The sequence below is a fragment of the Pinus tabuliformis genome, chromosome 2_2 (genome assembly GCF_031772625.1).
Source record: "Pinus tabuliformis cultivar Carrire ecotype Pingquan chromosome 2_2, CPIR1, whole genome shotgun sequence".
NCBI lineage: Eukaryota > Viridiplantae > Streptophyta > Pinopsida > Pinales > Pinaceae > Pinus > Pinus tabuliformis.
The window spans coordinates 625,528,403-625,600,491 of record NC_142300.1 but is presented as its reverse complement, the minus strand read 5'-3'; the positions used below and the strand labels follow the sequence as shown (position 1 = coordinate 625,600,491).

The 72,089-nt window shown below is 40.5% G+C and overlaps 1 protein-coding gene across 1 annotated transcript; it reads left to right on the top strand.

The window, feature by feature from the left end:
- Positions 1-14,129: 14,129 nt before the first annotated feature.
- LOC149194195 (B3 domain-containing protein Os06g0194400-like) lies at positions 14,130-69,855 on the top strand. The gene is made up of 7 exons (XM_089407344.1): positions 14,130-14,447; positions 14,546-14,608; positions 14,796-14,903; positions 16,120-16,148; positions 16,242-16,419; positions 16,495-16,701; positions 69,069-69,855. The coding sequence occupies exons 1-7, from the start codon at positions 14,379-14,381 to the stop codon at positions 69,456-69,458; spliced, it is 1,044 nt and encodes a 347-aa protein (XP_089263470.1). The 5' UTR covers positions 14,130-14,378; the 3' UTR covers positions 69,459-69,855.
- The last annotated feature ends 2,234 nt before the right edge of the window (positions 69,856-72,089 follow it).

Below are 72,089 nucleotides of genomic sequence, written 5' to 3'. Positions count from 1 at the left end.
CTCCCTCTTTGTCCTTCACTCTCGCTAGTTGACGGAATGCAATCAACATGTCTATCAGAGGTTGATGCTACCGAATTGTGCAACCTGGGGGACCAGTCCCTTAGTATCCGGGGAATACAAGGACAATCATGATGGAAGTGGGTCCCTTTGCAAATGACACATGGCGATTTAGGCCCGGTCGGTGCAGTGTGTGGATTTTTGTCAGATGTCTTTTGCTTGCCCCCAGTCGCCTTCGCCATAGGCCCCTTCTGCTTCTTTTCTCTCTTCTTCTTTTCCTTCTTTTCCATGGGAGGCTGACTTTTGCCGGCTCTACCTCGCGAAGATGAAGGATCAGAGGAAGAATTGTAAGAAGTGGAAGGCTGGTGGGTAGTTCTAGACTGGTCTGACTGTTGATTCGACTGCTCAGGATTAGTGGCGATCTGAACTACATTAGTTGAAAAGAGCCATACAGGTAGGCCAATTGTCAATCCTGGAAGTGACAATGTGGCCATATGAGGCGCAGCAACATCTCCCCAAGAGGAGAAGGGATTGGGACTTCCACCAAGGTGACTTCCTTGGTTGGTGGGCTCCATACTTTTCAACTGAAAGATCAACGTGGGAATAACAGGTGATTATGTTCCGATTAAAATAAATTTTATTAACGACGCTTTAGACACAACTTTGCTTTTTCATGTTTTAAGAGTCGAGAAAAAGCTAAATATGACTCTAGTCTCCTTCGATGTTTTAACGAGCCCGAAGTGACAAATGCTCGGATGGAATTTTTCAGTTATAGAGTTTGAAAAAGGCCAAAAGAAACTGCTCTGGAGTTCTAGGCAGAGGGTGTGCCAAACTTTTCGCGAAACCACAGAATACGTTTTACGGTACGGGTGGTCGATCTTCGTGAATGCTGTGTTCATTGCATCGCGATCAATAGGGCGGCCGACATGGCTTCCTATGGATAAAGGCTTTGTTCCTATAGGGGTCTCCCAATATATACGCGACGGTACGTGGGAGCACAAGTCCGTATTAGTGCCACCGACTCTCAGGAGGAATCACCCACCTTCGTAGAGATCGACAGTCACTGTGTTTAACGACGCCGAAACACGTCTCTACCTAGACCTCTATGTGTTTGCGTTATGTTACAAAGCGTTGTTATGTAAATTGAATTTATTTTAATGTTGATCTTGTTTAGCAGTTGACTTTAAGGATCACCACGAGATGTATGTAACAAATTTCTGAATGCAGTCTAAGATGAGAAGCAAACTTTTCAATCTTTCAACTTTGAAAATCTTAACTACTGAGGAGAAGAAAGGCAAATCTTTTCACACAGATCATAGAGCACACACTAATGCAAAATTTCCTAAATCGTCATGCAAACAGTCAAATGCAAAATGCACAATGCATGTATTTTCTTTTCCCTTTCTTAATGTTGATGTATTACAAAAAGAAAGTTGTTATATAACTTTGATTTCGATTTAAAGCGAAAACAAACAAGTTTGTCCAAAATCAAAAGACACCTTAAGATTTACTTGTTTAATCACTGGAAATGCATGAAATCAAACCATAATGACGAAAGTAAAAAGACTAATCAGCTATGGACAGCAAACAAGCTAACTCTTTAGACCAGCAAAATGCCTAACACAGGTTCAGATCTAAGAGGCCAAAACAAGACTAGTTCACTTTCGTTATGGGAAATTGTAAATGAAGTAAGAAATACAAAAGAACAAATACAATTTCGTTATATAACAGAGGCGGAATGATGGCAAGTAAGGTTGGTTTCACAATAGGTACAAGACTGATAACTGGCTGCAAAACCTATAGTGAAAACAGGCAAGAAAAAGGGAGGAAACCCCAACTGCTCAAGGCAAAATTGGGCCAACGCAGGTGCTGCACAGCCAGTCTGGCTCTCAGCGCAGGTAGCCCCTTTGGGACCTGTGTTGCAAAGCAGGTAGCCTGTGTACTACCTGCTTTGGAAAATGAAAGTTGCGTTTTCTCGGTTTCCGGGTCACAATTTTCTAAAAAATGCACAGTTTTTGCTCAAATCAGAAGCAATCAGTCAAGCACACACAAAGGGATGACTAGGAGGATGAAAAGCTATCACTAAGAGCTTACAAGGATCCTTGTAGATCAGCTCTTCAAATCATGAACATGCTCAGAAATGAGCGAGAGTAGCTACCCTCTACTTCGCTTTTGATATAGTCAAAAGCTTTTCGATCTGGTACTCTTTTGTTCAGGAAATGAATAGCAAAATACTACAAACAATCAAACAGATACGATCCCCAGCGGAGTCGCCAGTTTGTTGTAGGGAAAAGTATCCGACTCGGATGACCCTATCCCACTCTAAGGGTGATAGTACCTCAGCAACAACTGTAAAGAAAACTACTTAAGGTTTACTTCTTTACGAAAGCAAGAGAGAATGAGGAAATGCACTAACCGTTGCCTTGCACTTAATGTCGAATCCAAATTCTTCTCTTCGCTGCTTGCTCCCAGCTCCTTGCTCTTTTGCTGGCCCAGCTACAATGAGATCCTGCAAAATAACAAAGAAGGAAACTACAAGAAGCATGCAATCATAACTGATTCACGGATTAGCATAAATCAAATATACAATTATCACAATACATTATTGAAACAAGTGCATATAGAAGAACCTCAATAGCTTTTATTAATGAAGAAGTAAAGTTCTGAGAAGGTTACAACCATTGAAGGCCCCAATCCAGCAACACCTCCCAGCAGAAAGAATTTCTCCTCTTCACCTCCTTCAAGCAATCACCCAATAGCTCTATTGTGAAACCAACAACATATCATTACTTTGCACAAAATTCCAGCCTCCTGAGCTCATAGGAGAGAGCTCAATATATAGATGAATTGAGAAGGGATGAGTCAGCTTGCAACTGATGTGTAGCTGCCTTGTGTCCTCTCTCTCTTCAGTTGATCTTCAGTTCTTGAGTCCACTTGGAGAACCTTGCTTCCACTTGGAGAAACAGAGCCTCTGACTCATTACAAGGCGAAATCCCTGATCCAAGTGTCATTTTTGGAAGATTCCAGAGCAATGACTCAGTGTGCCACTTGTCCCATCTCGCTCAGCGCAGGTGGCCTTTGTTCCACTTGCTTTGCAACGCAGGTACACCATGGAGGAGTTGAGTTTCAGCGCAGAAGCCTAGTGGAGCACCTGCTTTGATTTCAGGATTGCTTGTTTTTTAGTGTCTCCAGGTGGAGAACTGATCTGAGAGCTGTTGGTTTGTTGACCTTGTTCCTCTAGGGGTAGGAACATCATGTTTAGGGACTTTGGATCCCTTGGATTATTGACAATTCATGCCTGATGCTGCAAGGCACAAAATTGTCTATAACACATGGGTCAGCGAAGCTTTTTCCTAATTGGGCACGAGTTCAACATTGGGAATTCGATGCATCTTGCAAGTCCATTAAGGTGGCAGATGGTTTGAGATTGGCTGCCTCAATGTGGAATTACTGGCATCCAAGGGATTATGAGCAACCTCAACGCCAACGTCAGACAAACCTAGCTTTGATACGTCAAATTTTGTCGAAGCCCTCTGGCTTTTGCGGGTTGACACTGACCCACGTTCCTCTTCTCTGGCTCGCAGAAGTGGAATTCTACTAGGTCTAGTGGTTTACAGGCTCTCTCCTACGGAGGTCTGAACTTGGAAGTGGCAGGGCATAGGGCCTCTGCTCGCGTTGGTATCAAGAACAACTCTGAAGATTGCAAGAGTTGGAATTTAGGGGACGATATGGAGGCAGAATGTGAGGTATGGATGTAGCGGGAGCTGCGAGCGCGCGCCAGGAGGGGAGCAACCAATCGTCGGTTCCATGGCCATCTGCATCCAATAACCATCGCACAGAACCCGCCAATAGCTTTCTGCCTGTGGACCTTGCGGCCTCCTTTCACCCCATACAACGTGACGCTATCCATGCGCTACACCTTTGCCACCCCCATGGCGTTCGCCACCCTCTACACTTAGCCTCCATTGTTGGGGGATACGTGGTCCTTCCTCTTCTTATTAACCAGCTCTCAGCAGTCTTACTGGTTTCCCTCCTCCAGTCCTGTGGGCTGGAGGCCCTCCTTCTGGTCTTAGCTCGCATGGCGTTTCTGTCTTTTTCCGGTTCGGTCTCGGCTCCCTGCTCCTGGCGTTGCGCGGCTCCGGGTACAGGTTAGTTCTTCTATCATTTCCTTTATTTGCAGTAGGGTCATTTTATTCTGGGGTAAGTTTCTGTGTTTTATTAGAGGTTTCAACTCAGCAGTCGAGACGCATCTTGCAAATTCTGGGACAGATTCGGTGAGTTTTTGTATATCAGGGGAGGTCCAAATGCTTTATGCTCTAAATTTTTCTCGTTTTGATACGGGACGGTATTTAGTGCATGCGCTCAGCTCATGATCAGAGCCTTTTCCTGCTCTCGTTAGCTGATTATTTATACTTGTCTTAACTGTGTATGGGGGGGAGGTTTTTCTCTCTCGGGCTGCTATATCTTATATCTTGCGCTCTGTCATGCAATGAACTTGCATTCCTATTAGACATCTTTCTCAGCTGACACTTATTAACAGATGGACTGCCATGACTAGATCTCTTTTTAGCTGCGGATACTCTACCTCTTACCAGTTTTATTCCTGTTCAGGGGGGGGGCTATGATTTTCCCTACAGACTTGTAAAAAATGTTAAAGGCTTTCCTCAATAGGATAAAATCATCCTTTTACGTATACCGTCCTTGCCAAGACGTCCGTTTCCGAGTGGGAAACTGGTGGTGCATCCTTCATATTTTCTGCTGCTATTATGACTGTAGCAACCTATCTCCAGAGCAATTGTAGGTCTTCTGATGGTTTCGCCTTCGAATCCTCCTCATGCCCTCTGTTTTTTTCCGGCAATTGCCGCTCGGATCTGTTTTCAAATTCCTTTTTTCCGGTGCTCTTCTGAACCATTAATGCCCCCCCTCAATGTTCTGATTTCCTTTCTGCCTCTGTCATCTGCTCACTTAAAGTCTCTGATCTTTGGACCTCCCGTCTTTTCTCCTTTGGCGGCAGGCTCCCGTCATTAGTCTTCTCAGGATCCCTTCCTCTCTATTGCTTTCCACTTTTTACTATTCTAGAGTGTGTCCTATCTTCTGACGAAATCTTCTGAGAATGATCTAACCTGTACTTCCCGAGAAGAAGTCTTTGTTCTCCAGGCGTTTCTCTCCGTCAGTCTTCCTTTTTGGGCCTCCCTACAGGTACTTGGAGTACTTGTGGATCATTTTTAGAGATTTCTCTTTCTAGCAGCGATGGCAGACGAAAGCGACTCTCCTGCCACAAAGGCTTTATTTGCTGCTGCCATCTTGGCTGAATCATCACGTGATCCCGCCTTAAGGAATCCTCTCTGGCACGCCACGGTGTCCGACATGATTCTGCATGATTTAAGAGCCCCCCCTCTTCAAGGGAATCTTGCCTCTCATTTTAAAAAGAAGGACCCGCCTCCACACAAGGATCAACTCTCCCAAGTGCGGTTCTGCCACAAGCATAAGGCCCCTGTCAAAACGGTTGCTCCTCCAAAAGCTGTTTCAGTCTCTGGATCATCATTGTCGGAGCGCATCCTTAGCCTTCAAAAGCATGCTCTGGTGGGAAAGTGGTATTTTCCCGAAATGAAGGAGGACATTATGAGACAATGGATCACATCCTCCTGGTCCCCTCTTATTGGATACACTCCAATCATTTCTCGTCTTATGAAGGAGTGGTTTTCTTTCCATTTTCAGAAGGAATCGGACCTGGAGCTGGTCCTTAATAAACCTTGGGTCTCCGGCAGAAGCTTCCTCTCCCTGTCAAAATGGTATTTGGGTTTTGACCCGCTCAAAAACACTCCATCCCACAGCATGATTTGGGTCAAGCTCCCTAATCTGCCTTTGGAGCTTTGGACCACAGAGACTCTGGCCTTGATTGGAAGCGCAATTGGAAAGTTCATATATGTGGATCCATGGGTCCGTGGCGAAAAGGATAAAAGAATCGCATGGATTCTTATCGAAAGACCTTATAAGGGAGGCTATCCCGACCAGATTGAAATCACTTGGGAGGGATCTTCGATCTGCCAGCGCCTTGATTTTTGGGGCATCCCGTTCCGATGTTCCTCTTGTCATCGGATGGGACACCTCATTGAAAACTGCAGGTACCGTCGACACAAGCCTATCATCCTCCCTCCGCGGAAGGGCCGACAATCAATATCCGATACTCAATCTGAAGATGTCATCTTATCGGGGAATCTCTTCTTCTCTAATTCATATGAGGCCCGAAGCTCACAGGTTTATTCTCAAAATCGTCCGGGGTCTCCAATCATGGCGGATCTCAACAACCCACGCTCTCCCAAGGTGCACAATGTATCAGCAGCCCTCTCCCCTCCGCTCATGAATATGTCAGAATTCTTCAGTCCTCCCATTCCAGAACAGCAAGTGGAGGCGACTGTGCCATCACCGCCGGCCATGAATAAAGTCGACTTCGTTGTGGGATCGCACCCAATACAAATCTCATCATCATCCCCCTCCCCTGCTAATCCAAAAGGCAAAGAGGCTCTCACGACGCCGACCCCTTATAATTCTCCATCAGATTCGCCGGTCAATAGACATGATAGTGACATCGATCTTCTCCTACAGCGCCATCCATCCATTCTTGAACCTCTGACGATCCATAAGCCTTCTTTCCCCATTATCAGTCCCAACTCTGCTAAAAATATTACTGTTAGAAAAAAGCAAAAAGGGGGTAGCCGCCACTTCAGAAGTTGGACGATTGCCTCTGAACTGGAGATCACAAAGCTGCCTTTGGTTGAAGTCCCGATCCACGAACTTCCCTCCCCACAGCCTCTTAGAGCATGCTCGGCTGGTCAACCCTCTAAATGACCTTCTTAATCTCCTACAACATCAGGGGTATTGGTGCCGCCCCCAAATTTCTGGCGCTGAAGGAGATCCTCGTCTCTGCTCACTCTCACATTATTTTTATTCAAGAAACAATGCATTCCAGCTCAGCCTCCCTGGCTTTTTTCAAGAAAATGTTCCCCACATGGCACATGGTGGCCACTGATGCAGAGGGTTTATCAGGTGGATTGGTGACACTATGGGATCCGCTAAGGGTCAAAGCAAAAGCATTCAAGTGTTGTGCCGGTATCCTCATCTCGGCCTCCATCAGAGGACGTCCACACATCCTTAATATCCTAAATATATATGCGCCCTACCGGAACAGAGCACTCTTCTGGAAAACTTTATTTGATTCTGGAATTCTTGATGTCGAATCTCTTTTAATTGCAGGCGATCTAAATCTCACCCTCAACACAAATGAATGCTGGGGCCTGTGTAGGAGAAAGGACTGTATGGCTGACACAATGAGACAGGAACTTCTAAATAGGGACCTGGTTGATATCATTCCCGAAAAATTGGCCCCTACCTGGGACAATGGCAGGCTCGGCTCAGCTTTTATTGCTAAAAGGATCGACAGATTCATTCTAAATTCCAGTATAATTGAACAGTGGGGGATACCGACAGCATCGACGGGAAGTGTTTCTACATCAGACCATAAGCCCATCTTTTTGGAATGGAAGTTTACGGAGCGCACGATGGGCTATGCTTTTAAGTTTAATACAATGCATCTGCTGGACGACTCTTTCAACGAGTTCGTAAAAAATTTCTGGGCGAATCTTCAACAATCAAATGAGGCAATATGGCTCACCTTTCGGGAAAAAATACAGTCTCTGAGAAGTGCGACTAAAGACTGGCAGATAAAAAAGATCAAGCAAGATAAACAGGATCTACATCTCATAAACAAGGAAATAGGTATCCTTTCCTCCTCTGTCCAACATAGCGGTCTAACCATGGACAAAAAAACTCTCCTCTGGTCTCTGGGGAAAAAAAAACAAGACCTGCTGCGTAAAGAGGAAGTCTATTGGAGGCTCAAAAGCAGAGCCACCTGGTTGAAGGAGGGCGACCGCAACACGAGGTTTTTTCACAATTTTGCAAATGGACGCAGAGCAAAGAACTCAATATGGAAGATTGAGGACGGTAATGGAGGTTTTCATTACTCTCAGCAGGATATTTCGGCTGAGGCCACCAGGTTCTTCAAAGAACAATACAAAAGACAGGGAAGTGAAGTTTCTGACATGATGTGGGCGGTCGACCTCTTGTCGATCATGTTTGATGAAAACAAAAATGAGGAGTTTTTCAGACCAGTATCGGAGGACAAGGAAAATTTTAAGGATGGAAAATTTTCTTGAAGTTTCAAACATTGGCGAATCTCACTAATCCCTAATATGCAAACTATAAAATGTTTATTGATATATTTGTAAAATTATTCAAATTTATAATGATTATATATGTAGCCTCTATATAATGTTGGCGATTTTTAAGGTAAAATAATTTTATATTCTAAAATCTAGGCGAATTGTCTTTTATAAAAATTGGAAATTGGCGAATCATTTTGTGGAAAAATCATGGAAAATTAGCCCACTGGGCGAAGATTAGCCCCTAAAATTTTCCATGTCGGAGGATGAGCTTTGGGACACCATAAAGAGCTTTAAAAAAGATAAAAGCCCAGGGCCCGATGGCTGGCCCATAGAATTCTTTTCACATTTCTATGATCTCTTCAAAACAGACTTGCTGGGCATGGTAGATGCCTCCCGCGTCTCGGGTCACATTAACGGAGCCCTCTCTGCCACCTTCATTGCCCTTATCCCCAAGAAAGCAAAATCGACATCTTTTGGGGACTTCAGGCCGATTGCCTTATGCAATTCCCTCTACAAGATTACCTCCAAGATCATCGCTGAGCGAATGAAGAAAGTTCTAAATTCATTCATCACCAAGGAGCAACATGCTTTCCTCAAGGGCAGACTCATCCTGGATGCCGTAGCCATGGCACAAGAATGTCTTTTTTCCATCTGCTCCAAAAACACGGATGCTGCTGCTCTCAAGATTGATTTAAAAAAGGCCTTCGACTGTGTGGACTGGGGCTTTCTCAGAATCCTCCTTGCAAGAATTGGTTTACATTCCCAGGGTATTAGTTGGATTATGGCATGCGTTGAGAGTGTTAATTTCTCTGTCATCATAAATGGTGCTCCTTCAACATTCTTCAAAGCAGAGAGGGGGCTCCGCCAGGGATGCCCCCTCTCCCCCCTTCTCTTCATTTTGGTCATGAACTCCCTCAGCGCCCACATTAATTTAGCTGTCTCTGAAGGAAGATGCAAGCCTGTAAAAATGTGTAAGGACATCACTCTTTCACATAATCTCTTCGTTGATGATATCTTGGTTTTCGCTATCCTCTGCAAATCCACATGGGCCTGCTTATATGTAATTTTTCAGAAGTTCCATTTGGCCACGGGCTTGGCCATCAACAAATCAAAGACTGTGCTATATCACAATGGAACAAATCTCCAATTAGCTCAATGGATAGCTGACCGTTTCGGTGTAAATCTAGCGCTGTTAAATGAGGGTTTCACCTATCTGGGCTTCCGATTAAAAGCAAAGGGGTATTGCGTTCGTGACTGGAACTGGATTATCGACCGTTTCTACAACAAAATATCAAGCTGGGAAATGCGCTTTCTCTCCCTCGCAGGTAGATTCATATTGGTACAATCAGTGCTCTCCCAACTTGCAGTATTTTGGAGTCATCTCTTCCTTCTGCCCGCATCCGTTTCCAACAAAATGAAGACTTTGGCTGCAAACTTCATGTGGGGCGGACGCTCATACCAATCAAAGTTCCACCTTGTCAAATTGGATTCCATTTCGAGACCAAGGAAGTCTGGCGGTTGGGGCCTTTTGCACATGAGGGTTTTCGGTAAAGCGCTCCTATGCAAATCTCTACACCGAGGCATATATGGCAACAATCCATGGAGCACCTTCATCAGACAGAAATATCTCAAAGGACGGAATATATCTTACTGGCACAGGAGGTCCACTCTTGGCATCAGGAATGGCTCTTCTATTTGGTTGAACTTCAGGAAGATACAATCCTTTTTCTTGCAGAACTTAAGATGGTCTATCGTTTCAGGCGAGAATGTTCTCATCGGCATCGATCCCACTCAGCACAGGCTTGAATCCTCCATTCCCCCAGCTCTTCTTGCCTTTTTCCATTCAAAGGGCCTTTTTACCTGGAACAAGCTCATTGATTCGTGGTCCTCTCAACAGCCAATCTGGAAAAATGAATACCAACTAGCCTTACCCCCCCCCCTCTGCCCCCTTTGGCTTTCTGTTATCAACAGCTTCTCTCACAAAGGTATCACTCAATTAGGCACTAAGGATGAGCTAGTATGGTCGTTTGAGAAGCCCACCCTCCCTCTCACTGTCAAAAATCTCTACTCTCTCCTCTTATCTAACCTCCCGCCATCTCTCCCGACCTTCCCCTCCAAGCTCTGGAAAGCTCCCTGCCCTCTAAAAGCGATCCTCTTCTCATGGCTTCTCTTCTCCAACAAGAACCTCACCTGGGAGGTTCTCCAAAAAAAAGGTTGGCACGGTCCCAGCAGGTGTCAACTGTGCTCTTCACATCAAGAAACAAACTTCCATATGTTCTTCGAGTGTGCTGCCTCTTCTTCAATCTGGTACGAGCTCTCTCTCACTTATGGTTTCTCTCACCGGTTCTTTCCTACTGTACAGGATGGCTTCTTCTGGTGGAGCTCTCAGCGCCCCTCCTGGCGTGCTCTTTTCATCCTCACTTGCTGGTTCATCTGGAAATGGAGGAACAATCGTGTCTTCCAGAATTCCTGCCAGCCCCTGCACTCCATTTTGATGTCTATTTCGGGCTCCATGCCCACATCGGATTAGCTCGTTTTTCTCTACAGGCAGTTTTACTCCCGAATGAATCCTTTGTTCCTGTATTTTTGCGGCCTCCACGGCCCATCTCATATATCTTCTTTTGTGTATATCTGGACACATATATGGTTTTATATCTGGCATTATCTCCACTCTGATAAGAACTATGATGACCCAGGTTCATGTCTTTTTGCGGCCTCCGGGGTCCTACATTTATGATCTCTCTCCGTCCACCTTACATGGGGACTTTATCATGTTATCAATTATCCTCTCTATCTGTAAAATGTCTCCTCTGAGACATCTGTAATGCTGATCATTATATCATCTTAATATAATCTATTCTGATTTTTTCCTCTGAAAAAAACCATGTCTATAGTGTGCATTACATGTTGCCATGTTTTTTTAAGGAAAAAGATTTCCCGCTGGTAGAGTTGTTTCACTATTCTCCCAGACCGAAGTGAAGCAACTGAACATTATTAAGCAACCTTTTATGCAGGGTGAGTGCTCTCATGAGAACTTTTTAGGTCGAGCAACATAGATTTCTTGGATTTGCCTAGTCGAGTGATCGCGGTCGAAGGAGATTGACCCGACATTGAGTCGAGCTCTGCTGCTTTATATGTAATAAAAACTAGTGGAATACAATCTATTTTAAAATGTATTTCGATATGATAACTAATTTCATGATTGGGGTATGCTAGGATCATGAACCATTTATAGGCTCATTTATTTTCCTATTTAAGATATTCATATTTATACTTTGTATTGTACTAGTTTTTTTTAATGATAGCTACAGAGTGGGACATGGATGAGGCAATATGAGTTGTAAGTATCTTTAATCTCCCTGACTCTCCTTCGGGGATAAGATAAGGCTTGTTCGATTCAATTTTTTCATTTTCACATTTCCTTCATTTTTTTGATTTCTTTATCCTTTCTATACATCTCTTTTTATCTTAATCTTTATTAATCCTTTTTCACTTTTTCTATGCGGGTTATATATATATATATATTGTTTATAAAAAATAAATTTAAATAAAGAATTCATATTTCATTATTCTATTATTTAAATAAAAGTTATTTTTAAAATAATATTAATAATTATTATTCTGTGATGGGGATGACAAAATCGAAATAACATGTGATGGATGGGTGGTGTACGAAGCTTGCTTGGATTCCACATGCCCACTGAATGCTCCTTAATGACTATGGGCATCATTAATACCTAGCAGGTGAATGTCCTTCCCACTGGCTGTGTCGTTAAATCTCCATCTCGACCTAGGAAGGCTTTCAGTGTATTGTGCTGGGCGATGAGGTGGGGGTTTGTAGAGAATTTGGGTTTCAAATTGTGGTTTGCCTGACAACAGTCATGGCCTTGGGCAGGCGAGGGATGTGAGGTATGGATTAGCTGGGAGAAAGGCGAGGTCTCGTCCTGGGGAGGCCCGTGGGATCTTGGCACGCCGAGGTGGTTACGACACTATGGCTCCGCCAGGGTCTTTTGAGTTTGTTGTTTGTTTGTCTAGTTTTTCCCACGGAGGATGAATTGTGCTCTGGGCCACGTCACTGGCTCCTTAGTCTGTGTTTCGGCTCCAATTTGGTTTCAAGGTGGGAGCTGCTTCAAGTCAGTTCCATCGGTATTGGAAGGGGCGGGTCTGTGACGACTGCCTCCTGTTGTCCTACTGGCTTGGTGGGTCGCGCAAACTCTCATTAGGAAGGGTGCAATTTGCGCGAGCTTGATTTGGGGTGGTGCAGAGGGCCTCGGGAAACTGAAGTGTTGAGCCTTTAGTTCGAGGTTAGTAGGGTCTGGTTAAAAAAAAAAGGGGCCGACATTCATCTCATTCCAAAAACCCAAAATCTACTCTCCTCATTACTATTTAATCCCTCAATTTAGCTCTTCTGCTACCAAGCATTCAAGAAGTCCTGATGATGGATCCCGGTTGGGATTTGAAACGTTGACGAAAAAATGGTTTTTACTGTGGAATCTCCGGTAACTAAGTCAAAAGATATAAACCACAGATGTCTTAAATCCATAATTGGTTATGTGATTTCCTGTTCACTGCTCATTTTGGTTCAATTTGGTTTTTTTTGTCAAAAGGGAGGTTAAAATGCAAGACCCTTAGAAAGTGATGCTCTAGTCGGTGTGGGTTTGTCTGTCTGTCATTGGCCATATGTAGTTCCCCTTGGCTCGCCTCAATGCCGCGCCGGGTGGGGGGGCTACTCCTTGTCCAAAAGTGAATCATCAACATAATGAGGGCAACCACTCGTCCTTTGATGATGCCACCAGCCGGGACACAGAGGAGGATGTGACCATTTCTCTTGCTCGCTCTTTGGGGTAAGTTTTAGCTCTAGTCACCCTGGATACGATTGCAAACTAGCTGCACCATGTCCAACTGAATATAGATATTACGGGAACCATCGCTACGAGGACTGAAATGAATTGGCGGCTTGCATCAATTATGTACAACATGTCCAGAATGAGATTCTGGACGATATGGAAAGCCTTTGACGAAAACATCGGTGCACCAATGATCACCTTTACACTTTGGAGGCGAGGATAGAACACATTGACTTCCACATGCATGATCATGCAACTCTCTTTGCTGCCCCTCTTGTCTTTCTGCCCAATCCGCCTCCTTGAGAGGTTGTTTCTTATTGTAGATGTGGCTCAATTTTGGTAAATGTATGGTATGGCCAGTAGGCCAAGCATAAATTAATTTTGGTACTGGGTGTAACTGTTTTCCTCGAGGCCCTATGCTCTCTAAATCTGGCTGGCATGAGAAGAAAGGGCCTTTGGAATTGAATTTTGCACTTAATTCCTTTTGATAATATAATGCAAGCTTGTTGACCGACAAAAAAATATATTAATAATTATTATAAAATTAATTTTAATATATAATTATTTAATTAATATTAATTTATAAAATTAAAAAAATAATAATTTTTTTTAAAGTATTTTTTTATTATTTTCAATGTGGTTCATGAACAAAATTAGTGATAACTACATCCACGATATTACTTCTAGCGAACTCAAAGCCTAATTCAAAAACATAAAAAGAAATTGAACTTATAACCTCTCATTAAAAGAATACTTTTGATAAAAAAAACATTTAAAAAAAATACTTTTAATAAGAAAAACTTAACTAATTAAGATAACCAAAAAAAAAATAACTGCATAACCACATCTGAAATATTTTAAAATTAAAATCAAATATAAATATACCTGAGAACATTTAAATATTTTGCGAACCAACATTATAAGAAGTCCACCTCACCTTGAAGTTAGAAATGACCCATGCCTCCACTAGCTGGTAATACCTATAATTTAAGACAAGTTTTGCCTTTATATCCGCAAATTTTGGAATTCGCGGCATACGACTCATCTAAGGCGGGAAATGGCGACACTATTTCTGTAATTGTTGTTCATATAACACTAATAAAATTCTCATTTTAATTCCGAAGATCGAGGAATGTGGATATTACCTTTCGCAGTCGTTTCAAACGGTCAAATTAGCAGTTATGTACTCCTGTCATGTACTGTGGAACATACCGGGCAACTTCAACTCTTATTGAGAACCCCAGTTGCAGCATTTCCCTGTGAATAAGAGGCCTTCAAAGATTCTGTTGATTCTTATTCGCAAGCTGCAGCAATGGGGATATCAAAGTCTTACGAGGAAGCTCGAAAACAGCGATTGGAGGAGAATAAGAAGCGCATGGAGGTAACCCTTACATATACACATTGTGTAACAGAACCAGTTGTATGAATCACTGTAATTCCATTGATAGTTTTTCCTCTGTGGGTGGGTGATTTATGAAGGATCTCGGGCTGACAAAGCTCCGCGAAGGCATTCAGGCGGTGGCTTCTGCTTCCAAATCGCAGGTATGGTTGATAAAATTTGCACGATATCATGTTTGCTGTGAGAGACACCAGGTCATAGGGTCGAGACCTTACTCTTTCGTTTTGCTTTTGGTCTGGGTCCTGCATTTGACATGACCTGTGTCTGTTGGTTCCCGAATTCCTGTGGCTGAAAATGCTTCGATATTGAATTTGCATTTGCTTTTTCCAGACGCGGCAGGTGGTGAAACCCCGGCGAATGAAAGAAGAAGAAGGGCTGCTTCTGGAGCGGCGGTGTTCGTCGCGTGTTTCACGTCTCCCCACTCCCATTTACCGTGAAGTAAGCTCTGCAAAACAAGTCCTGAACAGGGCTTCCTTTGGTTTAGGAGTAAGGTTCAGGGTAGCTATTCTGCTGAGGGATTTGCACCTCACCCCATCCTTTGAAACTCATATTATACTGATGGCAAAACCACAGCCAGAAGTGAACTCTGGTTGATGGATAAATAGTTGGTTGACTTCACTTATGAATAAATACCCTGTTATAATTGTCATCAGTTTTACTCTGCTTTGGTGTATCCTTTTGCTAGTTATACTTTCATGTTACTAATTTATATTTAAATTTAGAACTAATTACTCTTTTGCTTTTATTTTTTCTGTGAGATGTGTTATGTGCTCTTTTATATTTCTCCAGCCTTATTTCCCTTTTCTGGTCATTCATGGACATTGTTAAATTTCGATTTTGTTTTCTCTGTTAGGAGAATAAAACTGTTTGGGGCTGCGGTTAAGTAGTACACTGGTGGTGTTTACCTCGATTGACCTAGTTATATTTAAATGTTACTTTTTAATATTTAAAATTAAACTAGTTACTGTTTTATTGCCCTTTTCCGGTCATGCATGGACATTATTAAATTTTCAATTACGTTTTCTCTGCCACGAGGATAAAACTGTTGGAAAATTGGTGGACATGGCTGTGGTTAAGTAGTACCTCAACTGACGTAGTTATACTATACTGTTACTTTTTAATATTTAAATTTAAAATTAGTCACTGTTTTACTTCTATTTTCGCTGCAATATTTGTGTTATGTACTTTTAAAATATTTCTTGTGTCTCATTGAACTATTTTGATAATTCTAGGATAAAGTTGTTTAGAAAATCTGTTATTTGTGCTGTGCTTTAGTGGTAAACAGGTGGGACTTTACTTCCACTGGTCTATGTTCAATTCCCAGTGTTTTTGATGCTTGCAGCTCTCTCACCTACCCGAGAATCCCGAAAATAATATATCTAAGTAGGCTCTGCCCAAAATTTGTGTGTTCTCTGTCCAAAAAATATCAAATCTGCTAGGAAGATTGGGTTCCTTTGACTACACCCTTCGACCCCAAAATCAAGGACTTAGAAAGTATGGCCATTTTCAAATATTGGTTTGGGAACAATATACTAACGTTGCCACTTAGGCTTGGGTGGGAGGTGCAGGGCATTCACTTTATAAGTTTATTCAGTTGTATCATGAGTTCTGCTAACATGGCATATTGCTACCCTTTGTGCATGTTTTCTGGCAGGTTGATGACTTTTCTCGTCCTCGAAAAAGGTAAATTGTCCTGTGTTTCTACATTTGCAACCTGTCTTTTTGAGCTGGAATACCGACTATTGATGCAAGTTTCTGAGATATGAAGTTGGGCAGTTATGGCAGAAAAAAATTCGGCAAAAATCAAATGTTGGATGATGTGAAGTTGGCATCATATGAAGCTAGGATGCAGGCAATGCAGAATGCTGAAAAGATTGTGGAAGAGTTGGGATCCAAACATCCCTCCTTTATAAAGTCCTTGGTTCGATCCCATGTTTCCAGTTGCTTTTGGCTGGTAAGTAGAAAGGCAATCACATAAATTGAAGGATCCTTGCAAGGGCAAATTCTTATCTAATAATTGTGTTTGCAGGGCCTCCCAACAGACTTTTGCCGAAAATACTTACCCACAGAAGATACAAAAATGGTGCTGGAAGATGAAAATGGTGAGGAATGTGACACTGTATATATTGCTGTCAGGACAGGCCTTAGTGGAGGATGGAGAGGTTTCGCACTTGACCACAAGCTGGATGATGGGGATGCATTGATCTTTGAGCTTGTTGAGCCCAAAAGATTTAAGGTTCCTACTCTCATTTCTCTGATAATGAAAATTGCTTGTTATCTGCAGTTTTGCAAGTGTTTAAAGAATTAATTTTTGATATTATATATGTACATCCAGAAAAAAATAGAATGCACGCATGTACAAGAAATCCATGAAATGTTTCTATAAAAGAATGCACAGTATTAGACTTAGACATTTAATTCAGATTTAAACCTTTGAGGGTGTCAACCACCATTTCTTGTACACAATGGGGACTTCAACCAAGTGCTATAGTGCTATAAACAACTAAAATTCACCTTCCTTGGGCTATAAAATCCTAAATCCCCTTTATTCATAAAGGAACCCTTTTCGTTTACATTCCAGGTTGGTTCATCCACTGCTTTGTATATCTTATACAAAATGGGTAGTTGCCCTGGACAATTGCCTATCTTACATTATACCCACCTAGGAGGTGACTGTGCTGCTTAAGTGCTTCCTATACATGAATACCCATCAAACGGATAACTCCCCCGTGTAACTCTCCCTACAAAACAAGTAACCGTGTTGCATGACTACTTACCATACAGAAGGTTCAAAAAGGTTCAAAAATGTTAAACACCCATGAACAACACAAGAGATATGAAAGATAAAACATGCAGTACAATTTTTATTGACAAATGATTTACATTTATAGTACATTATGTGACTCTTGGGTTTCAGATCCCAAGGTCTCTTGGACTGCTTTTGTCCATTCGACTTCCACACTAACCCAATTAGGATTAGGTGTCCAACATTCCCCCCCTTAATCCGAAGGGTTATGTATGAGTCCAAGAAGAGAGCTGTAATACAAAATGTGCAAAAAATGCATGGCAGCACTAGGCTGAATGTGCTCTATGAAATGTTGGTATAAAGGGCGGTGGTTTAAGGATGACCACCAACACTGGAATGCTTAGTGCAGTTCCCGGAACTCTTCCAAACTGGCGAGAAACTGAAGTTTTCTGCTAGAGGAAGTGATCCTATTGTTTTAAAGAGGGAAACCTTCAACCATAAAAGGGAGGTCTCACCCCGCATAAAAGGTAAAACTTCAACCTGAAAAGGGAAGTCTCAACCTGTGATGGTTTAAGGATAACCAACAACTCTGGAATGCTTAATGCAATTCCTGGAACTCTTCCAAAGCTGGCAAGAAGCTGGTGTCTTCTGCTAGAGGAAGTGTTCTCAATTTTGTTCCTGGAACTCTTCCAAAACTGGCAAGAAGCTGAAGTCTTCTGCTAGAGGAAGTGTCCCAGATCGCCAACTGAAGGCATGTTCAGGGGCATCTTTGTCTCTGGCTACAACTCTGAAACTGGTGTGGCAGGTTGTGGCTCAGGCTCGCTTGATGTGACTTTGAAGCTTGTAGATGACCATCATTTCCCCCCTGTCAGATACAAGGTGAGATGATGGATAAAACTCAACTGCAAGACTGTTCAATACTCTGGAACAAGTTCTGACATGTGTTTGGAATATCTTCTTGGCTGTTCATGCCCATTGCCAAGAAGCGATCCATCCAAGATGAATCTTTGTTCTTGCAGGACGTTTGTTTCTGAAGCATCTGTGTGAAGAATAGCTGGTTTTATGACAGTGCTTACATGGATGAAGATCAAAACAGTGATCTTTCAGATGGCCAACTCGGTCACAGTGTTGGCATTTTACGATCTGTTGTTGTTGTTGCTGTGGAGGAGGGGCAGATTCTGGAACAGCTGAAGGTGAGCTGTCATGAGGAGCAGGTCAATTGTCATGAATGAATCCAACACTCTGAAACTGAATGGGTTGGCATAGTCTGGAATGTGAAAGGACAAGTCCTTGTCATATCCAAGACCTGTTCTGTGCTTGTTGTGGACAAGCTGTTCCCAAGGTCTGATGATGGGCTTGGGAAGTGCATACTGAGTTTCTGCATCTGCATATACAACTGCTGCTTTATTTGAATGAACTGTAACATTATTAACATGCTGCTGATGGGTGGTTGTCTCAATGTTCTGAACAAAAACAGGTTCAGAATGGTGTCTATTTTGATGTAGCTTTTCTTGCTGTAGCTGTGATTCAAGCTGCAAAAAATCGATCTTTTCCTGTGCATTTTGTAGACATGTCTGAATTTCTGAGAGAGATCCTTTGCTGATTTGTAATGTGTCATCAACAGTAGATAATATCAGAGTTTTAAGGAACTGTAATACTTCACTGGTTCTGGCCATTTTTTCTTCAATGTTTGATTTACACCTTAAAAAACTGATCACTACTACTCAATGCAGAAAAGTAATATCTACTCACAGTACACAGCAATAGCCTTTATAAATGTCAGCAAATGATCAGTGTGCAAAAAGATTACAATCAGCTCACCAAAATCTTTATGCAGCAGTGGAATCAAGGAATCAATGCACTATAATGAGTTTTAAATACAATGCCACAATTGGGGCAGCAACAACTGCAAACTTGTTTGGATCCTTCAAGTACTCCTTCAGAAATGATGGTTATCAAAACTTCAATAACTATAACACCATGTCATGGGCATTCTTTGAACTGTAATTTACAGCGATCAACCTCGGCAAAGTATTTACAAATATGAATGACACCAGCAATCAAATCAGATCCAACTATAGGGACAGAAGCACAAAATCTTGGTTGCAAATGGAATTCAAACTATTCAAAGTGTATTTGAAACAAATCACCATACCATTCAGGCAGCTTTAATAAAAATGTCTCAGTTCTTTGATGGAATGGATGAGGATGGAGATTAGAGAATACTTGCCCCTGCTTCAGAGGTATATGCAGCCAATTATTAAGGAGATTTGACTCTGTGACAATGATAAAATCTGCCCACAAAGGCCAACTTGAACACAAACTAATAGAACTTGATTTGAAGATGCTTTGAAACCAACTTTTCCTCTTGAAATAGGCTCCTCTTTGTCCAGACAGCTGTAAATATAGGAGCCTGAATTTGAAAATATGGCTCGGGCTAAGCAAGCAGGTAATCCAAAGTTTTCATTTTTATGACATGCATTGAAGCCACTTCTTCAAAGTAAAGCATTTGGCATACGATCAAACCATTGGCATATCTTCAGTTTTCAACGCAGACCACCAATTTTTACTGGGTGTGGGACTAAAATTCAAGACAACGCGTTCGGACTTTCAAATAAAACCCTTTAAAAATGTGCCCACAATCCAACTTCAACAAATTATTTTATATTTTTACGAAGTCACATATCATGTATCGAGCAGCACCGTATATTTACTCAAATACGATAACATAATATATGACAGATACATCTCAGAATATATGTTGATGGAGCTGACAGATACATCTCAGAATATATGTTGATGGAGCACCCTCGTGGTTTTGGGTTTGTGACTTATTCGGATCCTTCAGTTATAGATGCCGTTATAAAAGACACGCATACATTGGATGGAAGAACGGTTGAGATTAAACGTTCTATTCCAAGAGAAAGCATGGACTTAATCAAGGGTCCAAAGACAAAGAAACTGTTTGTTGGTGGCTTACCTCCATAGTTACTGGGATGGGGCAGGTCATAGAAGAGTTATTCAGGTTCGCAAAGGAGACACAATAGCTGAATTTCTCCGTTCTGTTCAGCAGCAACTCGCACCTGAATTTAGAGAGATTCGAACAACTTCTGTAGAGAATTTACTCTATGTGAAGGAGGACCTCATCATTCCACATCAACATAGCTTCTATGAGCTAATTACAAATAAGGTAAGGGAAAAAGTGGACCGCTTTTTCATTTTGATATTCACGAAGACATTCGGACAACAGCTGATGCTACCATAGAAAAGGATGAGTCACATGCTGGAAAAGTTGTTTGAACGACATTGGTATAAAAAGAACAAGCACATATTTCCGGCATCCAGATGGGAGATATATGATCCTACTAACTCTGCCGCTCCTTTCAGAAATAAGTTACTCCAATATTATGGTAATGGCGGAAGTAAGAATGAGAACGATAATCTACTAAAACGCCTGGCAGATTTGTTCTATCTCATGCACTCCAAAAATATGCCTCAACTCTGTCCCCTACAGTTCGGAGAGCTGGTAATGAAAGGGAACGAGATATCACCTTAAACACCCGAGCACAAGGATATTTATGGGAAATTCTCGACTCTAGAATCCGAGTTTTCACGCGGAAAACACTGAAGAATGCAGGTTTTGCGCAGATATATGCATCAAACCGTGCGATTGCCACTCCACACGTATATCGATACCATCTGATATACATACGCCCATAAGACTTTCAACACCCAGCCAATTTGCTGCATCTGAACCAGAATCACTAGATCAGTCGGCGCTTGAGCAGTTACAAGTTTTTTTTTTTTTGCAGGCTCTGCAATATCATAGACTTCCTCTACAATTCTTTGTCAGGCAGCGTTCAACAAATCATCAATGCTTGCACTGATACACTTTGCTGGAGCTGTATGGCCGTCCAAAACCGCTACACACTGATTCAAATGAGAAATTATTCAGAATGCAGGTAACGTCAAACGCAGGTCTGATAAATGGAATATGACAGACCCCACACACTGTAACACAAGCGTCCACGGTTCAAACGTATGTCAGGTTTTAAGCAACAACAGTTTCAAGGGAATATGGCAGACAAAATTCGAATGTAACTGATGGACATCATTCCGAGAATATGAAACGTTTATGATCAGAGAAGCGCAGGAATCATAAATGGAATATGTCAGGGCAGCGCAGGTGTGGACAATCAATGGAGGCCAGTGGCGTATATGGAAGCCCAACAGTTTAAAATGTCAGGGAATAATGGTAAATAGCAGCACTGTTGTGCAGACTCTGATAGGCCGCAGGTAGGAATACAATGCCTAGTTGCAGATCTGATGCGCTTCAGCTAAAATAAATGGTCAGGTGATGAAGACTAGGTCAACATTATTCAAGGCAGCTTAGACCAGTTGCTAAACCGTGAGAAAACTACACAGGCCACACATCATGGCTCTGATACCATGTTAAACACCCATGGACAACACAAGAGATATGAAAGATAAAACATGCAGTACAATTTTTATTGACAAATGATTTACATTTATAGTACATTATGTGACTCTTGGGTTTCAGATTCCAAGGTCTCTTGGACTGCTTTTGTCCATTCGACTTCCACACTAACCCAATTAGGATTAGGTGTCCAACAAAAAACATTTGAAATGATCATAACACTTCCTGTCCCTCCATAGAATTCTTTGCTTCCAAAGATTCGTAGCAAAATAAGGGAACTGTTTGAAAACATTCTCAAATGATCATAACACTTGCTGCCCCTCCATAAAATTCTTTGCTTCCAAAGATTCGTAGCAAAATAAGGGAACTGTTTGAAAACATTCTTATGTTATGATGTGCCATATTAACAGAAGGATTGTTCCATTTTATTAATAAACCTATCACTACTGTGCTTTAGAATTCTTTTTTTTTTTTAATGTCCAAAAAGGCTTCAGGTTCCAGAACTAGTTTATCCTTTTCATCTACCGAAAGGAATTCAATTTGAGAAGTACCATGTTGATGAACCTTCTTCAATCTTCAATCACGATGCATGTAAGACAAAGTTGCTTTTAGGAGAAGAGCACCAAGTCTCAAGCATAAACAACTTGTCCAACTTTCTTTAACCCCTATTGGGATCCATACAACTTAAGAAGACGTTGAATTTCCCTTTTTCCTTCCAATTTGAGGGAGGACTACTTGTCCATGCAAAATATGTAAGAATGCCTGAACTTCAACCTCAAAATCTCTTCCCTAATGTTGTTGGTCCACCTATTTTTTTGAGTCAATATATTATATTAATTAGAATAGGTCTACAAAAGAAAAAATATGTAAAATAATCAAGTCATATTCCTCCATGCTAGAAAAACTGAGACAATATTTGAGTTACAGTATGCATAGATATCAACATTTTTGGCATCTCTAGCCAAAAGAAAATCATTACCTTGGAGTTGAAGGCACAATCTCTTGCCGAATCCTAAGTAGGGAAGGAACTTACATCTTAGTACAAGGACATCCAAAAGCCATTGAAATTGTAAAAATCAGTTGTTTAGAGTCGTCTAACAATGTAGTTTGCGAATGGATATTCCCCTAGAAGATACAAGGAACATGTTTTTGAATTTGTTGCCAACATTTCTAGCTAATTGAGACTTCTACAAAATGTGCTTAAGAGACTCGATTTTGCCATATATGGGATGTTTATCATTTGTAAAGCCAATTTTTGCTAAATGAGATTATGTTAGCAATTTTTGATTAATGACCAACCAACCAAAAACTTGTAATTTAATTTGATAAGCAAAAATACGTTACACTATGATCTTCAGGTCCAAAGAGGCCTGCCTAGCATTCAAAGTTGATGCTAGTTGTACCTTTTTATGGAGCAAGGAATACTTTTTTTTTTGAATCATAGTTATTGGTCGTCTTACCAAATTGGACCTTGTATTTAGATGTTCATATTGAATAACTTCTCTGAAGGGAGAAGTCTTTGAAGCTCCAAATAGGCAACCTATCAGAAGTAAGAACCTTTTTATCAACCTCCATTCCAACCATTGTTTGGGTTTAAAATTTCATTAGTCTTTCTAAAGGAAGATACTTTTTCTTGCGTAATCTGAGAGCTTTATAGTAAGGGATTTCAACAACCCATTTCTCTCGAGTCTTACAGTGCTAGATAGGATGTAGAGCTAGGTCCTAACCACTTTCATGTTGATTTTTCAATTATCCTCTAATTGATAATTATTTCTTATGATTTTCATTAGGTTAATCTTTTTATTGTGATCTTTTTCATCATAAAGCAATTACACAAAGGAATTCAACAGTAAAACAAAAATGGCAGTAGGATCATAAAGTGACAACCATACAAGAACACGAGTATTTTGTTATGAATATAATTCATAACAAAATAAATAAATATAAATAATATAAATACTAAGTAATCAAGTAACAATTATGTTATGAAGTCATTAGTTAAGTGAAAAGGCATGTCTAAAAGACATGCCTTATCATGAAGGGACACCTGCCTAGTATATATGCGGGTCCTCATTGTAAAATTCTACATCACTTGTACATTTTATATATACTGAATTATTATTACAAAATACCTTTTGTGTATTTTTACATTAAAAGACAACAAGCTATAAGTTTTGTTGCTTTAGTGGTATCAGAGCCATGCCGCACAATATAACCATGCAAGTCTTTGAACGTTGTTCGCCTCACAATATGGCATTATGTTCACGTCTTGAATTCATGGAGTAGTTTAGTAAAATTCAAGAAGCATTTCAGCATTTAGAAAAATCATTTGTAGAAGTTAAAGCATGTCGAAAGGAAATCAATAATAAGGAAGATAATAGCGATAATGAAAAAACAAAACAAGGTGAAGCATGAGAAGAAGATTTTGATCAGATTGACGATAATGAAAATGAAGATGTAATAGATAATGATGAATATGAAAATGATGTCAATCAAGATGAAGTTCCAGATGACATTGACCTTAATGTCAAAGAGGATGAAGTTATTGAAAATACAACACTTGAAGATGTAGAATCTATAAAAGAGGAAGTAAAACAATATACAATGAATGAACAAAATGAGACTCCAGAGACTAATCAAATGAAAAACAACCTAACAATTTATAGAGAATGTAGAGAAGGATTTAATGATGATGAAACACCCAAGAACAAATATTTTGAAATCAACCATGTAAGTTATAGAAATGAAAAATTGAAATATAGAAAATATCAAGTCTGCCACAAGACATGTAAACTTGAAATACCAATCCCCATTAAAAATAGTGGAATAAGCAGTCAACAAGGCAGATGCAGAGATGGAATATCAATGCATAGAGGTACTGATAACGGGGAGTCAAAGGGGTCCTCTTGTGACAGTGAAAGTGTTATCATTGATCGTTGCAATCTTAATAAAGAGCAGTGGCTTGAGTTTATAGAGCTTGCAGGATCCCAAACTGAGGTGCATGCATTTGTGCTTGACTTGCCTACTAAATTATGCATAAGCAGGGCAATAAAACGTATTGAACACGAGGGAGGCTTGCAAGGAGGTAGAGCTGCAATTACTATCAATCAGATGGTACAAGCCAAAAAACCACCTACTTTGAGTGAGGGATTCTCCCGCATCATGTTTTGTCAAACATAATCTGATGTGGAGAAGGCCATATCTGTGTACAAAGAGCTGGGTCCAGATGATGTTCTTCCATCTGGTATGTATGGAGACAAACCTGAAGGTGGTATGTTGCGTTACTTTAAGAAAGAAAGGGATTCACAAAACTGTAACTCTAGCAGTAAAAGCGTTGAGTTGTTAAATAGGCACCATACAAGTCAGAGGAATTCTGAGAAATTGGACACACAAGATATGAAGCAAGTTATTCCATGCAATAAAACTTCAGATAGGAAGGAAACTGAAAGCATTGCTGTGCACAATTATGGTTGCGGTGTCAATGGGACATCTTCAAATGACTGTGTCCAAACCCTTGCCTTTCCATCTATTTCAACATCTGATTTTCATTTTGACCATGAAAAAGCAGCTAATACAATTATAGAAAAAGTTTCAGAGTTTTTGGAGATGCACAAAACTTCAGATTTCAGAGTTATTATGGTAGACTTGGTTCTTGACTTTGATATGCTTTCAAGGGTTCGTGCCAAGGTAGCTGAAAAGAGATTGGATTCTAAAAAGTTTCTTACATTTGTGGGTGAAATCACGAAGATATATTCAAAAGGGGGCCTAAAGTGTAACATAATTGCGAATGCTACTAGCTAGCGTTTGAAAGCAGGGGGCGATGGATGCAATGGTAATAATAACGATGCCTATGTTAATGGTATTATGAATATACACAACAACACCCTGATTGAGTCGTCTTAGACTTCTGCTGCTTGCTAAGGACAAGGTAACCGAAACAAACAATTGCAAGAAGCCAAGCTCGTCTCTCATGTCTTTCTGCCATCGCTTCCCCCTGCAGTGATCCGAATCGGATCCATAAACGACTGTCATAAGACCATGACTATATCGAGAGAAGACAAATCCTTGAAGAATCCAAAACAGTAATCGAAAACACCTTGAACCAGTGGCCATGGCAGCCGACGTGGAACGACGAGGACCTCGGTCAAAGTGCGCTGACCGAGGCCCATGGAGAATGTGCAGGAGGTCAAAATAGCCCTTGGGAGCCTCGGATCGGGAAAAGGAGCTGATTTTCGATGCGCGTTAGCGCTTAGGGCTAACGCGCATCGCTGGGCAAACAAGGTCGAAAAGGAGGAGCGTTAAGCACTTGGTCGCGTGGGGGAACCAGAGGACCACGGGCAGAAAAAGGTAAAGGCACTAAAGTACAAAGGCGGGACCCACGCCCTGAAAACCGGCTGTATTGATCGGGGCGCCCTTGAACGGTAAGCGGTTTTGGAGAAAGCGGAGTGATCACACTCAACGATCGACGCATGGCAGCAGAGGTGAGAGAAAAACCGCCGCGATCGCGTGTTATCGATCGAGCAAGTCAACTGCGCTCGACGTGCGAATGACATTGGATCTGGAGGAGCCCAGATCGGACGGCTGAGATTGCGTCCGATAGACAGAGCAGAATTGACAGGGGATTAAGCTACGATTTAAGAGGATTTGGAATCCGTTGACTGCCACGGTGGAGAAAGAAACGAATCGATGAACAGGCTGGCGCTGTTCCGGTGAGGACATGTGGCTACTTCTCGAGCGTTCATGCTAACGCCGAACAGGGAATTCCAAGCACACAGGCGACAGGCGAATTGACGCAGGCGGGAGAGGAACCGAACAGGCGTGGAGGTCGAATGGCTAAAGCCATGAACGAAGACAGTGAACGGGGATTCAGAGAGAGATCCAGAATGAAGAGTCCAAGTGACCAAGAGAAACAATGAACAATGAACCCTGAGAGGAGCATTGAGCACAGAGAGCAGTAAAGCCAAGCAGAGGAGACATAGGGCTGAGCTGACCACAGGCAACATCGAGCACCAGAGAGCTTGAAGAATCAAGCCTTCCCATAGAGGAATCTGTCCGGATTGAGCATCACAATTGGCTCTTTCCACTGTAGACCGAGGGTCACAGAGCTAGTAGGAAGAACAAGAGTCTGTGTACTCCAAGTGGCTTGGGGAATCCAAGAACCACCCTGCCAAGCAAACTCTGCTTCAGGAGAACTCATATTGAGTCCCTGCATTGTAATTTCTCTGCTGAAAGACACAATAAAACAAGGCCACCATTGAAGCTAGACCGGAGACGTAGCCCTAGAGAATAGGGTGAACTCCTTATTAAAAATTGTTTGTGTCTTTGTATTGCTTACTATATTTCTCTGCTGTCTTTCCATTTATTTTCTGTGTATTGGCAATCTGATCGATCCGTTGTTTCAATAACACAGAACACACACCAACACATGGGTCTGTAATACCTTTTGTTTAATAAATCTTCACTGAGGTCACTCATAGGGTGATTAGCAGATCATGCAGTCTCTCCTTCCCGCTGTCGGTTTGCCCTCAACCTGTATGCTCTTGGCTCCCACTGCAATGCCGACACCTCCAGACAAATTTTTGTTTGTTATTTCGAAGCTGCAACCCGCGATGTTCACAACACAGTTAAGTATAAGGAGACCGATCTTGGGTTTGGATATATTCTGTTACATGTAAGTACATGATTTTAATGCTATTCTTGTTTTACTTTGTCATATACATTGAACTGAGATTTTTGCTATTTTAGGGCTAATTGTTGCATGCATTTATGTTAATTTTAGATAACGATGATATGTTCTATGCTTTAGCACAATTTACTTCATTGTTCCTTATCGGCCCAATGACCATTTCCAATTATTTCCAGTAGCAATCACATTAACTTAAACACATTGAAAAAATGTAGATAGAAAATAAAAACATGTGCAGAAGACAAGCCAAGACAATAGGGCACAAGATTTGGTATATGCCAGGGAAAAACCCCAATGTGGGGAAAACCCTTCGATCAAATCTTCTTATTATTATTCAATAGTTCAACACAGAGAGAGTACAAATCTCAAATTCACTTGCCCAAAACAGTCTTGTCAAAATCAACAGTCAACTGCAGCCCTAACCAGAATGTCAATGGAGGTCAAAGCACGATTTGGTAGATGCCAGGGAAAAACCCCAATGTGGGGAAAACCCTTCGATCAAATCTTCTTATTATTATTCAATAGTTCAGCATAGAGAGAGAGTACAAATCTCAAATTCACTTGCCCAAAACAGTCCTGTCAAAATCATTAGTCAACTGCAGCCCTAACCAGAATGTCAATGGAGGTCAAAGCAGCTCCAAAATGTCCTCCAAGTAGCTCGGTCAACAACAGACCATTTCGGCCTTCCAAGAGAGTCAAAGTCAGCCCAAAACAGTTTTGTCAACCTAGTCAAAGGAGAGAGAAAACACAATTGTAAATTCTGCAGTCAAATCTGAAGTCAACGCTAAAGTCAACCTTGGTCAAACTGCCCCAAACTCCTTGAATTTTGTGCCAATAAATGCGGCCTTCAAAAATTGGATTTTTGTCCTAAAAACAAAGTCAACGCTGATCAAAGGAGCCTTGGTCAACGCTGGTCTGTTTTCCTGAAATTCGGCCAGCAAACAAACCCAAAAATTCGTCCTTCTGTCACATGTGCGAAGTAGAGAAGACTGCCTCCACGCTGTACGAACCAATCAAGAGAGGAGAGAGAGAGATATGTGATGATGAGTGATGTCCAAATGAGGAGAGAGGTCAGTCCTATTTATACACTTTGTTGAGGGTGAGGAGACACATCTGTTGGGCTTTTGAGCCTACATTTCACTGAGGCCGACCTTGACAATTTGTGCATAAGAAAGAATAAATTCAAAATTCCATTTATGTTTGTTAGAATGACATGATCTTTATATCAAAATTGGACCTCTCGAAAAGAGGAATCCAATGCAATAATCATCTCCATCATATGAGTTGTCCTAAGGTGGAATTTGGCCCTAGTTGTTAATTTTAACACTCCCTCTTAACTAGGGAGGATTCCACCTGTCAATTCATCTGTCATCATTATGCCATCCTGTCATCATGTACCATCTTTTTCATCACTACCCTGCTTTGTTCTGCCGAACCATGAAGTAATAATGAAGAAGTAATCGAGAGTGAGTCATAAGATAATACCACTCTCCATTGACAAATGTCAGTCCTTGATCCCAAATCAAGTTGTTGAACACCATGCATCTTAGTCCTAGGGAGTACGACAATACACGATGCGTACATCGGTAGTGCTATGGTCCCTAACCATCTTTGCCCAACTCATTGGCTAGATGAAAGGTACTTCCCACCCTATGGGTAGGATGTGTGTTGGGGCATCGAAAAGAGAAGGTGAACCACTCATCTTGCTCATATGCCATAGGAGAAGTTGAACCACTCATCCTGCTCGTATGCCATAGGAGAAGTTGAACCACTCATCTTATGCATATGTCAATCGTAGGGGAAGGTGAACCACTCACCCTGTATCTAGTGCACCACTAGGAGAAGGTCAACCACTTACCCTATGGTCGCTCATAGCTCCAAGAAGTACCCCAAGCCCCTAGGAGCTCCCAGAGCTCAGTGTCCAACTCATACAGAACCCTCATAGGAGGTTCGTTCCACGACTACAAGTCTCTCTTGTAAGGTTAAGAATTTGACCTTCACCAAAGGCTTCGTGAGAATGTCAGCGGCCTGCTCATCTGTTCTAATGTGTTGGCGCCTTATTGCTCCCCGTTGTACCATATCCCGGATAAAGTGGTACCTGATATCAATGTGCTTGGAGCGGTCGTGGAACATAGGATTCTCTGATAGGCGAATCACACTCTGGTTGTCGCAGAAGATCATGGTGGTATCTAGCACGCGCTCAAGTAGCTCACTAAAGAGCTTCCTCAACTAAACAACTTCACAATAGGCCATAGTCGCAACAATGTATTTGGCCTTAGCGATGCTTAAAGCAACCGATTTTTGCTTCTTGCGTATCCATGGTATTGAAGCAAACCCCAAAGAGAAGCAACACCTAAATGTGCTCCTACAATCCAGCACACTGCCAACCCAGTCAACATCTGAATATCCATGTAGTCTCAAGTTCCTGGCAGTGTATCTTAGTCCATAGTGGATTGTGCCTCGGAGATATCTCAAGAGATTCTTAGCAGCAATCCAATGAATGTGATGAGGCTTGACCATAAATTGACTCAACGTGTTCACAACGAAGCATATGTTAGGACAAGAGTTGACCAAGAACATCAGGATTCTCTGATAGGCAAATCACACTCTGGTTGTCGCAGAAGATCATGGTGGTATCTAGCACGCGCTCAAGTAGCTCACTGAAGAGCTTCCTCAACTAAACAACTTCATAATAGGCCATAGTCGCAACAATGTATTTGGCCTTAGCGATGCTTAAAGCAACCGATTTCTGCTTCTTGCGTATCCATGGTATTGAAGCAAACCCCAAAGAGAAGCAACACCTAAATGTGCTCTTACAATCCACCACACTGCCAACCGAGTTAACATCTGAATATCCATGTAGTCTCAAGTTCCTGGCAATGTATCTCAGTCCATAGTGGATTGTGCCTTGGAGATATCTCAAGAGATTCTTCGCAGCAATCTAATGAATGTGATGAGGCTTGACCATAAATTCACTCAACGTGTTCACAACGAAGCATATGTTAGGACAAGAGTTGACCAAGAACATCAGGGTCCCCACAAGTTGACGATATTCGGAAGGGTTGGCTAATCTGGGCCCAACAACACTTCCACATAGCTTCTTAAAGTTGAGTTCCATCAAAGTGGTCACGGACTTGCAATCCACCATCCCACATCTCTCAAACAACTTCACAATGTATTTTCCTTAAGAAAGGGAAAACGCACTTGGCTTTTGCCAGACCTCCAGCCCTAGGAAGTAATACATCTGTCCTAGGTCATTCATCTCAAATTCGGAAGCCAACTCACTCTTTCATTGATGAATGAGAGGGTCATTACCTGTCAGAAAGAGATCATCCACATAAAGGACCAAAATGAGGGGCTTGTCCTTTTCAACCTTGAAGTATAGGTTCGGGTTAGCATTGCTCCTTGTAAACCCAAACTTCATAAGATAGCTATCAATCATCTCATACCAAGCCCTAGGGGCTTGTTTCAACCCATAAAGGGCTTTCTTCAACATGCATACATGTGTCTTACGATCTTGAACTTCGAACCCCTCGGGTTTTTCTACATATACTTTCTCCTTAAGTGAACCATGCAAGAAGGCAATTTTGACATCCATTTGGTGTAGGCTCCATCCCTGCGAGGCAGCAAGGGCTATGATTGAACAGATGGTGGTATATTAGGCAACTGGTGCAAATATCTCATCATAGTCTACTCCTTCCTTTTGGGAGAAGCCTCGAGCAACAAATATGGCCTTGAATTTTTTAGCACTCTCATCAGCTCCATGTTTGATCTTGTGGAGCCATTTTGAAGTGACCTCTGACTTGTCCTTGGGTCTAGGAACCACATCCCAGACATCATTTTTCATGATCGACTCATACTCCTCGTTCATCACATCCTTCCAAACTTGGTGTTTCACGACTTCTTCAAATGTTCAAGGCTCAAATTGTACAACGGTACTCATGGCAACTAAGCACCCTTGGTACTTTTTGGCTTCTTGCTTTCACGAAATTCCCCCCTCTGGGCAATATGTTTCTCAACATCTTTAAGAGTATTTTTGAGCCACAAAGGTCTTTTCCTTGAAGTAGTGGGCTCACTAGGAGGTGGTTCAATAGGATCCATCGGACCTTCAACATCAAGCATTGGATCATCACATGAAGGTTCATCATGCTTTCTTGCATCATCATCATCATTATCTTTCCTAGGGATAGGACGATCTTGGACTTTCCTAAGGGCATAATCTTCACCGAAAGTGACATCATGACTTATCTCCACTTCCCTTTGACCAGACACATATACTCTACATGCCTTCGGAGTTTCATTGTAGCCCACAAACATTCCTTTCTTCCCAGATGCATCTAGTTTGTTTCATTTCTTTTTCGGCACATGAAAATATACGGGACAACCAAAAATTTTAAAATGAGAAACATCAAGTTTCTTACCGGTGAAAACTTCTTCGGGTGACTTGAAGTCCAAATCTTGATGTGGGCATCTATTTTGAACATACACAACGGTGTTGGCAGCTTCTCCCCATAAGAACTTTGGTAGACCTTGGTCATGAAGCGTGGCATGGGTGGCTTCTATGATAGTTTGATTCTTCTTTTCGGCAACACCATTTTATTCAGTAGTTTATGCAGTGGCGGTCTCCCTCTTAATGCCAACTTCTCTACAGCAGTCATTGAATTCATTTGACTCATATTTGGTCCCATTATCGGTCCTCAATATTTTAATCTTCTTCCTTGTTTGATTCTCGACCTAGGCTTTGAAAGAGCAGAACCATTTGAACACTTCGTCCTTCTTTAAGAAATAAATCCATGTTTTGCAAGAGAAGTCATCCACAAAAATAACATAGTACAAATATCCACATAAAGATGTCATGGGCAACATACCTGATAGATCAGAATAGATCAATTGAAGAATATCGGTGGTTTGAGTCTCACTTGAGGGGAATGGTCCCCTTGTATGTTTTCCAACTTCACAACCTTGACAAACACCTTCATGATCTAAGTTGAATTCGGGCATACATGTAACCATCTTCCTTACATTAGGTAAGGATTTGAAATGAAGGTGAGCAAATCTCCAGTGCCATAATTTGGATTGAAGAGAAGTATCACAAGTCATTGCTCCCAACGGACTTCCTCCAACCTGATAGAGACCTTCAACCCTGAATCCAAGAGTGAATGCATCTCTTGGGTTCCTTTGCCAAACACGAACTTTCCCATCAATGAATGTCACCTTGAAACCTTTGTCTTCCATCGCAGAAATAGAGACCAAATTCTTTTTCAGATCAAGTACATACAACACTTTTTGTAAATGAAGGGTTTGACCTTGATTTAAGTGAAGAGTAACAGTCCCAATTCCTTTCACGGGATAAGTGGCATTATCCCCAAGTATAATCTCCATATTCATCTTATTTTCAATCAAGTTTGAGAGAGCCTCCTTGTACCCAATGAAGTGCCTTGAGGCACCACTATCAATAAACCAATGATCTAATGTATCTGGAGGAAAGGGGGTGGTGAGGGCAGAGATAAGATAGAATTCTTTTTGCTTTTCACCTACATTAACTTCTTCGTACTTGGAGTTTCTTGACTTCTTGGGAGGACGACCATTTCCATTTCGAGCAGTGGGAGCATTCCTCTTTCCTTTGTTATTGAACCTGTTGTTCCTTTGATTGCCATTTCCCTTGTAGTTGTTATTATGGTTGTCATCATCTCTTGGAGTATCCTTCTTGTGAGGACACTCTCTTGCAAAGTGGCCAAATCTGTTACAATTGAAGCATCATCCTTTCCTTCCTTCTTTGAATCCCAGCTTGAACCCTTGACCTTGTCTTCTTAGACTAACATTATTCTTCCTCTTAGCATGAGCGGAGAAGGCAATAGGATTGCTTCCATTGGAGGGCTTGTGTCTTTCCATCATCCTTATATCTTTTTGAGTGCATCTAGCCAATAATTCATCAAATCCCAAAATCTTGTCATTGTTGAGAATGGTAGTGTTGACCACATCCCATTCTCTTGTAATGCCTCCAAGGGCAATATGAGTGAGCTCTCTGTCACCAATGACTTCTCCAATAGATAGGATCTCTGTCACCAATGACTTCTCCAATAGATAGGAGATCATTCTTGATTTTGCTAATCCTCATGAAGTATGATTGGATGGATTCCCCTCTATCCATCTTGATGTCTTTTAACTTGTCCTTGACCCTGTCTTCTTGGACTAACATTATTCTTCCTCTTAGCATGAGCGGAGAAGGTAGTAGGATTGCTTCCGTTGGAGGGCTTGTCTCTTTCCATTATCCTTATTTCTTCTTGAGTGCATCTAGCCAATAATTCATCAAATCCCAAAATCTTGTCGTCGTTGAGAATGGTAGTGTTGAACACATCTCATTCTCTTGTAATGCCTCTAAGAGCAATAAGAGTGAGCTCTCTGTCACCAATGATTTCTCCAATAGATGGGACATCATTCTTGATTTCGTTAATCCTCATGAAGTATGATTGGATGGATTCCCCTCTATCCATCTTGATGTCTTTTAACTTGTTCTTGAGAAAGAGAGCTTGATTTGCATTATTTACTTTGAACATCCCAACCAACTTATCATACATTTCCTTGGATGTTTCCAACTCAGAAATATAGGCAACCAAAGGCTTGTGAATAGAATCAACAATAATTTTCTTATCTCTAACCTCACCTTTCTTGTACTTTGTTTGTGCAACTGCGGATGCATTTGAAGGAGGCTCCACTATTGTTCCTTTGACATAGTCCATGGCATCATTTTCTTCCAAAGTCAAATCTAGAGACATCTTCCATGCATGATAGCCGAATTTATCCTTAAGCTTGTCCTCGAATTTGAAGTAAGATGTAGTCATCATTGGGACTAGTTCCAATTTCTTGTCCAACAACTTCCCTTAGTGGTTGCTTTTCGTCACCCTTGCTTGGGCTTTGTCTTCACTTGGGCTCTGATACCATGTTAATTTTAGATAACGATGGTATGTTCTATGCTTTTGCACAATTTACTTCAATGTTCCTTATTCGCCCAATGACAATTTCCAATTATTTCTAGTAGCAATCACATTAACTTAAACACATTGATTGTAAATGCAGATAGAACATAAAAACATGTGTAGAAGACAAGCCAAGGCAAGATGACACAATGTGGGGAAAACCCTTTGATCAAATCTTCTTATTATTATTCAATAGTTTAGCAGAGAGAGAGTACAAATATCAAATTCACTTGCCCAAAACAATCTTGTCAAAATCAGCAGTCAACATTAGCCAACAACAACCTTAACCAGAAAGTCGATGGTGGTCAAAGTAGCTCCAAAATGTCCTCCAAGCAGCTCAGTCAACAACAAATCAATTTGTCCTTCCAAGAGAGTCAAAGTCAACCCAAAACAGTTTGGTCAATCTAGTCAAAGGAGAGAGAAAATACAATTGTAAATTTTGTAGTCAAATTTGAAGTCAACACTAGTCAAATTGTCCTAAACTCCTCGAAATCTGTGCCAATAAATGTGGCCTTCAAAAATCAGTTTTTTGCCCTAAAAAACGAATTCAACGTTGGTCAAAGGATCCTTGGTCAACCCTGGTCTGTTTTCTTGAAATTCGGCCAGCGAACACACCTAGAAATTCTTCCTTCTGTCACACGTGCGAAGTAGAGAACATTGCCTCCAAGCCGTATGAACCAATCAAGAGAGGAGAGAGAGATATGTGATGATGAGTGATGTCTAAATGAGAGAAGTCACTCCTATTTATACACTTTGTTGAGGGTGAGGAGACACATCTATTGGGATTTTGAGCCTACATTTGACTGAGGCCGACCTTGACAATTCGTGCATGAGAGAGAATAAATTCAAAATTCCATTTCTTCTTATCTGAATGAGATAATCTTTATATCAAAATTGGACCGCTCGAAAAGAGGAATCTAATGCAATAATCGTCTCCATCATATGAGCTGTCCTAAGGTGGAATTTGGCCATAGTTGATAATTTTAACATTTTTCTGCGTAAATTGTGGAATTTTGTCTCTATATAGCATCTCTCAATGTATGGGCCATGTAGTTTGAATGAAATATCCTAGGGGTAATTCTATCATCGAATTCATCTTGATTAGCCATCACCTTTTGCACATCGAAGTATAAAAGTTGCAAGATTGCTTCTCTTTGACCTAGAAGGCTAGCGAAGTAGTCTTGGGGCCTCCTTGACTAAGAACCAAAGGTCCTCACTCATTTTTATTATAGACTCCATTCTCCCAAGACTAAGGCACTGATCTACAGAGAGGTGGTCATCTAAAATCATACCCTTTTCACCTTTTCCTAGGTCTAGCCAAACTGGGTCACGTAGGGCATCATTTTCCCTACAAACTATCCCTTCAAAAAGTTCGATCTCATAGCCTCTCCTGCGCTTGTGTCTTCTCAAGACCTCCTCCAAATTTGAGGCCATTTTGACAATGGAGTTGTGAGAAAAGCTAAGCCTTAGCTTCGAGATCAAACTTTGCCCTAACATCCCTAAGGCTAGTGCTTCATAGGATCAATTCAACACCTTTAAGTGAAAATTCTTTCTTTGATCCTTTCCCCACCTTATTTAGGGTAAGAACATCCTTGGTTTCCATATTCTTTCCTCTTATCCTGGACTGTGTCCACTTGGTCTTGTGTGATCCTGTTCCTTTGAAAAGAAAATTCTTCAAGAACCATCCAGGGAATGTTTTAAAACTCTGACTTCGACTCCGACTCGGTATTGACTCGGCTGGCTTGATTTCAATGACTCGATCGTTGTAAAAAATACATTAAATATTTATTTTTTATAAAAACACATAATTTTAAAGATTTTCATTCATGTTTCCAAACATACAGCATTAGAATATAGATAGAAGACAAATATGAGCAAAGTAGGCTCATGAATATATCCATTATATCAAAATGGCACCCAGTGCACTCTCCAATACATACACGATGATGACCAAGGAGGCTAGAAATGGCTTCTACAACAAAAGTTTGTGACCAGTACTACTGGCTACTGCTAGAGTTGCCAACATCATTTGGCTCAGTGTTACTTGGGAGCGGGAGCGGGAGCGAAAATGGGAGCGGGAGCGACATTTTCAGAAGCTCCGGTTTGGGAGCGAATCCCGGAGGAGTTCGACAACCAATGTCACTAACATCAAGGTACATAGAGGGATTGGTGCTCTTGATTAAATACGAGTTCCATACCCTAATACATGACAAAATTCAATGGAAACATTGCAATCCCCCAATCCTGAAATCCTGAAAAGCTGATAAGTCTGCTGGATTTTGAATGAAATCTAAAATTCTACTTTCTCCATATGAAATCCAATGAGGCCGGAACCACTCTCAAACATCCTGAGTCATTTCATGGTAATGTTAATAATTTAAGTAAAAGGATGAAAATGAAGATTAAGGAGAATGCCACTTTTACTTTAAGAATTTAACATTACCATGAATAACATATCAATAGTATTAAATAGGGTTTGGGAGAGGGGAATGGACCCCAAAGACCAACAAACCAATTCATAAAACCATTTGGAGTCCCCCACACTCAGAAAAAACATAAAAAAATAAAAAAAATTGCGTTTTTGGGGGTTCACTGGCTGCTAGAAGTGACCCGCCCGGGTTAAGACCGGTCTTAACCCGGCCGGCTAAACCGGTTCAAAGGCCGGACCAACTCGGCCGAGTCGGTTCCGAGCCGGTCAGCTTTTAAAATAATGCATCCAGGAGACCAATTTCAATAAGGATTTTAGGGATTGGGAAACCTTTTCACGAATCATATCCCTTAAACCTAACCCTTAAATCCTCTCATTCCCCCCTAGAAGTCATTGTACCTTGCTTGAAAAGAAAGTAAGCTCTATCCCTCAACCTCTTCTGGAGAGGAATCATTTGGGTCACAACACATCCATTCATTGATTTATCTTTCATTGGTGACTCCATAACATACCGAGTCTCCTCCCATCGGCGAAAATCTATAAATAATAGGGGAGCCTTAACTAAGGTGATAGTGGGCTAAGTCTCCATTTGTTGCTCTTGGTCTAGCATTTGCCCTTTAGGTCACTTCACATCCATTTGTTGATTCATCATTTGCAAGTGACTTTCTATATATCAGGTCTCCTTCGATTAGTGAATGTTCGTAAAGAGTAGGGAGCCTTAGTTGAGGTGACAGTGGGCTAAGTTTCCATCACTGCCCTTGGTCTAGTAGTTGCCCCTTTAAGAGCCTCTTTTAGGTAGGTCCCTTGCTAGTTTGAACGGTAACAAGGTCACTTCGCATCCATTTGTTGATTCATCCTTCGCAAGTGAATTTCTATATATCAGGTCTCCGATCAATGAATGTTCGTAAAGAGTAGGGAGCCTTAGCTGAGGTGACAGTGGGCTAAGTCTCCATCATTGCCCTTGGTCTAGTAGTTGTCCCTTTAAGAGCCTCTTTTAGGTAGGTCCCTTGCTAGTTTGAGGGGTAACATTTTGGCATCGTTGTTGGGGACATGAGACGTGTATTTTGTTCCCCTTATGACATATTGAGTGGTAACAGGGTCACTTCACATCCATTTGTTGATTCATCCTTCACATATGACTTTCTATATATCGGGTCTCCTCCGATCAGTGAATGTTTGTAAATAGTAGGGAGCCTTAGCTGAGGTGACAATGGGCCCTTGGTCTAGTAGTTGCCCCTTTAAGAGCCTCTTTTAGGTAGGTCCCTTGCTAGTTTGAGCGGTAACATTTTGGCGCCGTTGTCGAAGACACGAGACGTGTATTTTGTTCCTCGTATGACATATTGACATATCATTATTGGTGACTCCACGGAAGAACGAAGCCCTGGTTCTTCATCGGACTTCAAAGTCAATGCTTGTAGGGTGAAGCGAGCATTTGTTAAGGCAATTTTAGTTCACCCTGGCGAATCCCATGATATCAATATATAAAGATGAATGGCTTCTAAAAATCTTCATGAGTGGTTTCTTACTTTGGACATCACATGGGTTCCAGGATACCCAAATTCCACGGATTGGAAGTTTCTGCAAAATATGCACAATTCAAGGGTGATCCATCCACAACAATGGACAACGTAGCAAAACTTATGAGGCATGCTTCCAAAGTTAATGTGGTCCATCTAAACAACCTCATGGAGTTATTTATTGCTTCTATTGAATACAAGCGCCGAGGTTGGCTCGACTCGTGTAAGCATGAAAGCATTTCATCATTTATCAAGTTGCTCAACAAATTCATAGAGTATAAGGGACCCAAATTCCAATCTAATGAAGATGCTTGTGAAAGACTAGAGGAAGCCCTTCGAATGGGAGGTCTCATTAGTCAAGATGAAGAAGTTGGAGATAACCTTGAGGACCTTAGTGATGAGCTGGAAGATGAGTCCTCACTAGGTGCACATAATGAAAAAGAAAGCACAGGTGCTCAAAAAGATGAGTTAATGGAAAATGAAATTGAGACCAACCTTAACTTTCTCAAGGATATTACTCTTGATGACTTCTCTTTTGAGAACCTTGAGAAAGTTGATCCCATTAGCCCCTTGGAAGATGACATTGAAGATTATTTCCGCATTGAAAAGGAGAAATGGGAAGTTGTTGGGCCCCAATTTGATTATGCTCCCATTTATGATACCGACAAAGAAGATGAGGTTGAGATTGGTTTTACCTTTATCTCGGGCATTACTTGCTATGACATATCCATCGATACCCTTGGGAAGGAGAATTATTATTTTCCCTTGCATGAAGAGGGACAATTAGAAGTAATTGATTTTCTGTTTAATGAAAACCCAATCTTTGGTGCTTATAATGAGGAAAGCAATGAGGCTCCTACCTACCCACCTTATGATTATATACTCAAATCACTTGAGCCTTTAGATTATGATTTTGTGGAAGGAAAACCTATTGAATATGACACTTCACCCTTCCCTTTGCCTTTCCCTCTTGTTCATCATCTTGGGTCTTCCTCAAGTGAGTCTCTCATCCCTTTTGGTATGACCTCAAGTGACCATGACCCTTTTCAAGAACCCTTCATTGAATATACTTTATCCCCTTTGACTCATCCTCAGAATTAAGATCACTCTGAGACCTTCCCTCTCGAATGTGACCATCACCATGGGTGACCTATTTGTTGCACTCCTCCTGTCCCTCACCCCTCGTTTGCCGCTCGTCATGACCTTGTGGCATCCACAAAGCATAATATTATGAGCAATGATTGTGATAGGGAGTTCTGGAGAGTGATCTTTCATTCCATCATTCCGTACTTAGATGGAAAGCCTTGCATTTCTAGATCAACCTATTCTCCTTCTCTTAGGGCCTCCTTTTACATCAAATGGAGATCATGTTTTCCCACCTCCCACCCACTTCACCCTCCATGTGATTGTGTCCACATTCGCTTTGGGTTTTATTTCATGAGTAATCATATTGTTAAGCATATGTATAGTGACATGATGATATGTTGGTTGCATTGGTTTTATGATTACACTTAGTATTGCTCTTACTATATGCATGTAGAGTAGGATGCATTTTATGTTGATTTTTTCATTAGAAAGAAAACCATTTGATATTTCTCATAATAGATTAGCTACATTTGGATTAAAGCTTGCATATTATATTTTTGTGTTGATTTTATGGCCTAACACTAAGCATGGGTGATCATAAGACGTTGTGAAAAACATGCTACCTCGTGGGTTCAATCATTGATATGTGCAGGTAATAGGTCTACGGTAACCAAGAGATTTTTGGAGTTCTCGTGACCTCCCGTTCGAGTAGCTTCGTCCACTTTTTTTGAGAGATCACGTCCCAGTTGGAGCCAGATGTTACCCACCATTTCGTGGGTGATATCCCTAGGAGAGATTTTTTGTTTCTCTACGATGGCCTTCAACTGGTAACTAGCAGCCCGTTGCAGCCACCAACTAGCTCGTTCTGCCATTTCTTCGCTACTTGAGCCAGCCATGTGGTCCCTCACCCATTTGCCATGATCGTATGTTTGAAGGTGGGCCTCCTGAACCTAAAGGTATGCCTTGTCATTTAGTAATTGAGTATTGTAGTTTGCTTATCATGGACATTTCTGGGCATGGATTAATGGGGGGATTCGACAAAAAGAATGGGCTAGGTCTGTGCTCGTCCCCTAAACCCCTTTTGGATATTAACTTTGGATTCTAGTCTTGTGGGATTTCTTTTACTTACCATTTGGCTTTAGGGATGGTATTTCACGGGAAACCCTGATTTTGGTTGCGTTGTCCCACTCCCGCATCCACATATATTGTCTCCTTTCCACTCATTATAACTCCATTCATCATTTCTCCCACCTAGATCCACATTCCTCCACTGGGTCCACATAGGGCTAGCTCTCCCTTTCCCCTTGCCCACATCTTGGGTCGGGCCTAGAATGCTGCCTCGAAGGTTGATGCAACGAAAAAGAAAAGTAAAAGCATAATTGGCCACATTCAACTGGAAAATGTACCACAAAATGCAAAAGATGGTTGGGACAAACACATTTACCAGTACATGAGCGCTACCCCATCATCATGGCCATCACCCTGGTTCCTACAGGCTCTGAGTCTCCTTCACTATATAAGAATCCATGATTGCCCCAACCCCTGGTGGGCAATGAATTGACCCACCTTAAAGGGGAGTATCCACCACTATATCTCACACATCATGGTCTTATCCCTTGGACCTCGAGTAGTTAATTAAAGAAAAATCATAAAAGGAAAAAGGCATATAAAGAAGGGTGGAAAATTAAACGCTGGGTCAATTCATGTACCATGATTTTTCCCTCCTATACATTATATATGCAAGTGTGGTCTTCCCTTTTACTAGCTACCCTTGTACCTTAGCATGTGGCCCCAGGGCCACCCCTTTTCATTCGCTACCCCATCCATCTCTTTATCACATGCCACCACTTTTTAAAGGATGTACCTTGGACATATTATTCCCTTTAGAAGTAGAAACCACTTAATGGGATACTTGGTTAACCCCATTTGGAACTTGGAGACATTAACACTTGCCGAAGCCCATTACGGAAGGGCAGGCTATGATGAAGTCCCCACTTGTGGTCCATGGTTTGTAAGCTCTTTTACTTGATTTCCTTGATGACTTGTTGTATTGAAAGGCTAGGGGACGCATTGGATCTTATGTAGGATTGCAGGTGGTCTCCTTCTTGGGTTTGGTCTCTTTATACGGGGTCCTAACCCTCCAGAGGGTTACATTGACACATGTAGTGTGTCAATAGACAACACTCCATGAGCCTGCACAACAATAGACAACACTCCATGGATCCCCAGAGATGTTCTGAGATTGCTCGAGATTCACCCATTGGATGAGGAAGATGCACACGGTTCACCTTTGCCTAGCCTGCCCCACGTTTGTACCAGGCACTTGGTAGATGATCTAAGACTTGTATGTTGATGTGGCATCACTTACGCCATCATTTGAGCCCTTACAAATGGTCTATAGGCATCTTCGACTCACTTGGAGACCCATGGGGTCACTTGTGTGCCCTCACAACCGTTGGGAGCACCACAAGTTTATTATGTGGAGAACAATGGGCCAACCCGTTGTCCATTACTTTTGGAAGTCCAACTCATCATTTTGGCACTTATGGACTTCATTAGGCCTCTTATAGAGCCCAACGACATGCATTATTTATCATTCGACCCCTTGGGAGGCGTCTTATTTTATTTATGAGTTAGTTTGGTGGGCTTGTCACCAATAGATAGTTATTTGCACATTATTTTAGTTGATGGTCTAATGTAGACTCAAATTAAGTAATTCGAAGTTCTAATGAGCGTATAAATAAGAGAGACATGAATTCATTTGTATCATCACTTTGGATTGGATCTCTTCTTTTTCTTGAGAAATTTGCACTTTTTCTTGGAGGATGAATTGGAGCTTAATGGATGAATTTTGATGTGTGGATTTGGTTTATTTTATCTTGGAGCTTCTCAATTGTCAAATTGTGGATGGTTGGATATATTCTATTACATGCAAGAACATTTTTTTAATGTTATTATTGTTTTACTTTGTCATATACATTGGATTGGGATTTTCACTATTTTAGGGCTAATTGTTGCATGCATTTACTGCTTAAATTGTGGAATTTTGTCTTTATATAGCATCTCTCAATGTATGGGCCATGTAATTTGAATGAAATCTCCTAGAGGTAATTCTATCAACGAGTTCATCTTCATTAGCCATCACCCTTTGCACATCGAAGTATAAAAGCTGCAAGATTGCTTCTATTTGACTTAGAAGGCTAGCAAAGTAGTCTTGAGGCCTCCTTGACTAAGAACCAGAGGTCCTCACTCATTTTCATCATAGACTCCATTCTCCCAAGACTAAGGCACTAATCTCCCAAGAGGTGGTCACCTAAAATCATATCCTTTTCACCTTTTCCTAGGTCTAGCCAAATTGGGTCACCTAGGGCATCATTTTCATGGCAAACTATCCCTCCAAAAAGTTCGATCTCCTAGCCTCTCCTGTGTTGATGCCTCCTTAAAACCTCCTCCAAATTTGAGGCCATTCTGATGGTGGAGTTGTGAGAAAAGCCAAGCCCTAGCTTCGAGATCAAACTTTGACCTAGCATCCGATGGTGCCTCATAGGATCAGTTCAACACCTTTAAGTGAAATTCTTTCTTTGATCCTTTCCCCACCTTGTCTAGGGTAAGAACATCATTGGTTTCCATATTCTTTCCTCCTATCCTAGACTGGGTCGACTTGGTCTCGTGTGTTCTCGTTCCTTTGAAAAGACAATTCTTCAAGAACCATCCGGGATACCAATTTCAATAAAGATTTTAGGGATTGGGAAACCTTTTCACCAATCATATCCCTTAAACCTAACCCTATCCTCTCATTCCTCCCCTAGAAGTCATTGTACCTTGCTTGAAAAACAAGCAAGCTCTGTCCTTCAACCTCTTTTGGAAAAGAATCATTTGGCTCACAACACATCCATTCATTGATTTATCTTTGATTGGTGACTCCATAATATACTAGGTCTCCTCCCAGCGGTGAAATTTTGTAAATAGTAGGGAGCCTTAACTGAGGTGACAGTGGGCTAAGTTTCCATTGGTTGCCCTTGGTCTAGTATTTGTCCTTTAGGGATCCCCTGCTAGTTTGAGCGATAACAGGGTCACTTCACATCCGTCTGTTGATTCATCCGTCACAAGTGACTTTCTATATATCGGGTGTGCTCCCATTAGTGAAAGTCTGTAAAGAGTAGGGAGTCTTCGCTCAGGTGACAATGGGCTAAGTCTCCATCTTTGCCCTTGGCCTAACAGTTGTTCTTTTAAGAGCCCCTTTTAGGCCCCTTGCTAGTTTGAGCGGTAACACCCTCTATTTAAGGTTGTTCTGAGTCCACCTTGCACACGTACAAGTCAAAGTATGGTTTGAGGAAGCTTTCCATGCAAAAGGGATAAGTTGGTTTATTGGCACATATATCGAGGGGTTTCTCGATCTAATGGTGGTTGTAACCACCATTGCCCACCCTTTGCACTTATACCAAGGAAACATCATTATGATGTATAGAATTAAATGCACAATCATGTTAAGTCCACTTTTGCACACATACAAAGAAGTTTTACATTATTGAGAAGCATTCCACCTTCTTGGGGATTTCATTATTGTTATGGATAAGGGGTTGCTAGAATATCCTTCTTGGAGTTCCCTAACCTTGGGAGGAAGAGGTATGGTCGATTGAACAATATATTATGGATTCTTGGACAAGATGAGGAGTGCCCTAGTAAAAAAGGTGTCGTGGCACAGAAAACCCTAAAGACAAAGTGTAAATGGATGATTTAAGAGATCTACCTTCTTCAAAGAGAGCTCTAGACCTCCTCTTGTATTTTATTATTGTTATTTCTTGGAGGAATAAGTGGATATTGATCCTTCTAAATTGTATTTTATTGAAAGGTTGTTAAGAAGATAACTCTATTTAGAAGTGCAAGTGGAGAAAGACCTCCCTAAAAGGTCAAAGACTGTCATGTTCAGGTAGAAGGGAGGAAGAGCTATTGTTGAAGGGATGTTCATTCTGCTGGGCTGTTGATCGCAACTATACTAGTGTTGCCATATCATTTTCTGTTGGTATACTTTTGTTGCTCCTGTTTTGGGGTATTAGAGAAGAGTTTTATGAGAATTATTCAACCCTTTAAATCCTAGACTCATTAATGAAGATAAGGGTTGTTGTTCACTCATTTTTGATGATTGTTTGCTATTCTCTTTACTTTAATGGTTATATCATATACTGGTTGATTTGGAGTTGGAGATGAAATGGCATCGTTGAGAGTTTTGTACTAGTTCTATGAGCTAATATGGATGATTGGAATGGTAATGTTATAACTTGCTGAACTTTCCCTCACGTTTTGAGCTTCTTCATCAAGTTAGGTTTTGACTCTATTTTCCCAAAGGCAAGGCACTTGGTCATGCTTGTCTTTGCATCCTTTTCACCTAAAGAGAATTATAAAACAGATCAAGTCACTAATATGAATTTTGGATTTACGTTGATAAGGCAGATTAAAGATTTGATATGGGGAATCCCCCCTTTGTTGGAGGAGAGTGAACCTAAAGTGAACGTTGTTTCTATTGATGTGACAATGCATAGAACCTTCAATAGTTTCCAAGGGTTTATATTTTGGATGATTTGGACTTATCTTGTGTGTAGATTTAAGAGTTAACAAAATGGCACTGCGTTTGGGGATAAAGTCCCTTTCTTGAACTCAGTAGACATGGGGACAATGATGTGATGAGATGGACTTGGTTGAAGATCCAATTTCCTTGTTTGGTGACTCCATTGGTATGGAAAAGTATGGATATGGTATAATTTTCAGTTTTCACATCAATATTTAGTTTTGAAGATCTAAGAAAATCAGTATGACGTCATTCTTGGAGAAGTTGTGTGTTGGATTTCACCCCCTTTAGATTTCGTGGGTATCCTCATAAGGCCCCTGTAGGATGGGCTAAGCATATTCTAAGATTTCACTGGGACATTCATCTAGCTGCATGACATACTGCATTAGTTATAATTTATATTTAAGAGTTGAATGTAGCACATGATAATGGTATATTGAGGATATTTGCAAAATCTTTGGTTGTGGATGCAAAATTTTGGTGTGAAAATCTTTGTAGTCTAAGGGGAATATCTTCATTTATAGGATTCATCTAGGCATTCTAGAAGCATTGAGAGAGAAACAATAAAGAAGAGCAAATTGAAGACCTAGTTGATGAATCCTTAGAGGAGGATCATAAGCCTACTGCTTGGCTTGATGTTTGCCATGACAAGATAGAAGATCTAATGCTTGAGTTTTATAGTAATCCTTTGGAGCAGTTAATGGCTGAACATTGAAGTAACACACATAGTGGAAGACTTCAATGCCCTTCTTAACTCGTTAGAGGAACAAGGGTATATGATAAATTTGAAGAAATTTCAACCCCCACTCTAGTTATCAGTTTTCCTTATCCTTCCATGCATTTAGTTTTAAATCCAAGCATGATAAAAATTCTAAAATCTGGAAATGACAATATTTTCTTAAAACACAAATTTAGAGATTTCACAACCGCTGAAATTGCAGAAATAAAACACAACAAAATGATGATAACCACACAAAAAATAACCCAGTGATTTTTGGTCAATGTGACCCTGGAAAAACCCCCAACAACTCTTGGGGAAAACCAGTTTGAGAGATATTCTTTACTTTTGAGAAACTGAAATACACAGTAAAAATTCCAGCAACCACAAATTACAACTTATCTCGATTTCCGTGTTTGAACTCCACTTCAAAAGTCGTGCCAATCAGAAAACAACCAAAACAAAAATTCTTCCAGCAATAAAACACCATTAAATGTTGTACAACTTGCCTTGAAAAACATGCCTAGAACTTGCTATACAGATTGTACAAACCATGCAGATTTCAACAGTATGGCTGCCTCGAGATTTGTGTCCAAATATGCTTTGAAATTTGTTTTCTTGTTATTGTCCCCCTTCCTCGATTTTTGTGCTGTCCCTCTTCCTCGATATCTGTGGCTTTCTCCTGTTGTATAGTTTTTCCTTGGGATGCGTGCCAATAAATGTTGTTGCCCAGATTTGCTGAAATGTCTTTTCGCTGCTCTCCTTCACTTCCTCGCTGCTCAGAAATTTTCTCCTTGCTCTCTCTTCTTTTTCTCTCAAATGCTCATGAAAGAATGAATTGATCTTTTCCTCTTCTTTTCTCCTTTTATTCTCTAAATGACCTTTTGGGTTAAGATCTAATGACTGAGATTCATTTAGATCTAGGGATGAAAATAAATGTGCATTTAATTCTCACTTTCTATTTTTTTTAACTCACCCACTTAAATAAATACCCACTTAGCTTTTTATTTCCATGGTCACTTTTTCACTTTCTAATTCTTCATTGACTTCAATAAAGTCATCTTTAAATTAGAATGTAACTTTACCACTTATAAAGTCCCTTTTAAATTAGAATGTAACTTTACCACTTATAGAGTCACTTTTAAATTAAATTGACTTTACCACTTATAAAGTCACTTTAGGAGAAATGTACAAATAAATTTGGACATTTTTTCTTAGGCCAAAGATCAAAGCTTTAGAGAACCACTTGTCCTTTGGTACCCAAATTTTAACACTCCCTCTTACTGAGGAAAGTGTTCCTCACCACTCCCATCTTGTCTCTGAAGTACACATGCTTGCCCCGTGGCAAGGCTTTGGTGAAAATGTCCGCTACCTGCTCATTTGTGGAAATGTATTCAAGCTTGACAACTACCTTTTGGACATAGTCTCTAATGAAGTGATACTTGATCTCAATATGCTTTGACCTGTCACGAAAAAATGGATTCTCCGGGAGTTTTATGCAACTCTGATTATCACAGTAAATTACTAAAGGTCTCAAAGCTTGACCAAATAGACCAAACAACATCTTGTGAAGCCATATGGCCTCACAACTAGCCAAACTAGCAGCCATATACTTCGCCTCAGCTGAGCTCAATGCAACTGACTGTTGTTTCCGGTTTATCCACGACACAACTGTCGAACCCAACCCAAAACAACATCGGAAAGTACTCTTCCTATTTGAAGCACAATTTGCTCAAACTGAATCTGTGTACCCTGCTTGTCTCACTCCATCACCCTGTCTATAATCCAGACCAAAATCCACAATCCCCTGCAAGTAACGAAAAACGTGTTTTGCAGCCACCCAGTGCACTCTCCTGGGCTCACGCATGAATTGATTCATAGTGTTAACTGCAAAACATATATCTGGTCGAGTGTTAACCAAATACATCAAACAACCAATCAACTATCTATATAGAGTAAGATCCACCAACTCAGAATCAGAAGTGTGAAGCTTCTTCTAGTTAGTGATCATAGGTGTAGACATGGGTTTGTAGTCTTCCATGAGAAATCTGCTAAGAATATCCACAATGTACTTCTCTTGTCCCAGGGTGAAATGCCCCTTCTCTTGCCACACCTCCAATCCCAGAAAATAATGCATCAAGTCGATATCCTTCATCTCAAACTTTGAAGCAAGATCTCTCTTGCAACCCTTAATGAGTCTCTTTGCACCAGTGATTATCAAGCCATCAACATACAACACCAGAATGACAGGTTCCTCACCCACCCCAATGAAGTATAGGTTCAGATCAGCGTCACTCTGTGAAACCCAACCGCTGCAAGTATGTATCAATCCTCGAGTACTAAGCTCTGGGAGCTTACTTCAAGCCATAGAGTGCCTTTTTCAATTTGCATACATGGGACTCCTTCCCATGCACCTCAAAGCCCTGTGGCTGCTCAATATAAATCTCTTCCCAAATGAAGCCATTGAGAAATGCGGTCTTCACATCCATGTGGTGGATCTTCCAACCCATCTCTGCTGCAATCGATATAATGGAGCGAATAGATGTATACCGAGCTACGGGAGCGAAGGTCTCCTCATAGTCAACTCCCTCTACCTATGAGAACCCTCTCGCCACAAATCGAGTTTTGAACTTCTCGATGCTACCATCTGTAGCATGCTTTATCTTGTAGAGCCATTTGGAAGTAACAATTGATTTACCTTCAGGCCTCGACATTACCTCTCAAACATCGTTCTTCATAATAGAAGAATACTCCTCCATCACGACCTCTCTCTAGACCTGCTGGTTGGCTGCCTCCTCATAACTAGAGGCTCAGAGTCAACAATGCTTTTTATGAATGCATGTAACTAACTACAGAACCGCTCAGGTGGTTTACTCTCTCTAATGTGTCTCTTTGGCCCAGCAACTGAGGTGGCCTCGTGCAAGGTATCTTGAAGCCACTTGGGCTTCCTCTTCCGTGAGCATACTTCTCCCACCGGAGTGAAAGAATCCTCATCATCATCAGAACCCTTAACCCTTGAAGGCTTGCCAATTGGCCTCATCCCCGAATCTGTGCTTGTAGATGCTGAAGTACCATGCGAACTGTCCATTAGTGGACTACCCTGTGAACTGCTCTATGGAATACCTTGCATGCTGCTCGAAGAACCACCCACTTGACTCAGAGAGCCACTGCTCACTGATGGACTTGACACTGTAATCGATGTACCTCTTGATCCCTAACCACTTGATCCCTTGTTCCGGATTTAAACAGGGACGCAACAAATTACAGATATAACCATACATATAGAGATGTAGCAGAAATAATACTTCATTTGATTACTGTAAAATATTGAAATATGCTTACAAATAAAAATGGAAATAAACTAGCTAGGGTGATGGTAGCTTATCTCTGAGAAGAGATGTGGCTGCTACATGCATTTGAACTGTGTTACAATGAGGCTTGAAGGCCTATTTATTGCTGAGAAACAATGGAAAACCCTAAACATTCAAAAACCTAACCCTAGAAGATGAAATACCAAATTGTGGGTCCCGTTTGGGTAAATTGGTACATCAACTTCCCAGGGTCGTAACTTTGGCATCGATCTCCGTTTGACGCACACAATATCTCGTTAGAAAGATCTATCTGAGAACTACAACTTTGGGAAGAGCAACATCGCTCCATGGATCCATGTTGCTTCTAGTTTTCTCAAAAATGTTGTTTAAGGCCTCAAATCGGCTTTGGAAGTTTAGGACCTGAAAAACTGCTAAAAATAGTAAACTATGCTCCAATTAAGGAAACTGAAAAGCTAAAAGAAACAATGGTGGGGGTCCAAATGGACTTGGTGAGTGGCCACCAATATCCACCTGGATCATTCCTCCCCCCTTAGGAAGCAATGGTCCCCATTGCGTTGAGTTTCTCCATGAGATGAGGAAACTTCTGTTGAACTTGGTCCCCAATAAGCCACTTGCCCTGATGAAGGAGTTGGCTTGCTTTGACAACTCGATACAGTTGGATATTCTGCTGGCGAGTGTGTTTGATCTGTGTGTCCATGATCCGATCAATTGTAGCTTGTTCTATGCAACTTGGATTTAACTGTGTGGGTGTGAGCTATTATGCAATGTCGGATGTGTCTAGTAATGGTGGAAAGTATGGCCGAAGGCGGCCCACATTGAACACTGGGTGCAGGCCAAGGAATGGGGGAATGCTGAGCTCAAATGCATCGTCTCCCACAACCTTGGTAATGGTGTAAGGACCATATCGGAATGTTTTGAGTTTCCGATAGGCTCCGATAATGCGTTCCTTTTGCAAATGCAACCAAACTTTGACACCCACCTGAAACTTGTGTGGCACTCGATGTTGATCATGTCGCTGCTTGTACTTGGCATTTGATTTCTCCAGAATGTCGTGGACATGCTGGTGAATATGTTGGATGTGTTCAATGAAGCTATTTGCCTTATCTGTTTTGGACTAGACATGAGTCGAATCCGTGTGAGTAGCTGCAAATGGCATGGCCACATCAATGGGACATAGTGGCTGGAATCCCAAGCCCACCTAAAAAGGGCTGTGGTCAGTCGAGCTATGGAGAGCCCGGTTGTAGCTGTGCTGAACATAGGGGATGCTCTCATCCCATGTGCGTGGATGCTTTGAGTTGTACATGCGTAGAATGTGTACGATCATCCTGTTGACAACCTCTGTTTGGCCATCAGTTTGAGGATGGAAGGTTGTGGACTTAGTGAGTTTGGTGTCCAGCATCAACCAGAGACTGGACCAAAATGTATTGAGGAACTTGTCCCGATTTGAGATGATAGACTGTGGGATCCCAAAGTGTACCCACACACGTTCAAAGAAGAGTTTAGCAGTGGCTTCTGCTGTGATATTCTTCTTACAGGCCGCCATAATGACCATCTTTGAGAACCTGTCGACGAGCACAAAAACACAATCGTTTTCATGCTTAGGAGAAGGAAGGCCCGACATGTAATCCATGGAGATGGATTCCCAAGGTCGACTAGGGGTAGGCAGTAGGGTATAGAGGCCTTGCTTCTTGATGGTCGGATTGGCAATGGCGCAGGCAGTGCATGATCTGACGCACTTCCCGAAATCCTGTTGATGATTCAGCCAATAGAAATACTTCTGCAGTACTGCCACCGTTTTCTCGACCCCGAAATGCCCAACAACGCAAGTGTAGTGTGCTTCCCAAATCATCTTGGCACGCTCGTTTGAAGGAACACAAAGGTGACCTAGGTGGCATAACAAGGCATCCTGGAGTTGAAAATTTGGAACATGCTGACCCTTCAAGAGTGTTTGGTATGTGTGGCCGAATTCTGGGTCGCTTTTGTAGAGAACTGGCCAATCAGAAGTCTCGTGCCCACAAGAGTTGAGCACAGTGGTTAACGCCATGATTGGTGGTCGACTGAGGCAATCTGCAACATTTTTGGTGCTGCCCTTCTTATACTTGATATTCAAACGAAATTGTTGCAGGTATGTGGACCACTTCTGACGGCGATCATTCTGCAATTTCCCTTGGGTTTGTATGAGCTGTAGGGGTTAGTGGTCTGTGTGGATGATCGTTTCCTTCCCCAAAATGTAATGCTTCCATTGTCGGGAAGCCTGCACAATGGAATATATCTCTTTGTCATAAGTGGGATACTTCTTGACTGTGTCTGAAAGTGTCTCACTGTGATATGCCACTAGATGCCCTTGCTGAGTAAGGACTGCCCCAATAGCATAGTTAGAGGCATTTGTTTCGACCTCAAATGGTTGTTACAAGTTTGGTAATGCGAGCACTGGTGCCGAGCAGAGGCGATCTTTCAACTCTGTGAATCCCTTCTGTTGAGATTTAGACCAAAAGAATTTTGCTTTCGCTACTCTCTTGGTGACTTGACACAAGGGCAAAGTGATATGAGAAAATCCCAACACGAACCTGTGGTAGAAGTTGGGAAGACCTAGAAAGCTGCGGAGCTCTGTCAGAGTGGTTGGAGATGGCCAATTTCGAATGACTTGGATCTTGGCTGGATCCACATGCACCCCCCGTTCATCAATAATGTATCCCAGATACTAAACTTGGGTCATGCCAAAAGTACATTTTTCCAAATTGGCACATAACTTGTGTTGCTGCAGTGTTTGGAAAACCTTTTGGATGTGGTGGAGGTGCTGTTCCCAACTCTGGCTGAAGATCAGGATGTCATCCAAGTATACCACTACAAATGAGTTGGTGAGTGCCCACAAGATGTCATCCATTAGCCTCATGAAGGTTGCAGGAGCATTCGTCAATCCGAAAGGCATAACCAACCATTCGAAAAGGCCCTCCTTGGCTTTGAAGGCAGTGTTCCACACATTAAAGGGTTCAATTGGTAACTAGTGATATTCTTATTTCAAATCGTTCTTGCTGAAATATTTTGTCCCCTTCAGTTGGTCCAGGAGGTCATCAATCTGTGGAATCAGGTACCTATTACGGACCGTGATCTTGTTCAATGCCCGATAGTTAATACAGAGTCTCCAAGTCTCATCCTTCTTCTGTACCAACACGATTGGGCTCCCATAAGGTGATGAACTCGGACAGATGTGACCTTTCTGTAATAGCTCCTGAATCTGCCTCTTGATTTCATCGTTCTCCAGAACATAGTGCCGATAGATTGGTCCATTGGGTAGCGAGCAACTGGGGTCAGATCGATGGAGTGTTTGATCTGACAGTGCAGAGGAGCCCCTGCGGGGGAGGTGAAGGTGTCCTCGTACTCCACGACCTTGTCCATCTATAGTTGTCATGCGGAGGGGCCTTGTCTGGAGGCCGTGGCCACCCTCTTCTTCTTTCCTTGAGGGCGTATCATCAGGAAAACAAATTTCTCAGTTTTGGAAATGAGCTTACTGCATTGTTTTGCAATAACCAAAGAGATGGCGGTAGGCGGTGCTACTTCTGGTATCGTGTACAACTTATTTCCCAAAGTAACAATAACAACGCGGGGCCTTGATTCATACACAACATGTCGCTTCCACAAGTATGGTTGTCCTAATAATACATCACAAACATCAAGGGGAGCAACGTCATACAATACCTCATCTGTGAAGGGCTTGATGTTGTATGGAAGGCGACATTGCTGGCTCACGCAAAGATCCTGTCCTTGGTGAAGCCACCCGATGGTGTATGGTTGTGGATGTGCTGTGGTCGGTAAGCCCAGTCGCTTCACGACCTCTGTTGAAATGAGGTTCTTTTGGCTCTAGCTGTCGACAGTGAACTACAACGGGGAGCCCTTTCCCCACACCTGGGAGTGGAAGAGACACTCCTCCTCCTTTGGATCTTCAGGTTCCTCCTTTTGGATCTTCGTGGTGGCAATGGTGGCATTGGGATCTGGATCGATAATCTGCTTCCCTTTGTCATTCCCCTTGTCGGGTTTTGACTTAGAGTCGGAACATGCATCTGATTCTGAAACTTTTAGCTCGACCACCAGTGATTGCTTGGTCCGACACTCACTTGTGTTGTGAGTGGAGCTCTTATGGAACTCACACCACTTTCCCGTGTCCTTTTTCGGCTTATCGGCGCTGTTCTTTGCTTGCAACTTTGGCGGGTTGTCTTGGGCCATCCCGCGTTGGCTTTGTCCTTTGTTCTGCGGTTTGGGGGCACCTTTCTCTTGCTTCAGATTCACATATCCAAATTCTCACTTCTTCTGTTTAAACTTTTGCTCGATCTTGATAGCATATCAGTATGCCGTGCCGAGCGAGGAGATGTTCAGGAATTCTATTCTTGTTGGATGTACCTATGCAGCCAGCAGTGGTATTAGAGTACCAAATGTTGCTCCGAATCATTGATACCCAACTTTGTGCGAAGGGTATGGAAAATATTGGTAAACTCTGACACGTCTTGGTCCCTTCCCTGCCGCAGCGTGGTCCACTTTATGTATTGATCCTCATAGCTTCCGATAGAGTAGTATTGCTCCTTGATGGCAGTTCGGAATGAATTCCAAGTGGGTGCACCTGAAAACAGTGAGGCTGTACTTTCATCTTTCTGCTTGCAGTAGGTTTCCCACCAGTCCTTGACGTGGGGGGCGGCTTTGAGAAGAGCGAAAATAATTTTTTCCCGGCTGAAAAAATCATGAACAGAAAAATACCCTTCTAGCAGATTTAACCATTTATCTACGACATCTGCATCTATTTGACCCTCAAATATGGGAATGTCAAAGTTAACTTGTACCTTAAAGGATGTGTTGCTTCCAGAGTAGTTGCTGGAAGTAGATGTGTCACCCTTGGGTAGCCGTTGAAGGATCTGGGCAAAGTTGTCCATCATCACGTTCCTTTGTCGCTCGAGGGCCTCATTGAGCAAGATTTTGATAGGATCTCTTGCCCCCTCGTCTTTCTTTTCATCTGCCATGGGAGGCCGTCGGGATTAGCGAGGCTGGTCTTGCAAAGGTTCGACCAGTTCAAGCCCTAGCTCTTTATATCTCGACCTCGTTCGGGACATGCAAAGAAAGACAGAGAAAGAGCAGACAACTCTGATACCACTGATCCAGATTTAAACAGGAACTCAACAAATTACTGATATTACCATACATATAGAGATGCAGCAAAAATAATACTTCATTTGATCACTGTAAAATATTGAAATATGCTTACAAACAGAATTGGAAATAAACCAGCTAAGGCGATGGTAGCTTATCTCTGAGAAGAGATCTGGCGGCTACGTGCCTTTGAATTGTGTTACAATGAGACTCGAAGACCTATTTATTGTTGAGAAACAATGGAAGACCCTAAACATTCAAAAACCTACCCCTAGAAGATGAGACACCAAATTGTGGGCCTCGTTTGGGTAAATTGGTACACCAACTTCCCAGGGTCGTAACTTTGGCATACGATCTCCATTTGATGCGCACAATATCTCGTTAGAAAGATCTATCCAAGGACTACAACTTTGGGACGAACAACATCTGTCTATGGACACATGTAACATCATCTAGGGCCTCAAAACGGCTCCGGAAGTTCAGGACCCGAAAAACTGCTAAAATTAGTAAACTGTGCTCCAATTAAGGACACTGAAAAGCTGAAAGAAACAATGGTGGGGTTCCAAGTGGACTTGGCGGGTGGCCACCAATATCCACCTGGATCATCCCTGTGACTGACTTAGCTGCTCTTGAGGGTCTAGTGACTCTGGATACTCTAACTCCTGTGACCTCCTGAAAGCTCTCTCCTCAAACTTCACATCCCGCTTGACAACCATTTTCCTTTGCGCAGGAATATAAATCGGATAAGTTTTTGAGGTGTCACTTTAACCCACAAAGATGCCTTTGTTTGCAGTGGGCTCTATCTTGGTCCTGTTCTCCTTGGGGACATAGGAATATGTAAGGCACCCAAAGATATGAAAGTGCCCAACATCAGGCTTCTTCCTAGAAAAAGCCTCCTCCAAAGTCAGATTCCCCAAGGCACGATGTGGACTCCTGTTTTGCAAGTACACAACAGTGTTGCAGGCCTCTGCCCACAAAAATAAAGGTAACTCCTGATCATGAAGCATGGCTTTGGCAGCCCCTGCATTGGATCTGTTCTTCCTCTCTGCAACCCCATTCAGATGGGGGTAGTAAGAAACTGTGAACTCACACTCCTAATGCCTGCCTCAGCACAAAAATCAACAAACTCACCAAAGGTATACTCCCTTCCATTGTCCGACTTGAGCACCTTGATCTTCCTACCTGTCTGGGTCTCCACAAGAGCTTTGAACTCTTGAAACCACTGTCTTGGTCTTCAAGAAATAATTCCAGGTCTTCCTGGAGTGGTCATCAATGAATAAAACATAGTACTCATAGCCACTCAAGGATACATGAGACATTCAACCACTCACACTGGTATGAATCAAGTCAAGAATCCAGTCACTATGCTGTCACTGTTGGGAAAAGGGGATCTGGCAAACTTCCCATAGCACATCCTTTGCATACATCAAGGTAATCAAAACTGAAATCTGGCACACCAATGGTGATCTCCTACAATGTACTCAAGGCCCCATGATACATGTGCCCTATCCTGCGGTGCCAAATCTCACACAACTCTGGACTGCTAGATCTGCTGTCGGTCCTGTCTCGGGTGTTGCTACTCAATGCCATCAAAGGCTGGAATGAGAACTTGTACACCTTGGCATGGCGCACACCAATCTCTCTAGTTGAAGAAGCTAGAGTTCCCCTAAGATATATAAGCACCTGCCCTCTCCTGAACAACACAACATACCCTCTGTCCTCAAGTGCTGAGACGGATATCAGGTTCTTCTTCATTCCAGGCACATACAAAACATCTGATACTTTCAAGGGAGGTTTGGGTCCTCTATCAAATGTCAATGTTCCCACACCGACTGCTCTAACAATGCTGTCATCACCAAGTACTACTTCCAATCAGTATCACCCTCTAGAAGCTCTGAGAAGTACTCTAAGACACCTGTCATGTGGCGGGAAGCGCCACTGTCAACATACCAAAATGCTAGAAGATTCTCTGCTAGTAGCGGGGAATGCACACTACCTTTGAACTTGTATGGCAGGTGATCCTGCACTAGTGGCCTCACAAGCTATGAACCCAAAAGATGATCAAATCTCTCTATCTTTGCAGAAGCTGCCATGGGTTTTCTTTCCCTTTCTTGTTCTTTTTCTCCGGACACAAAACAACACAATGTCCCAACTTTTGACAATTCCAACATTTGACTTTGGAATAGTCCTTCTCCTTATTTTGTTGCTTGCCTTTACCTTTGCCTTTGGCTTCACTGTTGGAAGCTTGTTTCTTTTCTCTGCCCTTCTTGCCTCTTGCTAACAATGCCACATTGTCATCCTCTTCCAACTGTTTGGCTGCCCCAAGATGGTTCTTTCTGATCTCATTCTGAATGCAATCATTCCACAATCTCTCCCAATCGGGAAGGTTTTCCTGTGCAACAATGCCATTCACAAAATTCTCCCAAGTCTTGGGAAGACCATTCAAAGAATCCTCACCAACTCAGTGGGTGCAATGATCTCATCTACGACTGCCAACTCATCTCTCATTGAAGTGACCTTTGTAGGGTATGCTGTAGCACTGTCAGTCTTAGCCATTTTAATGGCTTTCAGTTTCTCCTTTAGGACCATTTTTCTGTTTTCATTTGAGCTCTCATAATGACTGGTCAAGGCTGTCCACATCTCATGCACATAAGTCTTTCTTCTCACATGAGGAATGACATGGTTTTTGATTCCTTCCAGAATCAATCTTTTTGCCTTAGCATTCTTTTTGTTAAACTCTGCCAACTATATAGGGTTAGCAGGTACTACTACTGGGTTCTGTATGGTATTTATCATAATGCCCCAGACTTCTGCTTCCTCAAAGATGCTTTGGATTCTCTCCTTCCATGCACTGTAGTTGTTCTGCCCATCCAACTCGTTTTTAACTCTCAAACCCAAAGACATGTTTCACTGCCCTACCAAACTGAAATTTTCAAATCTGTGTTAAAGGTTTCTGTTTTTTGTGTAAAAATCAGCTTGCTATAATTTTCACCTTGTTGTCTCAAACTGCGCTTTTCAGCCAACCAAGCTCTGATACCATGAAGAAATTTCAATCCCCACTCCGATTATCAGTTTTCCTTATCCCTCCATGCATTTAGTTCTAAATTCAAGCATGATAAAAATTCTAAAATCTGAAAATGACAATTTTTTGAAAACGAAAATTTAGAGATTTCACAACTGTTGAAATTGCAGAAATAAAACACAACAAAATTATGACAGCGACACACAAAAAATAACACAGTGATTTTTGGTCAATGTGACCCTGGAAAAACCCCCTACAACTCTTGGGGATAACCAGTTTGAGAGCTCTTCTTTATTTTTGAAAATGCTTTTACAGAGAAATTGAAATACATAGTAAAAATTCTATCAACCACAAATTACAACTTTTCTCGATTTTTGTGCTTGAACTCTCGAAAATCGTGTTAATCAGCGAACAACCAAAACAGAAAATTTTCTAGCAATAAAACAACATTAAATGTTGTAGCCCTGCCTCAAAAACATTCCCAGAACTTGCTGTACAAACTGTACAGACCATACGGATTTTAGCAGTATTGATGCCTCGAAATTTGTGCCCAAATTTAACTTGAAATTTGTGCCCTTGCTGCTGTTCTTTTTCCTTGATTTTTGTGCTATCCCTCTTCCTCGATATTTGTGCCTTCCTCATGCTGTATGATTTTACCTTGGGATGTGTGCTAATAAGCGCTGCTGCCTAGATTTGCTGAAATGTCTTCTTGTTGCTCTCCTTCACTTCCTCACTGCTCATAAATTTTCTATTTTCTCTCTCTCAAATGCTCATGAAAGAATGAATTGATATTTTCCTCTTTTCTTCTCCTTTTATCCTCTAAATGACCTTTTGGGTTACCCTATGATCTAATGGCTGAGATTCATTTAGATACAGGGATAAAAACAAATGTGCATTTAATTCTCACTTTCTATTTTTTTAACTCACCCACTTAAATAAATACCCACTTAGCTTTTTATTTCCATAGTCACTTTTTCACTTTCTAGTTCTTCAATGACTTCAATAAGGTCACTTTTAAATTAGAATGTAACTTTACCACTTATAAAGTCACCTTTAAATTAGAATGTAACTTTACCACTTATAAAGTCACTTTTAAATTAGAATGTAACTTTACAATTTACAAAGTCACTTTTAAATTAAATTGGCTTTACCACTTATAAAGTCACTTTAGGAGAAAAGTACAAATAAATTTGGACACTTTTCCCTTGGCGAAAGATCAAAGCCTTAGGGAACCACTTGTTCTCTGGTACCCAAATTTTAACACAAGAAAGGAAGTACTTGAAGGCCTTATTGTGTCCCCTTTCAAAGAAGATCTTGGTGATGAGAATTACGGTGAAAGACTCTAATGAAGATGTCCAAGTATCTACTCCAACTTCTCTTGAAGACAAGGGTTTTGTAAACCACATTTCACTTTAAGTTTTAGAATTTAAGGACAAGCCTTTTGATGGTTTCAAGAGGGCAGATTTTGTAGAGAAACTTGGAAGATGATGAATTAGGTGCTTCGTCAAGTCAAGAAGAACATGTCAGCCAAGATCTTGAAGATATTGATACTCTTTTTCAGATTGGGAGGTGTATATGGCATGTGGATTGCAGGTATTTCCATGAGAATCCAATATACGACGTTGATAGTGAGAGTTTTACTGGGTGAAATTTCAGATTTAATGTCTCGTGGGGAAGATTTAAGGTACGTGAAGCATCTTTCTATCATTATATGTACTCACCAATGGGGAAGATTTCTTGCAATGCGAGAATCATGTGAATGATAATACATTAAAATTACAACTTCTACTTCGCATAAAAAATCAACAAGAGGAGATGTTTTCTGCGATATGTTTGGGATGGCAGCGTTTCAAATCATTAGTCTATTGCAGAAATTTTTAGCTCTTATCAGAGGGCAGGAAGCCCTTAACCGTAAGCTTTTCAGATCTTATTTATATTGCAGCCACCCTCTAGTTCCCTGTTGCTTGAGGCTATGGTTGATCATTCTTATGGTAGCAATGCGAGAAATTCATGGGAATTCATAAATCAGTTTTTGGAGAGGTATTTTATAGCATGTAGTTTGGATTGTTTGCTAGATGGAGAGTTGTTCTATTTCGGGTTGTTCTAGCTGCATGTATGGAATTGTTGCTTATTTGTGCACTAATTTGTTGAAATTAATTTTTGAAAGGCTATCTAGTTTAGAATTGCATATGTTACTCATTCTATAACATGTAGGCCTCCTTGACTCCATATGCCCAAAGGACAAGGCACTAATCGAAAACCTTGGTGATCATTCTCATTTTTCATCCACAAATTTCCTCTTGAAAATTTTGACCCTCTTAAGGGTAGGACATCTAACTAGGGCTTAGAGCGAAATCCTTTGGGAGAGGTTTTGTCGGGACTTGAGAGCCTAAACATCAAGTGGAAGGTCTTGGCTACTTGATCTATGAGCTTAGTACTTGTTGAAGTACATCATAAGAACCCGTTTCTCTTAATTTCCTTGACTTTAGGAACTCAACAAACCCTAGGTTTTGTGCATTCTCTTCTTATGTCTCTCATAGAAAGCATATGGCTTCTTAGTGAAGCCTTATACCTGAAATTTGAGTATTTCTTAAGAGATTCTAGCCTATCACCTGACACCGTAACCTTAGAATACCTTTTATAAGGTGATCCTATTCTATCGGGACTAGTGAAGCACGACCAGCATTAAACCCGCGGGTAAGGACAGGTCTAACACTGGGCCAGGTCACCCACATAGAACCCGTGGGTAAAGACGGGTCTAATGTTGGGTCGGGTCACCCGCATAGAACCTGCGGTCTAGACCCAGACCCGACGAGTTTTCCATAAGACCCGACTACCCGTATCAAATCCGCAGGTAGGCCGTTAGACCCTTATCGAACTTGTATAGGGCTCGTCGAGCATGAAAAGGCACAAACATTTCAGAATTTCGATTTTTTTTGTTTTGTTTTGGGAATAAGGTGGAGGGAAAGGGAAATTGGAGGGAAAAAAATGATTTATAAGCACCTCTCTCCATTCCATTTCTCAATCACTTGTCATTTGAGTGTTTGGCTAAAGGAGGCTGAAGGAGCTATTGGAGGAGGTTAAAGGAGGCTTCATTAGATCATACTAAGCTTCAGGTAGGCTTCATGAACTTAGTTAGAATGTTTTCTATGTATTCATTTTTTTTTAATGTTTGCAATTTTTATTTTTATTTTTATTTTTTATGTTTGGGGCTGCTTGTGGTTGAGTTTCTTAGCCACACAGGGTCGCTGTGTGGCTGAGAAACTCGGCCACAACCAAAAAAAATTGCAAATTAAAAAAAAAAATTCAAGACCAAAAAAAAATTTAAAAACCCCAAAAAAATTTAAATTTATTTTTTTCTTCTTCCAGATTTTGTCACCATGCCACCAAAGGGTTTTAGACAATCTCGTGATCCGGCATGGGCACATGGTCTACGAATCATTGCCGTTAATGACCACAATATCAAGTGCAATTATGCAATGCCACAATGCATGCAGGCATAAACATGCTGAAATACCACCTAGCCAGAATTCTTGGGAATGGTGTGGGTTGTTGTCTTTATGTTTGGGGCTGCCTGTGACTAAGTTTCTCAGCCACAACAGAAAAAAATGCAAATTAAAAAAGAAATTCAAAACCATTTTTTTTTAACCCAAAAAAATTTAAATTTAGTTTTTTCTTCCATATTTTGTCACCATGCCACCAAAGGGTTTCAGACAATCTCGTGATCCAACATGGGCACGTGGTCAACGAATCATTGCTGGTATTGGCCACAATATCAAGTGCAATTATTGGAATGCCACAATGCATGCAGGCATAAACAGGCTGAAATACCACCTAGCCAGAATTCCTGGGAATGGTGTGGGATGTTGTCCAAGTTGCCCTGATGAATTCACTATTGAAATGGTAGCTGCTTTGGAATCCATTAAAGAAACAAGTTCTAAGAGGGCAAGAAGGAAGGATGAGATTGTTGGGATAGGTAGATCTTCATCTTAGAGTGAAACACAGTTTCAAAGTCCAGGTATTGGTAACTCCTTTAAGTGTTGTGGCAAACAGGAGTATAACCTCTTCTTTCTTCAGTCCTCGTACAACTCCAGGATCTCAACCAACCCTGGACAATTTCAATGAAAAGAAAAGGAGACAGATATGGCAGTGAGGAGGTTTCGGTACCATAACAATATCTCATTCAACTATGCAAAGGTTTATTTTTTATCGGCCCATGGTGGACGCCATTGCAAGTGCTGGCCTTGGATACAAAACCCCATCTTATAATGCACTTAGGGGCAAAGAGCTAGATGAGGAGCTTGACTGTGTTAAGGAACAATTGGAGAGCATTAAAAGCTCATGGAAATTTACAGGGTGTTCAATTATGTTTGATGGGTGGACAAATCAGAGGGGTAGAACAATAATAAATTTTGTTGTGGCTTGCCCTAAAGGAACCATGTTCCTAAAATCCATTGATGCATCTGCAAATGTAAAAGATGCACATTTGATTTTTTTCATTGTTGGCTGATGTGGTGGAGGTAGTTGGGGTTGCAAATGTTGTCCAAGTAATCACAGACAATGCAACAAATTATGTGGCAGTTGGAAGGTTGCTTTGTGCCAAATATCCCACCATTTTTTGGACTCCATGCGCTACCCATTGCATAGAGTTGAGGACTTTGGGAAGTTGGAGTGGGTGCAAGATGTTGTGCAAGAATGCAAACAAATTACCAAGTATATTTATAATCATGCTTGGGTGTTGAACCTTATGGGGGAATTCACACAGGGTGAGCTTAGTCGCCCAACTGTCACATGGTTTGCTACAAACTTTCTTTCCCTCTAAAGCCTTTTGTATGAGTACCAAGCTTTGAGAAGAATGTTTTGTAACCAACAATGGATATTTTGGAAAGACAACACAAAACTAGAAGCAATGTCACTGAGCCCCTTGTGAAAGTCTTGAGATTGATGGATGGAGAGAAACTTGCAATAGGATATATTTATGAGGGCATGGACAGGGCCAAAGAGGCCATCAAGACTTTCTATAAGGGAAATGAATCTAAATATCTCCCTATATGGCAAATTATTGATTCCAAGTGGGATAGGCAACTACATTCACCATTGCATGCAGTAGGAACATATCTCAATCCAAGCTTATTCTATAATGAAGGGTCTAACATTTAAAGAGAACCTGAGGTGATGCAAGGTGTCATGATATGCATTGAGAAGATGTTCCTGGATCAAGATATTCAGAACACAATCAACATACAACGAGATACATACAAGGAAGCATTTGGCATGTTTGGATTCGGTTCAAGCCAACGTCTCAAGGACAAGAAAATGCCTTGTAAGTGCAAATTGTTAGAACTTAGCTTGTAATTTTTCTAGTTATCTTTTATATGTTTGACATTGCAAACTGATAACCTTTGTTGTTAATTTTTTACAGCTCATTGGTGGATAGATTGTGGGATTGAGGCACCACAATTACAAGAATTCGCCATTAGAGTTCTAGGTCAACCCTGCAGTTCTTCTTCTTGTGATCGCAATTGGTCAGTGTATGAGCACATCCACAACAAAAAGAGAAACATGTTGGAGCATGAGAGGTTGGAGAAGTTGGTTTTTATCTACTACAACCTTTGAATGCTCATAAAACTAATGCAACCAAAGGATACATATGTAATTTTATTGGATACTATTGATTTAGAGTCTGATTGGGTTGTGGAGGAGGAGGCCCTTGATTTGAGTTGGCTTGATGAAGAGACTGAGGATCTCTCTCGTTTGCCATCTCAAATGGAGATTCCAAATATACTTGGCTGACAGTTCTTCATCCTTCTGATGTTACCACTAGCTCCACGAGGGCTTATTTTAGGTGTGGTCGTCCATGAGTGATGAGACTCAAGATTGTTATGAGACAATCATTTATCATTTATGACATGTATTTGAATTTTGAACTTGCTGACATTTTTGATTTTAATTATTGAATCATGAGTCGTTTTCTTATTCAGTATCTAAATGTTAAAATTTACCATATTTTAAGTTTTTTTTTTTGGGTATTTTGACGAGTCTTATATGAGTCTTATAAGGGTCGTTCCCGAGTCTTATATGAGTCGACGAGTCAATGCCGTGACAAGTATTATACGAGTACGAGTCGTGCAACATTGATCGAGACTCCTCCCATCGGTGAAAGTTCGTAAAGAGCAGGGGGTTTTTGGCTGTGGTGACATTGGGCATTTACCCCATTGTTTGCTAAATATCCATGAAACTTTGCAACTACTTAGTTGAATAAATGAAAACTAAAACTAGTTTACTTTCACCAAGATACATAGTTTCTTAACAATTCATATGCAGTGGAATAGAAACACATCACATTAATTGATGCACTTTTCTTAGGAAACTCAACAGGGAAAACTTGCTTGCTTGATGTGGCTATTTTATTGATTATCCTTGGAACAATTGAATCTATTACAAATCAATCTATATCTTTTGAGAAACTGTTTTGCTTCTCACACAACTAAACAAATATAATTGATCTTGGCCTTCCTTGATCACAACTTGATCTTGGTTCCTGCACACAATTGATCCTTTTGTTGCCAACTTGACTTGCTCTACAAACCTTGCTTTGACTTCCTACTCCTTAGGGCACAAGCTCTGCGCACAATCAATCTCCTATTTCCTAGCGCACTTGTATTCCTATTATTTAGGACACAATTCCTGCGCTCCGCAATCAAGGCTCTCTCACACTAACTTGTGAGCTTTGTCTTGTTACAATCCTTCGTGCACAAAATAATTGTGTAAATCCTTGTGCCTTCGTTCTTCTTTTATAGATTCGATCCATGCTAAATTAGGCTAGTGCAAATTTAGAACTCAAGTTGTGATTGACAAGTTAATTGAGTCGAACTAGTTCTCTCTCCAATCATCACTAGAGTCATAACTCGTCCTTTCAATCAGTAACTGAAGTCCCAACTCGTTCTATTTGAATTCAAACTGCCAACCAATCCTGTCGTCAAACTGATGAAGACTTCCACTTAACTGAAGCTCCAACACTACACATGAACTTGTGGTGATTATTCCCATAAAATGGAAATTAACTCACCACAACTGAAGTCTCCTATGAGCTCACACTTAAATTGGGAGAAGGAAAAATCGAGGTCTTCACTAGCTATTGGACAAGGCAAAAGACCTTCACTCGCTACAATTTTCAACATTGTTAGCAGTAGCATTGAATCTAGCTTCTTGCCTTGAAGACAAATTTGTGTTTATTGGGCTCACATGTGCAAGTTCCCTGGAGGAACTAGGGTTTTTGCAGATGACATTTTTGCAGGGATATTGTTTGTGTCGCTGGCTGGCTCATCACCTGGGTTTTGGCTTGGTGTTGGTCTTAGAAGTCTTCATTGGACATATTCTATAGGAAGAGATTATTGATGAGTTTTCCCATCTTGGAGTTTTGCTTTGGCTTGGAGCCTACTTTTGGTGTCTTTTGTGTTTGCATTGAGATCTTCTATTTTGGCAATTGTCTTGATGAATAGAACTAATAAGTAATGCTAAAGGATCTAATTGAATTTCACAAGAAATTGTCAAACAGTAAGAGAAATCAATTTAATTAAACCCTTAATAATTTTGCCCTAGGATTTCTCAACATGGTTTAAGAGCTAGGGCTTTGAACAATGGGTAGAGAGGTATCAAGTTCACTTCCAGAAGTTTGTTTTAATTAGGATGAGTTTGTGAAGGTATCAAGATCATTTTTCTGGGCATTGTCTCAGGCCTTATTTGCAGAGACAAAGTTGCCATACACAACACTGAAGCGAGGAAGACCTACTAGCTATGCTCAAGAAATTTCAAGGGCTAATCTATTAGTGCTCTCATATCTGCATCCTCCTAAAGGCAGATCGATGTTTTTTGTGCTCACCTTCTAACCCAAATTATTGTAACTAGGCCACAGGCCTATTCTCCCAGAGCAAGGGTTTCCAAAGAGCACTAATAGATTAGCCCATCAGATCCATCTTTACCAGAGCAAGGTCATATGAAGGTCAATTGTGAAAGACGAAAGCCTTGACAAGCAATCCAAAGGAAGTTGTATTCTTTGTTATAGGAGCGAAGGTCGACTACAAGGTCTGCTATCTCCTTCTGAGCTCATAGGAGACTTCAGTTGTGTAATTGGAGTCATTCTTGAAGTTTAGCTCTATTAATTTTAAGGGTTTTCTCCAAAGACACTGTATTGAAAGCCCTAATTCTAAGGTCTAGTGATTTATTTGGTCACATTTAGAAAAGGGAAAGCCACAACGGTGACATTTTGGTGCAAGTTAATTCTTGACAATCCCTGCATTTGGCAAGACCAGGAAATTTTTGAATATTGTTTTTGTGGGACCTTTGCATTCCAAAGTGGTCAATTTGTATATTGCTTTGGTCACACTGTGGCAAGGAAGGTAAACTACAAGCAGAGGGTAAGGTCACATGCTTGTGACAATAATATAACAATTGCTTGTTGACAGTCTTTGTGAGGATATTTTTTGGTATAAGAAGCATTGGTAGCTATCAATCTTGTGTAAGACATGTGCACTGCAAGGTGAATACTAAGGAACAAAAACTTGTTAATTTTGGAAAGATAATAGTCCAAAGACAGGATCAGTGGGTAGAATATTTCGAGCTCTTCAATGAAGAGACCATGGCATCCAAAAAAGCATGTATGTAGCCTTGAGGTATGTATGACATATTTTGTTAAGGGTCCAACATGAATTGTTGTAGGGTAAGTCAAGTGTATGACTCTAGGGCTTGTTGTTAAAAGTTTGTTGATAAAACTTTAGTCATACAGAAACCCTACCTTGTTTCCTCGAAGAAACCCTAATCCTTAGTCTTATAAGGTGTATGTGCAATCTAGGGCTCATGGCAAGTATGAAAGGTTGAAGTTGATGAGTCAAATATGGATCCTTTGGTCTAGGTTTAGTACTTGAAAATCCTAGGAGTCCATCCACTAACCCTAGATTGACAAATCAACATCATGCTTTTTGTTATTGTATACTTGTCAATAAGTTTTGCAGGTACAAGAAATAAAGGAAGAAGGACGTGCAGATCCTCAGTTTTGACAAGCATGATGGAAGGAGGGATCTGTAAGGATCTCTGGGCACTCTAATGATAAATTCTTAGCATAATCATGCAGCTGTGGATGCTTGGAAGAGAAGAATTTGACTGATGACACTCCATCCTGTTAAATTAAACTAGGGCATGCAGTTGCATTAATAGAATGCATTGCATCATGGTTCATAGCATGTGATATTTTGAAATGTAAGGACTTGTGGGCACTCTAATGATAGACTCATAGTATAATCATGCAATTGTAGATGCCTGGAAGAGAAGAATTCCACTGATGACACTCCATCCCGTTAAATTAAAGTAGGGCATGTACTTGCATTAATAGAATGCATTGCATCATGGTTCAGAGCATGTGATGTTTTGAGCATTTTATAAAATTTTGATATATGTACTTGATAGTCATCCAACTGACATTGATGTTATGTTGCAAACTGAATAATATTATATGAGGGTCATGTATCTGTGATGTCATGGATTGATTTCTTCTAGGAAGAATGACCATGATGGTATCACCATTGTTGTCTATTCTATGTGCTTGTGAAGCAGGTCTCTTAGTAGCTCGCTGGTTCAGTTGCAACATAATGAGTTGATCTACAGAACTAGATGACTGGTCGAGACTTGATGTGGATGATTCCACTGAAAGCTCTGTTGTTGATGAAAGACCATGATGCCGATGATGACATGATATCTCGAGAGACTCTACGCGATCCTACTATATGAAGTATGGGTGACAGATTTGATGCTATGGGTCGTTGCCTTGGCACTTGGTCCGAAGGAGCTGTTGAACACCATGATGATAGATATGAGAGCGGGTTGCAGACGGTTCGATAATCGTGTCCTAGATCACTTTCCTGATGTTCGTAGGAAGCCATGTTCGAGCTCTATGATGACTAGTTCATGACGATGCAACCTTTGCAAGCCGATGATGATACTGTTGCACTTGGAAGGCTCTATGATTTTTGAAGAAAGCTCACACGTGTGATGATAATGATGATGATGATAAAGCCTTGAGAGCTACCGTCAAGTAGCTAATGATTGATATTGGACACCCCTCCCTGGTTAAGAGGGAGTGGCAGACATGGTTCTCTACTTCATGTGTCATGCACAGGACCAGAATTAATAGTCGTAAGTCTTAGCAAAGGCCATAGGGAGAGAATGGCGTCTGGAGGATTGGGTAAGCATTTGAGGCTGATACTCCTTAAGGATTGTAAATCCAAGATAGATAGTAGTCTCGTGACTGACACTCTTTGAGGATTTGACAAGGTATCCAAGAGGAGAGTGGTCAAAGAGCACTGATAATTTTTTGAGGATTGGGAATCCAAGATAAGAATAGTCCTAGAGGGACATACCTTGTGAACATTCGGGTGGGGTATGTGTCCTGAGAGTTCATGTGTGTCCCATGTAAAGCCTCCCAGGATTGTGCTCTGATCTATTGAGAGATAGAGCTTGTTACTCAAAGGCCTTGCTATGTTGACAATGCTATGTTCCAATGGAAGCACTGTCCTTGTACTTGTTGTCAGTGATAGATACCTCCCTAGTTAAGAGGGAGTGTTGAAAATGTAACTAGGTCCGATCTTCATTTATTGTACTGGGTCATGACTTGTATCTGGTTCGGGTATATTACCTTTAAGTTACATGATGTAATATACAGCTTATTGCTTTTTGCTTTTTTGAAGGAAGAAAACCTTTAAATTTTGCATGAACCAATCTCTAACTTATGGTCTATCGCTAATGATTCAATATTTGTTTTGTTGAAGCCATTCTTTTGGAATGATGCATCCCAAAAGGGGTAGAACTGTTATATGCCTTATAAGTAGTTAAGCGTAGTCATAATTGTATTCGTAGCTGAATACTAATTTCTAACAAATAGTTCTCACTCATCATATAAATGTATTTGGAAATGTCAATAAGACATCTTTCGTCTATACTCTACTAAAGGTCCACGTATTCTAGATTTAGATTAGTTGTGCATTTATCACATTCCATGGATCTATAATATATGTAGTTGTGCATATATCGCATTCCATGGATCTATAATATATGTAGTTGTTATATATTCTATGAGAGATGTATTTTTACATTAGACTCTTTGTGCAGATATCTTATACTCCATAGATTTGTATAGATGTTATGTACTCCACATTCTTTATTTCTGGTACCATGATAGGTACGCTGTAAGTTAAATCGAAAAGGACGGGACTGAATCCTTCACGATCTTTATTTCAATTTGTTGATTATTACTTATTTAGGTGGACAAGATTGAATCCTTCACGATTTTTATTTCAATGCTTCATACTTAAAACATATAATAATGAAGCACCAGAAATGAATAACTGATGAGCAGAGCTTCAATTTGCAAGCAAAGCGAACCATGAGAAGTCTTTATGAAAATGTGCACAAAAATAAAAATAAAACCTGTCATAGTTATCGGTCTTATGTTCTTTATCTATATTATGTAGTATTCCAAGCAACTAGCAGGTAGACAATTATTTGAAGAATTTCCCTGCTCATTCAAGTAATAACGCACTTGCACCTCTAGTTTGAAGATTGCAAGCTTTTAGTTTTGAGACCAGGAAGCCTTATGTAAGGTGCTTTTTAATTTGAAAATGTTAGCTATTTTAAAAACGAATATAAAATATTCGTTGAAGTACTACTTTGCATTAGCAAGAAATATTTCACAGATAGACTTTCTGTTATATCATTTCTAAATTTGACCCGTTAGAATTTTATAACTTGTCTGATATTAGTGAATATAAGAATTTTATGGCTTCAATTAGAAAGAACAGGGTCGTAAATCGCTACTTCTGTAATATTTAGGTTTTGCTAGATGGAAGTCTTGTAATATATTCTTATGTTTGGTTTGGTCTCTCATATCATGTTTTTCACCACAGGTACATGTCACCAAAGCTCAAGATTTTGAACCAGTCTCTAAAAAGAAGCCTCTTAGTAATGGTGATGTGCAAAAAGAATCTAGTGCCACTGCTACAAAAAAGGGAAAAAAGAAGCATTCAAAAGGGAAAAAGGGAGGTAGAAAGCCCCCATCACAGAAAGAAACTGCCAATTCAAAGGCAAAACTTAAACAAAATCCATCTAAGTCACGGAAAAGAGAGAGTCCTATGCTTGAAACAGCGAATGAAAACAATAGCAAAATTACAGTGCCTACAAATGCATCTCTAGATAGTAACACAGCTGTGCATCAGTTGGCAGGCATGGTGAGTAATGGTTCTGATAAGAGGGAAGAAACAAATACACGCGAGACAAAACGACGCAGGTTGAAATAGAGGGTAAATCTTCCCCATCTTGGTTCAGAAGAAATATGTTGATGAAATCTGCCATCTTGGGGAATTGTTGATGTTATTCATGTTCTTATGATGTTGGATTCATAGCGTAATATGGATGGAGGGATGGATGTCATTAGGTCTATACAAGCAAGATGGATGTCGTGGCTTGTTGGCGTCAATGAGGCGACTAAATGTTAGTTTTTCTGTGAACACATTACATGATCTTCAGTTTCATAATTGTAGTGCTTTTTACTTAAAGGATATATCTTCCTCTGAGAGTTAATTGCCTGCTATGCTTCCATCCTTGGCACATGTTGACAGTCTGCTTCGTACAAAAAGATGAGATCTCAGGAATACAATCTATATAATTTATAGAAAAGCTAAAGTTGTTTCCACTTGTTTTGTATTATGAGTGCTGCGATAATACAGGTATTCCATTTACATTATAACCTTGTCGAGTAAAATAAATGTTGCAGGGATGTTTAGGTAGGAATATCTAAATAATACCAATATCCAATATCCATTGAGATAGATTTATTTTATTTTTGGATTTATCGTAAGGTCTTTTTTTATTATTTTAATTTTGGATTTCTCAATTATGGAGAGTTTATTTTTATTTTATTTTAATTTTAGATTTATCAAGTATTGAGAGATCATTTTTTTTAATATATATATATATTTCTTAATGCAAATTTTATGACAAATTTGATTCCTCTAAACTCTTTACAGATTTGGAGTTTATATATATATATACATCAATTAATATAGATTTATTTTAATTTTGGATTTATCAAGTATTGAGATCAAAATTTTCAAGATACAATCTCTTTTTCTAGTGCAAATTTTACATCTCAACAAATTTGATTCCTTTAAACGCTTTATAGATTCAGAGTTTATATATATATATAATTTTTTAATTTTCTTAAAGGATAGCTTCATGTTGGCTCAACCATGAAACCTGACCCCGAAGGTGTAGAGAGAATTGCACCCAGGACCTCATAATATCAAATGTGTTTTAACGACAAGAACTCGACCACTTTAGCTAACCCCCAATACTCTCTTTATATATATATATATATATATATATATATATATATATAAGACCACTTTAGCTAACCCCCAATACTCTCTTAATATATATATATATATATATATATATATATATATAATTTTTTATTTTCCCAAAGGGATAGCTTTATGTTGGCTCAACCACAAAGCCTGACCTCGAAGATGTCAAGAGAATTGAACCTAGGACCTCTTAATAGCAAATGTACTTTAACGGCAAGAACTCGATCACTTTAGCTAACCGACTCTCTTTATATATATATATATATATATATATATATATATATATACTTAAGAATTTTCTTCATATTTTATAAATTTTTTCTTTTTCAAAATTTTATTGTGATACAAGTTATATATAGCTTTTAAAAATAATTTATTAAAAATATTAAGTTTTTATATGTTTATTTGCTAAATTTAAACATAAAATTATAAAATATCTTTATTTTTTGTATTATTATAAATATTAAGTTTTATAGTTTATTAGTTAAATTTACATATAAAATTATAAAATATCATTGTTATAACTTATATATATATATATATTTTTTTTTTAAATTTTACTAAAATCTTTAAAATACATATAATTAGACACACATATATATATTCTTTAAAGGAAAAAAAACCTCCTTGAAAAATGTAATTAATGTTGGTCTTCATAGTGTAATAAAATATAATTTTTTTCATTGATATATTTATTATTTTCATCGTTATTATTTTTATTTTTGGTCAAAAGCATGTTCTTCATGCTCTTAGAGGCAATTGAGTCAAAAAGGATTTGTTAAGAGTCAAAATAAAGTAGTTGAGTCAAGTCTCCTTTGGACTTTTTGTAAGAATAATTTTTTTTTCTTTTTTCTTTTGAGTCAAATAGTCAACATAAGACCAAATTGACCCTCATTAGACAATTTGCACTATGTGGCAGTTGTTTGACTCTCTTGGATAGCGATATATACAAGTTAACTCGACCACTTGGAAGATCATTCACTCATCACCATATCACATCGATTTTTGTGCAAAAAACAAGAAGAAAAAGAGTCGAAGTCAAAGGAGAGATAAAATTTAGTTTTTCCAACTTGTTTATGCTCACATGTGTGAAGATTCAATGACATCTTTGCGAAAATTACAGGTCCAAAATTTGTCCTTCACTGTAGGTTCGAAAATTTTGTGATTTCACCAAGTTTTAGAGGGTTCGACCAATGTTGAGTTTTGTTGACTTTGACTTGGTTGGAGGAGACTTGGAGGCGGGTTGACTTGGGTCTTTGTGGTAGTCCTGGTCTTGGGTCTTGGATATCTCATTTTGATATGATTTTTATAAGAGAATGATTTTTTTGGGTTTTCCCCCTTTGTGGGGTTTTGCCTTGGGTTGAAGCCTAATTTCTTGTGTTTTGTCTCTTTGTGATCTTTATGCTTTGAAGTTTTGTATAATTGTTTGATGAATAAGATAATATAAGTAATAAGAAGCCAACTCTTGGAAAATTAAGAGACAAAGATTATATATGAATTTTCTTAACTTGATAATTTCTTGTCATGTGTGTTAACTTTTTTATTACTTTATTAGATCTTTGT

Coding starts and splice junctions, on each gene's coding strand:
- LOC149194195 (XM_089407344.1), top strand. CDS start 14,379: ATGGGGATATCAAAGTCTTACGAGGAAGCTCGAAAACAGCGATTGGAG. Junction 14,609..14,795: donor CTTCTGCTTCCAAATCGCAG/GTATGGTTGATA, acceptor TGCTTTTTCCAG/ACGCGGCAGGTGGTGAAACC. Junction 16,702..69,068: donor TTGAGCCCAAAAGATTTAAG/GTTCCTACTCTC, acceptor TTTTCACCACAG/GTACATGTCACCAAAGCTCA.